Source organism: Lycium barbarum, chromosome 5, assembly GCF_019175385.1.
Source record: "Lycium barbarum isolate Lr01 chromosome 5, ASM1917538v2, whole genome shotgun sequence".
NCBI classification, from domain to species: Eukaryota; Viridiplantae; Streptophyta; class Magnoliopsida; order Solanales; family Solanaceae; genus Lycium; species Lycium barbarum.
Genome location: NC_083341.1, coordinates 10,500,596 through 10,572,684, shown reverse-complemented (window position 1 = coordinate 10,572,684; position 72,089 = coordinate 10,500,596). Strand labels below are relative to the sequence as shown.

Sequence of the window (72,089 nt, the reverse complement as noted above, 5' to 3'; positions counted from 1 at the left end):
AAAAACCATAGCAATAGGAGGCTCAGCAGCCCTTATCAGTTTGCGACATATAACAGGAAATTCGAAGTCTTAAATGATGCAATGGCTGTCCAAATTTCTACCAAGGGGGCCAGCAATGTCAAAACCCAACAGCAGTTAGCACACACATATATTTTAGACCAAACCAATTCTAAAATGATGAGATTATTATTTCGAATGCATCACGCAAACCCAGAACTGGACAGAACTCATCTTTTAAACTAGTAGCAGACTCTTCAAGGCATGATTGTTGCTACTAAATGAAATAGTTCTTCATAAGTTTAGCTAACCACTAAATGATCATTTAGGTGCATAGGCACATTGGACCATAGTCCTTTTAATCATACCTTGATATCCAAACTTAAATGATCTCTAAACCACCAAGTCATACTTAATTAAATCATCTTCATTTTAAGCAAGAAATGATACTAAAGCAAACTAATCCAAACAATGCCTATTAAGCTGAGATTCATTAAGCTACTGATTCATAACAAACCAAGCTTATAGCCATCCCACAAAGATAGTAACAAACACTTATACAGTTATACCACACAAATAACATTTGAACTAAAAGAAATCTATAACTAGCTTACACTTTAACTAAGGGAATTGAGCTAACTAACAGTCATACTAATAGTGCACCAAGCTCATTGTTTAAGCTAGAATAGAATCAACACTATATGATTATACACCTAATGCAACACTAAGTAAGCCAGATATACAAAAATCCTTCAAGTAAGGTCGCAGTTCAAAGAGAAGGCAGAACTGATTTCAAACAAGAGGCATACATGGGATGCAGGCATAGCTAACATAATGGTCAACCTATATAGACACCTTATCCACAGCAAGAGGTCATGCTTACCAAATAGTTTTGTATTTTAAGTTGAAACAGGAGGGAGGCTTGATAAATTACAGTGTAGATGATTAAATGCATGTTGAGAGTTGTTTCAGATGAGGTGTTGCACAAGATAAGCAAGTATGCATGGGCAGGCAAGCTGAGATGCAAGAAAAAGGAGGCAGGGGAGATACATAATCACACATAGGAGGACATAACAAGGCAAGGGGAATTGATGCAAAGAGATACAAGTAGGTTGTGAACTATATGGAAGCATACACAGAGATGAAGAGGATGCTTATGATGAGAGGCAGGATAGCAAGGAAGGAAGATATGTCAACATCAACACATAGGGGATTAATCAGAACAGTGTAGGTACAATGCAAATGGTGACATGCACAGAGGTCATAAGCCAGTCATGATGAAGCTAACATGGTGTTCCAAGAGGATAGACTAGTCAATGATGATGATAAGGCTAGTATGACCTACAAATGCATGGCAGAGATGCAATATATGATCATGGATCCTAAAGTCCAACTAAGGGCTGATCTGGAGATTAACAATAGCAGTGCAGGTTCTTGCCAGGAAACAGCTACAAACTAGAAACTTAGACAAACTATATTGAAACCAAAGTTGCACCTTTAAAACTGTCATCAGTTTGAAGTCTCAGCAGTAGCTTCAAAACCATTTTAAAGTTATACCATATGCTACTATCTAGACTGGATATAGATTACAACAGCAACCAAACTAAGAATGGCAAAAAGAAGGAAACAGGTTGATGTTTAACTTGAACTAATACCCACTCAGCTAAGCAGATCAGAATGAACTTATGTTAAGGCTAAACGTTTATCCAAATTCCCATAGAACAAGCAGGGACCTTAGTGGATGACCTCATGCCCAGGAGATTCAAATAATACAAAACCAAAAGCTGGCATTTCTAGTGTAGACAGATGAGATTCAGAATATAGATTTTATGACTTAATCTAACATGTTAAAACTCATTCTTTTTCTTTTATTACCAGCTGACCTCAACAACATATCCTAGTCAAATAAGGAAGGCCATTGTCATATTTTGAGTGAGGTTACCATGACACAACTGCCAAACAAGGTTCAGATCCAACCAACAACTACAGAGGCACAAAAGGTAAATATGATTATGCCGAGCTAATATGAAGGAGACACTAAACTGAAACAACATTCACATTTTTTATTGAACTGCTAAAACATCTAAATAAACATATGCAATTGTATCAACAGGACTTCTGCTAAACTAGTATGGGGAATAATCCTAAACCTAACCAACATATGATATCACATAAAGATATAGTCAAGCAAAACCACAGGTTAACTGATGCCCAACCAGTCAAAGCTGGACATGTATGGCACAACTAAGCAGTTGAACTATTCTGTGACCAATCATCATTGAGCAAACAAAAACATGCTTAAGCTGCTATAAGCTAAATAACCTATGGCTAACCAAAACAAGACATAAAATGAGCCACTGCAGAACAACTAAAAAGGCAGGCACATACACATAATTAGCAGACTACAAACTAAAATATAGAACTAATCAAATTAGCAGACTACAAACTAAATCTATACCATTTACCAGATTGAATTCTCAGCATGCAAACAAACGACATTCAGACTAAGACGAACATCTTAAACTAAGTAACAACAGCAAACCGACAAGATTTCAAGCTAAGCCAAAACGTAATAATGACTCATTTAATCACAATAACTAAGATAACATCAAACTCAACCGTATCAGCACACAAACATATTAAACTGAAATACAAGGAAATAAATGGGATTTACTGACCTTTTGCAGATGCAGCGAAATGGGATTTTGAATCTCTGATCTACGCTCGAATTCTCAAGATACCAGGATCCCTTTTAAGTGCGATTTTCGTCTATAATGAAGTCGAACCTTCGTTTCTAAGGTTTCGACTCACTTAAACGGAACGAAAACGGAAACAGAGAAATTAAGATAAAAAAAAAGATGGACTCGATAGAAATTCTATGGCTGAAAACTTCTTAGTTTTGGAGGTTCGATGTTTGAAACTTCTTCTATCCCCTTTTTTCCCCCCTTCTCCTTGTTGTTGTTTTCGTCCTTTATAGGTTTTTGTTTTCGTCGTTTTGTACTGAAAAAAAAAAGGGAAGGAGGAGCGGGAGAGAGAGGAAAGTGGGGGACAAGGGTGAGTGGGAAACGGAGAAGAAAGAGGGAACAAGGGAGAGTGGGAGCGGCGGCGAGAGGCGGGAAAGGGAGAAGAGAGGAGACGAAGGAAAAGGGGAGAGGAAAGGTGAGAGCGGCGGAAGAATGAGGGAAAAGAAATGAAGGGAAACCCTAGGGTTTCCCTTATTTTGCTGAAATGAATTGGACCCGGTCCATTTGTGGACCGGGTCAAATTTTAGACTGGGTATTTAATAGAATGGACTATTAAATTAAACATGGACTGATCTAAAAATTGAGATAAAAAATATGGTCTAGTCCAAAAATATTAGGAACTAATCGGACTTTGATTTGGGGTCCGGTAAGTCAATATACGGACTAAGTGCAAGAAATAGTTTGGCCTCTAAATTTGAATAAAAGACCCATTTTGATTAACGATGTACTAAGGGTGCCAGAATATCACCTAATACGGAAATAAAAGATCCGGATAATAAAATTATATGATGTTGCAATGACCGTGCAATAATATTTAATAACAAACGCTATCATTAAAATGTGCGAAATAAATGCGATGTGTATGCGCCAGTTGGTAGAACATTGAGAAATGCAAGTTTCAATAATACTAAATAATAGCAGCAAATAAATAGTGGTAGTAATACTGCTAATAATGATAACAATAATGATAATGGTAATAATGATAATGCTGATGATAATGGTGATAAAAAAAAAATAATTGTAAATAACAAATATTGATAATTAATAACAAATAATAATAAGAATAATGATAATAATTAATAATAATAATAATAATAAATATGGTAGTAATTAATAAATAAAAAAAATGAAAATTATTGATAATAACAAAAAATGATAATAAATTAATAATAATAACAGTAATAGTGGTAATAATAAAATAATAATGATAATAATAAGAAATAATAATGATGATAATAATAATAATAAATAACAGTTATTGATAAAACAATGATAATAATTAATAATGATAAATAACAATTATTGATAAAACAATGATAAGAATTAAAAAAAATTAACGATGATAATGATGATTAATAATTAATAACAAAAATAACGCTGATAATAATGATTAGTAATTAATAATAATAATAACAATAATAATAATAATAATGGAAATAACAAGAATAATAATAATTAATGATAATTAGTAATAAATGATCATTTAAGAATAATAATAATAATAATAATAATAATAACTGCAGTGGAATAATAAAACGGGGCGTTAATAAAAGACTAATAATTATAGTAAAATTAAAATGCATATTTTTTAATTTCTCAAAATACCAGAGGTATAAATAGGTATTTCGGGGGAGAGGCGGGACAAAATTGGGTGTCAACACAGGGCAAACCTCCCATATAAGCTGAGCTTGTGAGTTGTTACTTCCGGTGGTATACCTGTCATATCTATATGGGACCATGTGAAGCAATCGGCATTAGCTCGAAGAAATTCAATTAACTTGTTCCTGAGCTCCGAGGTTAACCCCGTGACCAAGTATACCTTTCTGTCCGGTAGATATTCGAACAAGATGATCTGCTCCAGCTGCTCTACTGTTGACTTGGTTGCGTCCGAGTCATCTGGCATGACAAATGATCTGGGTACACCGAAATCATCCTCTTCATACCCCGGATCTAACCCCGAGTGCTTTGATTGCTATTTGGTGTCCTTTCCCCCGGTTGGATCTTCTTCCTTTTGATTCGATTTTTTGGGTTGAGGTGTCGCTTCCTCGACCGCGAACATTTCCCTTGCAGCGGGTTGTTCACCTCGTATGGTTTTTATCCCCTCTTGAGTCGAGAATTTTAGCAGCTGATGCAATGTCGACGGCACGACCCTCATGCTATGTATCCAGGGTCTACCCAGTAATGCATTATACTTCATATCTCCTTCGATTACATAGAACACCGTTAGCTGGATAGTGCCATCGATGTTTACCGGTAGTGAGATCTCCCTCTTTTTGGTTTCGCTCGTCATGTTGAACCCGTTGAGTACCCGGGCTACCAGTACAATTTGATCGAGTAGCCTTAGCTGCTCAACCACTCTCCACTGGATGATGTTGGCCGAGCTACCTGGGTCAATCAAAATATGCTTAATTTGAGTTTTAAAAATAAGAATAGAGATTACCAATGCATCATTGTGTGGTTGAATGATACCTTCTGCGTCCTCGTTGCTGAAAGAGATGGAACCCTCGAGTATATAATCCTGGCTGCGCTTTTCACGCATGGCAGAAACCTTGGTTCGTTTCATCACCGGCCCTCGTAGGGTATCGGTGCCCCCGATTATCATGTTGATTATATGTTGGGGTTCTACTGGCTCGGTTCTTTTATGAGTCTCCCTTTCTTTGTAGTGACCTTTGGCTCGTTCACTCAGCAATTTCCGAAGATGGCCATTCTTCAGTAACCGGGATACCTCCTTTCTTAGCTGGCGACAATCCTCAGTTCTGTGTCCATGGGTTCCATGATATTCACACATCATGTTCGGGTCTCGTTGGCCCGGATCTGACCTTAGAGGTCTCGACCATCTTACATCCGGGATACGGCCAATAGATAAGAAGAGGTCTGAGGTGTTGACGTTAAAGTTGTACTCCGATATCCTCGGCGAGTCTTTGTTGCCGGCAGAGCTTCCGGCATCGCTCCTGAATGAGACTGTTCGACGAGCGCTCGACTCTTTTATCACCCCAACCGGAGAAATGGCTCGGGCCAACCCTGGATTTCTCCGACCTGAAGCTTGGTTTTTCCGAATGAGAATATGGCTGATACCTTTCCCTCGATGATCTGGCCTCCGGTTCGTAATTTTTCCTTGGTCTCTCAAAACTTTTGTTCATATTTACTGGCCCTGGGGGAAGCTCAAGTTGGTCATCCTCCACCCGAATCTTTGACTCGTATCGGTTATGGACATATGCCCATGTCACAGCCTCGTATTCCAGCAAGCTTTCCTTTAATTTGAACGAAGCCGTCGAGCTCCGAACATTGAGCCCCTTTGTGAAAGCTTGTGCAGCCCATTCCTCCGGAACCGGGGGGAGATCCATTCGTTCGCTTTGGAATCGGTTGACAAATTCACGCAGTAACTCATCGTCTCTTTGGGCTATACGGAAAATATCCGCCTTCCGAGCCTGCACATTTTTGGCTCCGGCATATGCTTTTACGAACGCATCGACGAGCATTTCGAGAGAAGTGATTGAATGCTCGGGTAGATGGTCGTACCAAGTCAATGCTCCTTTTGACAGAGTTTCCCCGATCTTTTTCAGCAACACGGATTCGATTTCATCTTCTTCCATATCATTGCCTTTTATAGCGCAGGTGTATGAGGTCACGTGTTCATGAGGGTCCGTTGTGCCGTCATATTTCTGGATATCCAGCATTTTAAACCTCTTCGGGATCAATTTCGGAGCTGCACTCGAAGGAAAAGGCCTTTGGATGTACCTCTTCGAATCCGGCCCTTTCAAAATAGGCGGAGCCCTCGGGATTTGATCCACCCGAGAGTTGTATGTTTCCACCCTCTTTTCGGTCGAGTCTACCCGCTTCGCCAATGTTTCGAGCATTCTCAGAGCCTCGGTGGATGAACCAGCTCCGGACCCATTGCTTTCAACCATCCGTGCCTCATCTCTTCTGGGTTCAACAACACCTTTCGCCTTCTCCGGGGTCGTTTTATCTCTTCTGTCTTGCAACTGGGCTATTGTGATTCCTTGCTCGCCAATCGCTGCTCTCTGTTCCTGCAACATTTCAAAAATTAAACGTAAGTCAATATTATCATTTGGGATATCCGGTTCTTTCCGGCCCTGTGTCCGGGACAGAGTAATTGAATTGTGAGTATTTAAAGGATCAGTGGCCGGCTAGGCGGCATTCTCCTGGTCCACGGTGTTTTGTCGGTTGAGGCCCTCCCTCGAATTAACGGGGTTAGGGTCAGCGGGGTTTGGTAATCCTCGTGGCCCGCTGTCTTCGTTTTCGGTCACGATTTCGTGGTTGTTGACGTGACTAGATTGTCCACTGTTAGCCATTTGGTCCGTTTTCACAAAGAACAGATTTTTTCGATTCTGACGGGTAAGAGATGAGTAAGATCAAAGACCACTATTATCCTAGCCCCACGATGGGTGCCAAACTGTTTACCCCAAATTTGGATAATCAATTAAATTTATGAGTGAGGTATAGGATATGTGGTTGAACTTTAATCTATTCTTAATTGAGAGAAAATGGTTTAAGATGAGCTATGGATAATCTGAATAGTGATTGATGGCTTATAATAATGCGTGTATTAAATAATATATGATATTGCTTTATTGAACAAATCTGGGAAGAACAGAATAAATCCGGGTCAAAATCAGATAATAAGTAGTTGAATGTTGTATATTTTTCTATTACAATATGTACTAGATCTGAGAAGCCAACCCCTAAAAGTAGGGTAATGACCCCTATTTATAGTTTTGCCTCATGAGCTTCATAAACATAAGGCCCTAAAGAATAAAGAATAACCCTAAAATGGATAAGGTTGGTCGTACGGTCTGACATCCGTACGATTGGCAGCACAATGTGGCAAAACGGTATTGACGCGTGGCAATTGCGTAACGAATCACCCGGACCAACGACCACGATCAAACGGACCAACGGCCAAGATCAACTCGGCTATGGAGAAGCCGGACCAAATGATGCCCTTCCTTTTATTCGGTCAAGCATTCCTCCGGTCCAGAAAGAAAATCTTCGTGCACGTGTTTGTCCCTTTCTTCCCTGGGTCTCCGGTCTTACCGGTTTAACATATATTCGATTTTTACCGTATACAACCAGCCCACGTGCCCACCCCACACCTTATCGTTTCTTCCCTCAAATTTTTATTAAACAACTCATAACTTTAGTGACCATTATTTATTTATCTAAACATTGTTTAACGTATGGATGAAATTAATTTCTGTTTCATTATCATAATTATAATGTAAGATTCCTACTAATCCTTATGGTTACTTGTTAGATTCATTACCGAAGTTAATTTAGTTTTCTAAAAGTAATTTGTAATATTGAATTGATCTTATTTATTTGTATATCAAGAAATTTTAATTGTGAATTTAACTATTTTTTTTTAAAATAGAGGACAAATTAGATTATAGAGTTACAACATTATTGGTACTTTGTCCGTCCCAATTCATGTGACATTATATTTGACTAGATACAAAGTTCAGGAAAAAATAATAATTGATATTTGTGGTTTAAAATGTGTACATATTTGTATGGTTATAAATCACCTTATTAAGAATAAAATGAAAAGATTGAAGTTAAAATTATTTCTACATATCAAAAAGTGAAATTCTTTTTGGGACAAAAAATTTTTTTTGGTGTAAAAGTATATTTGAGGATCAATATTTTATTCATATTAGAATTGTAACTAGATTGTGAAATTGGAGAGTACTAGGAAAAAAAATAGAGAAGTTACAAAGGAAAGGAGAAAAGCAAATGTAACTTGCCAAAAAATAAAGTAGAATGTATTCTAAGAGTAAAAGAAGGAGCAACAAAATAAACACTAACTAAGTGATAAAAATTAGTGGAAAAAACATAAAAGAAAATAGATACTATATTTTAGCTGCTTTTATTGTTCAAGAATTGGAGTTTAAGATAGATAAAAAAAAAATGATATCATTTGACATTGAAAAATTAGAAACTTTGGTATATGCAGAAGCAGAGATGCTTGTAATATTAACTTTTACTAATCAGGACAAAGTATTTAAATTCCTATTGTGTTCATGCAACATAATATTTAAATTGAAATAAAAAAATTGGCTTTAATAATAATAATAATCTATACTATATTAAAAGCACGAAGGGTCTTAAAAATGTTGATTGAACTTTTAGCCCTTCATTAAAACATTCTACAATAGACAAAGTCGTCATTTACTAATTTTCTCAAATTAATATACATAAACACTAATAACAAAAAAAAAAATTCCTTTCGAAATAAAAACTGCAATAAAAACCTACCGTTATTTTTGGTAAAAAGTTTTAAATTATACAAATCCGTCTTTATAAATTTGGTATTTCTTGACTTGAGTCTAGGTGTACTAATTATTATAGGAAACAAAATTTAAATTCATAAATAATAGTCCTAAACTAAAACAATTGCTATAAGCGTATCTCCAAATATTCAATAAAATCTACAATTCACAAACATATGTATTATAAAATCTACAACGCACTAATTAGGTTTTTACTAAAACAATTGCTATAAGCGTATCTCCAAATATTCAATAAAATCTACAATTCACAAACATATGTATTATAAAATCTACAACGCACTAATTAGGTTTTTTTTTGTCTCTAGCTAATGGTTCTTTGTAACAATTAGCGATCAATATATGATTTGAGTTTATTAATATATTAACTATGTTATTCTTCTTGATTATCAGGAAATATATGCTACGTCCAAGCTAAATCAACAGATCTAAGGTCCAATTGGTGCAAAAGTTAAAGGTACCGATATCACTTCTGATAAACACGTCTGTTATTCTCTGATGGTATATGCATCAATATTTTTAAGATGTTATTTTGAGTAGATTTTTATTAGGAAGTTATAATGTTTGCAGCCAACCAATCTGCTCCAAATAGTCTTGGCAAAGCATCTTTAAATTACTGACATGAATTCATGTCAATGTGTTAAGATCAAATTTTCATGTTTATATATCTTTGTTTCTCTGATTATCTTTTCTTTGAAGGTTGCGTTGCGTGAGAAGATAATTTTTATTAAACACAAAAATGTTGGATGGAAACAACAATATCTACTATATGCACTTATGCAATGCATAAGATAAGTTTTCCTCTTTATTTTGTTTTTTGTTTTTGTTTTATGGTATTGATGCAGATCCTTAGATCCTTAGATATTGAGATACCCAACTTGAACAACAGAATGAGAAAAGTTCCTTCATAAACATGACTTATCTTTAAAGTAAGTATTCTTCATGAAAGTTCTATACTCATTTAAATATCTCATAACAGGTTGACCAAATTCATTTTTACTGTCAATTTGTAAATTTTAATCATTGCCAACAAAAAAAAAAAATTCCTTTCGAAATAAAAACTGTAATAAAAACCTACCGTTATTTTTGGCAAAAAGTTTTAAATTATACAAATCCATCTTTATAAATTTGGTATTTCTTGACTTGAGTCTAGGTGTACTAATTATTATAGGAAACAAAATTTAAATTCATAAATAAAAAATGGAGGGGGGGGGGGTGAGGGCGTAGGGGTGGGTGGGAGTGGGGTGGGGGTATGGGGTTGGGTTGGAATTGGTGAGGCTTGGGGATGGGGGTGCAAAAAACAAAAAAAAAAAATCAAAAGAATTTTTTTTTTTGGAAGGGAGGGTGGGGGCGTAGGTGGGTGGGTGGGAGTGGGGTGTGAGTGGGGGTGGGGGTGGGGGTATGGGGTTAGGTTGGAGTTGGTGAGGCTTGGATGAATATTTTTCGGAAACATTTTCTATCAACCAAACGAACATGAGAAAATAAGTAAGAAATTTTCTTATTTTCCATTACCCAAACGAACATGAGAAAATAAGTGGAAATTCACTTATTTTCTAGGAAAATATTTTCCTCCATACCGAACACACCCACAATGTGACAAATTATAATTAGGACTAATTGTAATACTAGGAGGTTGAAGTCAATTAAGATGCTAATTTAAAAGAAACTTTGTATCTTGCTCGTATGTTTTTATTTTGCCGCCGCACAAGCAAAACTACTTTTCTCAAATTACAAAATCGAGTAAACTTTTATTTAAAAAACTTCTTCCACCTTTTTACTTCACAATTAATGTTTGTTTACATTTGGTTTCTACGTCTATATTAGATTAGGGTTTAGGTATAATAATTTTTTTATTTTTTTTTTGGGTTTCGTCGTCTATAGTTATTTTTGACTTGCTTTATATTAATTAGGTTAGGTTTGGGTAGAATAAAGGTTGTGGAGTTCAATCTTAAATTTAACATTAGTCCTAAAATCTCTCTCGGTAAATTATCTCTTATGTAAACTAAAGAACTAGTCTTCATATTTCATAGGACTTCCTCTGATATTTAGTACTTTAAATTTACAGTTTGATGTGTGGAAGTTGAAGAATTTTGCAAGAAGATGGAGGAATCTTTCTGCTATTATTAGGTAACGGAAATTCCTTATTGCATTGCCTTAATTAATGCAGGTTTGGTTATTCTAATTCATGGAGCTTTGATCTATTTAAAACAATGGCTGATACAATTCTTTCTTTTTGAATTCATTGTATTTTTATGGTTAGGGGTCCATATCTACTATTTGATATAACTTTTGCACATTTTTGCAGATTAAGTTATGTTCTATGTCAAATATAGATGAACCGGGTAATCTGCATCCGCCTCTGGATCAGATGGTAGTCAATTGCTTTGTGCCGGAAAAATCAATCAAAAACTTAGGTATGCTTGTAGATCTTTTTATTCGTTAAACCTTAAATATTTCTTCGATGTTTATGTATAAATCATAAATTTAAAATTGTCTCGGAGGATTTCTAAAATTTTGATTTAGATCGAAGGTAGTATATTTCTTTGTATCACTTTCAAGTTTTATTTTTACTAGTGTAGTCATAAATAATTTTAATATAATTAAATATTTAATAATTATATTTATATTTCATATTTCTCTTAATTTAAATAAAATTCTTCAACAGAAAAAAGAAAAGTGAGAAATATCGAATTTTAAATAAAAAAGTGAGAATCGTTGAATTTTAAATATAAAATAGGAGAGAGAGAGCGCTTTCAATCTATTGTAACAATCAAAAGTGTCACATTTGAAACAAATTACAACGATGCTTTTTCCATAATCAAAACTGCATGTTTGCCTTTTCACCAACAAGTAAATTTTTACATAAATTTATTTTAAAGATAACCGCCTCATTTATGAAAAACTACTGTTATATTTTGAAAATTTTGCTCCTTAACTATGGCAAGCCCGGATAAAGGAGGAGGGTTGCCGAGGGTCAATCGGAAACAGCCTCCCTACCCAGGTAGGGGTAAGGCTGCGTACATCTTACCCTCCCCAGACCCCACTATTGTGGGATTACACTGGGTAGTGACCAAGACCAACTATTCCGTCAATGTAACTCCCTTTTACTCCTTATCTCTTTAGATAATAATAATAATAATAATAATAATAATAATAATAACAACGTATCAATAGTATCTTTTATTTATATTTATTCTTCATATTCTATTTCCACTTAGCAAGGAACCATTACTATAATGATGAATCTCAATAGGTAAGCTAGAACATGATTAAACCTATAATAGGAACATAAGGAAAAGATAAATATTGTGTAGTCTTTTGCCATTAGTTGTAGACTTGCAGTTGTTTTGTGAACTGTCGTCTTTCTTCTCATAATTTTTCTTTACGACTATCTCCAATATGGCCATCTTTCGTTGTTATTTTATATTCATCTCGTGAGAAGAATATTTGTTACCTGCATTATTGGACCATCAAATATTAGTCTAAAGGATTACGGGTTCTTATTCTTAATATCCAAAATAAATATGTAATATATAATGAAATGAAGAAGAGAAAACAAAACTCTATAATTCTCCTCACATGTGTAACTTACATAGATGAAATATTAAGAAAAATAAAAATCATTCTCTAGCATGCATAAAAAGCACTTTTACTCATGAAAAATCAAACAAAAAAAAGAGAAAAAGTAAAAAAAAAGGGAGGAGAAAGAAGTATTAAATCAGAATTGAAATTTCTAAGATGAAAAATATGAATAATTATAGAGATTGCTTTCCTAGGAGTCACATTATACTAATTCTTCTCTTTTGGTCGGTTTGTTATACTAATTCACCTTATTCTCGTCTCATCGCCCTATATTATTCATTTCATTTTAATTTTTTCATCATTCATCATCCTATTTTATCTTTAAAAGCTCCTTCATATATTAATTTGACCAAACATTTCAAAGACTTCAAAATATGGTCTTCGAAAACTCCTATATGTATGTAGGCCCTTTATTAGCTATTAGCAATTAACCAATTCACTAACCATCCTTCATAATTTTAAAAAGGAACATATTTGAGAAGAAAACATACTTGTTGAAGAAATTCAAGATAGGTATTTACACATTGCGAGCATTCACAAATATTAGAATATGGCAATTGAGTTATCTTAGGAAAAAAATGGTAGTAAATTTAATGATGAAGACTTTTGGGCTTATTTTTCATTGGTTCTGAAAGGACATAACTCTTGGACTTATTTTTCATTGGTTCTGAAAGGACATAACTCTTGGACTTGTAAGGTAGTTGAAATGAAGAAAATGGAAAAAATAAAGTTAATTCCTGATCAATGAGACTTGCCATATATAGATGGATGGATTGATTTTATTTTTATTTTTATATGTCACGACCCAACCCCGTAGGCCGTGACTAGTGTCCGAATTGGACACTCATATTATCTGTTAACTATAATCATTTATAATCAACATATCATGAACTTATTTGTATGAAAGGCGGGCTGTTATTATTATTTTTTTTTTTTAAAGCTGTCACAAATCTGTATGTCATAGGCACCTGTCTCCTGAGGAGTTACAATTTTTAACAACATCATATATATATCTACGCAAGCCGACAAGGCTGCCACTATATGCAACATACCAAACATATTTATATATGCAAGCCGACAAGGCTGCCATTACGAATGGGTACGCCCCAACATAAGTCATAGTCATAAAACGCATCAACAACTATATGCAGACCCACACAAATGTCCACAGACCTCTAAGAGTAATGACCGTATCATATGGCGGGACAGGGCCCCGCCGTACCCCGAATAAACACTTATAGATACAACATAAGGGAGTTATACCACAAGCTAGGCTCCGGAACAAAGGAGCAGTCCAAAATAGCTGAATAGGTATCCTAGGCTGGCAGATCTCCAAAACGAGCGTCTGTACCTGCGGGCATGAACGCAGCCCCCCGAAGAAAGGGGGTCAGTACGGAATATGTACTGAGCATGTAAAGCATGAAACATAGTAATAGACTCATACTGAGACAAGGTGTATAGGACTTAATGCAACAAACAGAATTTCATAAAACTTGCCTTTAACATATTTCATCTGTCTCGTTCTCATATCAATGTCAATATAGTGTTTTGTAATCAAAGCTGCATAATCATTCTGTATATAACATATATAACGTGTCCCAGCCCTTTAATGAGGAACTCGGTAATTATAATCATAGCATCATAAACATAAACATATACGTGTCCCGGCCCTTTAGTGAAGGACTCGGTAATTAAAATCATAGCATCATAAACATAAACATAGACGTGTCCCGGCCCTTTCCTGAGGGACTCGGTAATAAGGAATATATGCCCTCCTGGCCACCATCTCCATATCATCATATCATCACATCATCATATCATCATATCATCACATCATCATATCATCATATCATCATATATATATAACGTGTCCCGGCCCTCTAGTGAGGGACTCGGTGATTAATACAGTAAACATGCGCACGAAAACATGTCCTGGCCCGGGACTCAGTGAAGGATATAGCGATAAGCACGAGCAGAATAATAAGCAACCACATATATGCAAATCATCTTTTGAGACTCAATAGATAAGCAACTAACCAGCTCTAAAGTATTAGGATAATAATCATATTCAATTCTTTTCAACTCTCATTACAAGCCATAGCAAGGAACGTTTCAGCTTTCATGTACATGTATCAATTTCCATGATGTAGTTTTTGAAAGTCAAGTATGCTTCTATTCATGCCATTCTTTTAAGAGTAGGAACTTCTATACATCATTCATTAGTCGATCATGTAGGCTCGTGATAATAGCATTAAGGAAATATAGAATCATAAGTCATGCATAGAACTAGAGAATAGAATTTACCCCAAGGTTCATACCATTTCATACTTACGTCTAGGATATGCCAAAAGAAAGAAAGAATAGGCTTTACATACCTTTAGCGTTTAGTCGTATTATAACTTGTACTTGCTGCCCAAAAATACTTATCCTATATCAAGATATCAAGAGCTACAATTAGTCTACGAGGGAATTCAATACGTACTTTAACGTTAACAATCCCTTTTAAACATTTATACGACGTTTCGTTCGCATTCAAACCAACTACATACAACCGATCCAACATCAATAATCATATGTTCAATACCAATCCGGACAGCCCACATAACATTCCAAATAGCCCACATTCACAACATTCCATAACGATTCACATACGGCTATTACATTCTCAAGTTACTCCTAATAATCCGTAGCCTTAACGTTTTCGTGTAGCAACTTTACAACAACCCAAACAACGTAAATACAATATAAATTCTTAACTATCATTAGTCTTTCCAATTTAAAGAAGACAACATGTCCAAAACAGTTCCTAACCACGACACGTCCAAAACAGTCCCTAACCAACAACACGCCCAAAACAGTCCCTAACCAACAACATAAAGGTGCCCGGAATTCTTGCGAACGTTTACGAACATACCAAGCAAACCACATATGATTCTTACACATTATTTCATGTCTTCATTTCATATAATTTTAGTAAAATATGACCAGCAGTCACACGATAAATATATCACCAAATTCGTACGCAAATAGCTACATTGTCGACACTAAAACCTTACAACGACAACAACATGTTTAATGACATTACTTTCATGATTCTTGGAATTGTTTTAGCATCATTTCCGTTCTTACAACAGCCCACAATTCATCTCAATTTCAACTTGAATCATTATGCTTCACTTCCACTAAACGTTCATAACAAGAATCAACACTCAACACATACAATTTCACCTCTAGCACTAAAACAGTCCACTGTTTTGGATTGCTTGTATGCTTCAACATAATTCATTTCTTTAGCACCTTAATTCACATATTCAACATGCATACAATACACCACAATGTCCATAACAACAACAATCAAAATATGGCACAAAACAGTCCATAACTTCTCCTAAAACAGCCCCCTACACGGCTTCAACACAACCACAACAACTTCATGCTTTTCATTCATTTATCCATACTACAACACATTCAATTCATTCCCAATACATGTACAAGAAGATTAAACATGATTCCATCTAGGTCTACAACACACGACCCATTTCATCTTCAAGAAAAACAGTCCAATACCAACATGCACGAATTGTACATTCAAATCATCATACAACACAAGAAAAATGATCATTCTTACCTTACAATTTGTTCTTCAATCTTGGCCGAACTTCAACCTTATTAACATGCTACACCTCCGTATTTCTTTCCAACAACTACTCCACGTTGCTATACACCTTTATAAGGGTTGAAACACTTGAAGAAAATATATTTTTTGAATCTACTTGAAGAACCCAAATCTGGCCGTGAGCTATAGGAGCTTGTATGGCATGTTTATGGTTTCTCCTTCACTTGAAACTTAATGGTGAATGTGTAGAACACTTTAGGGACTTATTGGTAAGAGAAAAATAGAAGGGCTGGCCGTGCAATGGTGGTGGAAATGCCATGGCTGGCCGTGGCTCTCTCTCTCTCCTTCACTTGGTGAAGATGAGAGCCTCTCTCTCTAAGTTCACTTTGTCTAGTTGGGAAATGAGTTGGCATGCAACTTTTGGTCAACAAGGAGACCATTTTGCTGCCCAATATAGTCATACACGTTCCCCCAACTAAGCATGGGCAAGAAAATCTGATTTTTGTTATGTGCTAGTGGACCCCACACGACCACTAGTGCAAAATTTGTGAACATTTAAGTCTTAATCCCCACTTAATAATCCAACTTGCATCGTCCATATCTCCTTATCCCGATATTATTTTGACGAGCGGTTTGTTGCGTTGTAAACTAGACTCGATGAACTTAATTTTAGGCTTTTGAAACACCTTAAAACTCAATTTATACTAGGAGATATGCCTCCTACAATATAGGTTAAAATCGGGTCCGAGATTTTATTGAAGTTGTTCCGATTCATTTCGTTAAACTTCTAATTCTCTTCCAACCTCATGTAACCTATTATACATACATATACACTCATATACATCCATAAAAATCCATATAAACGTCTCGAAAGGGTTCAGAGAATCACAATAACCTTAAACATAACTAGAGAACTCACAAAGCTTTGACGAAACTCCAATCGCAAAAGTATATTCATATCTTTCGTCCATCCTGTATATCATTACTAATAATCTCAATTACTTTAAAAGGTCACTCGCATTACCTCATATACATACTCATAGCGCGATTTCAAATCCTTTAGGTAACCATGTCACCTTGGGATACTTAAGGAAACCATATACACAACGATATTCTTACTAACTCGATTAACTTTCCTTGAACCTTCTTAACTCATTCTTTCTTGTTTTAATACAAGTAGCCCGGATTATTATGGAGTGTAACATTATAAGTAACTAAAAGTATATTAATCCATGAATCCTAACTAAAAGATCTATCAAGGAAGTGTTATTTTATAACATTAAAAGAAGGAGATATAAATACAAAAGCAAAAAGGGAAATAAAAGGAAATATGAACAAACCACACGTTAGCTAGCCTTGAACCTGCAAGGTAGCCATCTGAAACAAAAATATAAAAATTTGAAGAATTATAACACCATATACACACACAAGATAAATAAATTAAGAAAATTATAAATAATTGAGACTTAAAGGATTTTTCCTGCATTAACAAAGAATAGTGCAAGAAGAAATATGTCTCTAAATAGATTGGTTAGTGGTAAGTGGTAATTGGTAATTGTCATATTAGTGTCATAGTACTAAAATAGAAAAAGAGTTGATAATCTAATTTACCATGACCAGAAAAAAGATTAACAAAAATGAAAGCATATGTTTTGGTGAGTGTTGTAATGAAACTGAAAAAAAATCATGAAGTTTAATAGAAAGGATTTTTCCTGCATTAATAAGAATAGTGCAAGAAGAAATATGTCTCTAAATAGATTGGTTAGTGATAAGTGGTAACTGTCATATTAGTCTCAGAGTACTATTTTTAGAGAAAATAGTTGATAATTTAATTTAACATGATCAGAAAGAAGAATAACAAAATGAAAGCATATGTTTTGATAAGTGTTGCAATGAAAATGAAAAAGAATCATGAAGTTTAAGAGAAACAAACGTCCACTATGGGAAGACGCAATCCTCTCACAGGAGAGAAACTCCCCTCAACTAATACATGTTATACTCATATTTGCCTCAATCTCATGTTTACTACGATGCCACTTATAATTTGAATAATATGGTCTTTTTTTTTTTTTTTGCAACAAAATCTGACAACCTCAATTTATAGGATTACAATATGGAATACCAAATGATGTCATGAACATGGCTATTAATTATTTAGGGGTTATGGCATGAAAAGTTGTGAATAATGGAAATAAAGACCATCAAATTTTTACATTGAAGAATATCAATGAATGAAGGAGTAGTAAGTGACACATTTATTTTTGTACACTACAAAATATTTAAAAAATATAAAAAAATTGTCAAAAAAATAAGAAAAAAGATAAAAAGGATCTTTGGCCAAAAAGAGGTGCCACATCATCTTTTTATTGTCTAGCTTTATATTATATATAGATTTGGCTAGCGAAAATCCTATAAGTCAATTAATGGAAAAGGTGGTATTCATTCTTTACATATGATCAATATTTTTCTTTGATAAACCTGAGATATATTTTTGCAACTTTTATTTTATTACGTTTGCAAAATATCAATGACGAACGTTGGGCAATGTTAAATATTTTCCAAGTTTAATTATTTTTAGAGGTCTCAAAAATCTCAACTATGGCTCTTTGACATATATACCAAGAAATTTTTTTGTATCTTCTTTGCACTTAGGAGTTTCTTTCATTTGCTGCAGGCGTAAGTTTATCGTCAATTTAAGTTTATCGCTTTAAGTGTTATATTGGTTTTTTCCTTAACCTAATTGTGTGATTTATTTTGTGTGTTTTGTGTGATTTTGAGATTTTATCCTTAATTTTAGTTGAAACTGGTTCATAATTTTTTTACTTGCCATAAGTTATGTTTGCTAGGATTTGTGATCTCACCCAATGGAATGTGGACGAGACTGAAAATTTCAAGTCACTAATTTGATTTTTTATTTATTTTGTCAGATATTGCAAGACTATTTTGAAAATCGGGGAGAAAGACAATGAGGATTGTCTATTTACCGTCAATTTAAATTCATCACTTTAAATAGCTTTTTGGTTTTGTCCTTAACCTAATTGCATGATTTATTCCGTGTGATTTTGAGATTTTATCCTAAATTTTAGTTGAAATTGGTTCGTATGTTTTAATTGTCATAATTTACGTTTTCCATGATTTGTGATCTCATCCAAAAGAATGAGAACGAGACTGAAAATTTCAAGTTGCTAATTTGTTTTTTTTTTTTTTGGGTTTGTAGGATATTGCAAGGTTATTTTGAAAATTCGGGAGACAAAAAGACAATGAGGATTGTCTGTCACAATTCTCAGACATCAAAAGATAATGTATGCTGAATTATTTCAAAAAATTTTAAAAGTCCATTATCAGTATTTATATTTAAATATTATGTTTATATTTTTTAATTGTCATAATTTATTTTTGCCATGTTTTGCGATCTCACCCAAAAGAATGCGGACGAGTCTGGAAAATTCAAGTCTCTAATTTGATTTTCCTTTTTTTTTTTTGGTTTTGTAGGATATTGCAAGGTTATTTTGAAAATCCAAGAGACAAAAAGACGATGAGGATTGTCTATCACAATTCTCAAACATCATAAGATAAGGTATGTTGAATTTTATTTCGAAATTTTTTAAAAGTCCATTATCAGTGTTTATTTTAAATATTATGTTTTTAGTTCTTCGTCTCATTGCTAATAGGGGTTTGAAAAACGCATAGGTCATTGATAATTACACTGAATGTGCCATGTTATATGTTCGACATGCAATATGCAAAACCTTGGGAGTTAAGTGAGTAGGCACAACATTCTCTTTCTGGAGACCTTGATAATCAACCAATTTTTTTAGCTTGGGATGGAACAGACTAGCTCCAAAGATACAATAACTATTTTGTGGTATAACTTCTACATGTTTCACGCAAAATACGGCTTTACATAATTTGTTCTTTTTGTATAATTTTTTAAATTTATTGACACGTGCAACGCATGTACGCAGTAACTAGTAATAATAATAATGAATTGCATTAGAGTAGTTGAAAAATAAATGAATTATACTGGAACCAAAATTGTTGGGCCTCGCACGCAGCACGGGCATTCCTTCATCTAGTATGTACTATCTAGTAAGCGAGAATAGCATAGACCTCTCTGTCAACATGCCTGTTTCACCATAAGGTTATTTTTGGTATTATATACTTTCTCTGTTTCAATTTATGTGTACTCATTTTTTTATTAGTCAGTGTCAAAAAGAATGATCACATTCCTAATAAGGAAACTCTCCAACTTTTGGATTCCAGTATTGCCCTTACCGTCTTCTCTTTTGAAGTCTGACACGGACCCACTAACTCTAAAAGTAAGTAGCTTTTGCATTTTTTGTTAGGTTGAATAGTCAACATTTTTATACAGTTGTCAAACCTCTTCCATATATATCAAGATTTAGCTTTTCTCTCATTCTTTCTTTTTTGACTTTTTCCTTGTTGTGTTTTTTATAATCCTCACGTTTTTTTGGCTTTTTCTCTTATTCTTCTTTGACTTTTCCCTTGTTCTTCTTTGCTGCGATGCCCATTTATTTTTATCCGGATTTGGTTAATTGCAAGCCATTTGTAATTTTTTTAAATTAGTCCACTATACCAAAGTCATTAGATGACCAACAACAAACACTCACATAGGATCCAAATCGTATAGCGATAAACAACATCAATAAACTTTCAGAAATAGACGATTGCTTTAAAATTCGCTGTTATCTCAATTTTAGAGGTCGAATACAATCTTAGCTCCAACGAAATGATTTTAGTGTATTTCAAGACAAAATAACCAACTCTAATGGGATTTTAACTTCTTTATCACAAGTCCTCAAATAGCTCAAGTGTTCCAATATGTCATAAAATTCCTTATAAATGCACAAGTCAGAACCATTTGGGATTACAGATCCCAACTTATAATCATAGTCTTTACAAGAGAGGATTTCATAGAAACTACAGACTTGATCTTCATAACTTCTTTAAATACACAAGTCAAGCAAAAAGAGAGGTCATACAAAAACTACATGATGGTTAAGTTCACAAAACAGAGAACCTTTACAATAAAGTTGCAAAATAGCCTTGACATATGTATTGGTTACCCCAAATTTGGATAATCAATTAAATTTATGAGTGAGATATAGGATATGTGGTTGAACTTTAATCTATTCTTGATTGAGAGAAAATGGTTTAAGATGAGCTATGACTAATATGAATTGTGATTGATGGCTTGTAATAATGCGTGTATTAAATAATATATGATATTGCTTTATTGAACAAATCTAACAAGAACACAATAAATCCGGACTAAAATCAGATAATAAGCAGGAGAATGTTGTATATTATGCTATCACAATATGTTCTAGATCTGAGGAGCCAACCCCTAAAAGTAGGGTAATGACCCCTATTTATAGTTTTGCCTCATGGGCTTCATACAACATAAGGCCCTAAAGAATAAAGAATAACCCTAAAATGGATAAGGTTGGTTGTACGGTCTGACACTCGTACGATTGACAGCACAATGTGGCAGAACGGTATTGACGCGTGGCAATGTGTAACGGATCACCCGGACCAACAGCCACGATCAAACGGACCAACGGACACGATCAAACGGACCAACGGCCACGACCAACTCGGCTATGGAGAAGCCGAACCAAATGATGCCCTTCCTTTTCTTCGGTTCAAGCACTCCTCCAGTCCAGAAAGAGTCTTCGTACACGTGCTTGTCCCTTTCTTCCCTCGGTCTCCGGTCTTACCGGTTTAAAATATATCCGATTTTTACCGTATACAAATAGTCCCCACACTTCCCGGACCGTAGTTTTATCGGAGTAACGGGAAGTGGATGAATAAAAAACCGATGGTTCCGGATGCTCGTTATTTTTTCATTTTGGCGGGAACAGTTGCGTCACGTCCCGTCTGTCATTAGCCACGTGTCTCATCCCGGGCGGTCAGCTCTGACAACCGCCGTAACGCACGTCATTTCAAGTCACTTCTCATTAATTATGGGACACGTGGCTCTCCCCGGTTGGTTGGGATCTACAACCGCCTCGATCCCATGCCTATATAACGTCCTTTACCTCTTCATTTGAACATGTTTACCTCTTCAACTCACTTCTTCTCCATTTCACTTCTTCACTTATCATCTTTCAATTCACATTTCTTGTTGATTCGCTGCTTATATTACATAAAAAGGAACGATTCTGCCAACTTCTCCACTAGTCGTTCTTGTAAGTGTGTTGCTGCTTCTTCCTCTCGTTCTTTACCATTTTTGAATTCTGACTGTTCCCTTACTCCACTTTTTAACTTCCTTTTCGAATTCACCCAATCTCTCTTTTCCATATTTTCAAATGTCTGCCAACACCGAAACCACTTCCCATGATGTTCCATCGGTTTCGTCTCAAGGAACCGAGCCAACTTCACCACCTAAGGCAAAAATGACCTTCGAGCCTACTGCCTTGGATATTGTTCCGTCCAAAACCAATTATAACAAAGATTTCAAGGTTGAGAAACTTTCTTTGGTATCCGATAGAGGGTTTGACGTGAGACGATATCACTCGTCCATTACTGAGGACAAACTCGATTTAGTCCGGATCGATTGCGGATGGGATAACCGTCTGGTTCACGTTTTCACCCCCAGACCAGATGAATCAGTCACCGACCATCGGGAGGATTTTTGTACGTATATACTTATCCTTTCACCCTCAAGCTCGACCCCCCGATCGATCCGGTCATCTTAAACATGTGCCGGACTTATAACGTAACCTTGGCACAGATTGGTCCGATTGTTTGGAGGACCGTGGCCTGCCTCCGGTTGTTGGCCAACAATACAGAGAAGGAATTCACGCTGGCCCACTTAATACGGTTATACTCCCCGAGGTTGTTCCGGGGCGGTGTAATAAAACTCGCGAAGCGTAGCCGGAATCCGATTTTTTCAAAAATGGATGAAGACAGAGACCGGGACTGGTTGGAATGTTATGTCCGTGTGAGGACCGAGGACATTTTTCCGGCCAGTAACATGCCTTTTCCGGAGCAAAGGAATGATAATCGTAAGTCCCAATTCTAATAATTGCTTTTGAATGTTTTGTCGAACTCCAGTTCTTCCACCTTCTCACTACTTGTCTTCTTATTTATATTAGCCGTGGGTTGGATTCCTCTGGTCGTCCGAAATCTCAACGAATGGGTTACTGCTCTCCTCAACCAACATGTCCAAGATGATCGGACGTGGGGACACCTATCACATGGCCGATGGGTCGCCCAGAACCACGGTAATACTTTGTTTCTATCCGTATTCATTGCATCTTCTACCTTTCTATAACATCTTCGATTTTCAGGTTTACCTAAGGGCTCGGTGGATCCAAGGCTGGAGTTAGCAGCTGAACCCACAACGTCGGCACCCGAGTTCGATTCAGCGGGTGCATCTCGTATCTTTGCTGCCGCCGCCAAGAGAAAAAGGCCCTCGGACAAAGGGCAGAAACCGAAGAAGAGGCCGAGGAGCGTCGTTAGGACTTTAAGGGATGAAACAGAGCTCGAGCTCCTCGTTCGGAGGATCAGTGTGGCCCCTTCCGTGGCTCCCATTCCGGAAGAGGGTATCACCGTATCACCATTTCCTTCAGCCGGGGAAGGACCTTCAGTTCCAGCATTGCGCACAGGAGGGGAAGAAATTCATTACCCGACTCCTCTAAGGTCGATTGAATTCGTTGATATTTCAGGTGATGCTTCTTCCGAAGAAACCCCCCTGCAAAGGACAAGAAGATCCGGGAAAGCAGCTGCATCTGAAGCGGGTCAAAGAACTGAGCCGGTCCTCGAGACCGAAGTCCCCATGGATGTTGGTCCGCTGCCCGACTATGAGACTGCCACAACTTCGGATATCCCTGCCTTTGTCTAAGCTTCTGAGTTCCTTCCGAGTTCTCCAACTCCGGCTTCAAGACCGAATGAATTTGATGACATGTTCTCGGCACTCCTCCTGTTACCGGCGAAGCTGCTGGTTTCGAACATCTCTCGATCCCTCGAGCCACGAGGGCGGCTAGTCGGACCACCGAGTCCGGTGCTAGGGATAACTTGGTGCGCACTTTTCCAGCCCCAAGTGTGGAACCGAGAAGGACAAGGTTGGCTGTGATCACCGTTCCCGAGGATTGCAACTTTTTTTCTCTCCCGGTGGGTATGGCGAGCTACCTGAGGCCCCTTGTCTCGGACTCGGACAAACGAAAGATGAACAGAGTCCCTTGGCAGTGTCTCATCAACAAGGGTATGCACGCGGGCAATCGAGTAAGTTTATCAGCCATCCTTGCATAATTTCATTGAGAATTTTAATCTCATTTATTCTAGTTTTTAACTTTTCTTCATTTGCAGAGTGTGGTGCTCGTCAACGAGGCTTTCGTCTGTGCCCAGTAAGAGGTGGACGATCTCAAGGGCCAACTGGACACTCAAGGTCGAGAGACGGAGAAATTTCTGCACCTTCTGCGGGTGAAGGAGGATGAGTTGAATCAAGCAGTTACTCTTTCCAACCTCCAACCCGAGCTCGATGCAACAAAGGCCGAAAATCATCGATTAAAGGGTGAGCTGGCCGAGATGGTCGAATATAACTGGCGTCTTGAAGCGGACAAGATCGGCCTTAGCCGAGACAACGCTCGTTTTACCTCGAGATTCGGTGAGCTCGAAACCACCATCTCTCAACTCCGGGAGGAGCTGGATTCGGTGAAGTCCGATGCTACGAGCTTGGCCGAGAGGCATCGGCTGCTCGAATCTGAGAGTGCCCGGTACAAAGATCGGATGAGGGTGTTTGAGGGGGAATCGGAGAAGAGGGCCCAGATATGTGATGATCTAAAAATCGAGCTCGAGGAGACGGTTGATGCTAATGAATCTCTCAAGGCCGAGCTCGAGTCGTACATTCAAATGTAAAAGGTCCTCGAAGAAGATCGGGACGTACAGGTGGAAAAGTTAGCCCAGGCCGAAGTCGATTTGGAAGAAGCCCTTAAAAGCGTGGAGGCCGCCGAGGTTCATACTACTATTGCTGTGGAGTATGAGAAGTAGAAGTCTCGGAGGATCACCCTTGAACAAGCCGGGCATGGCTTTGTGGATCTTCCGGCCCTGATACTCGAGGCTAAAAGAGTTGAGGAAGAGGATAAGGGTGCCCTCGGGGCTGACTCCGACGACTCCGAGCAGACAGTGTCCGAACACTCCGGATCCAGCCATACCGGATAGACCAGGGCCTGTGTTTAGCCTTTTGTTTTTTGCTTTTGTAGGAGTCTCCGATGTAAAATCCTTTGCATAAGTAGAACATGCGTTTTTCTTGATTCTTTACTTGGTTTGAATGTTTGTTATGACTTTTGTCCGAATTGTCAGTCCGTTTTAAGGAGTCATTATTTTGGACTGTGCCTGAATATCGGCTTTTCTCTTCATCCGGTACATTTTGTCCGGAAATTTGATGGAGTTTTTGCCCGTGGGACTTATCTTATGCTTTGTGAATTCAGACGTCTCCGAATCACGATGGGCATTTTTAGGGCCGGTATTTTTTGGCTATTTTTTAGGGCCGGTATTTTTCGGACACCTGAATCTCAACCTTAGCTAAATTTTGATGTAACAGTCCCCGTTTGAGGGATTAACGATTTTGGCTCGGTTCACTATGACCTTGTTGCCTTTGTCGAATTTCGACCGTAGTGCGCGGAATTGGGTATATGAATGAAGTGCTGCCGCAATACGGCGATAAACATCGAGGTAGAGTGTTTTAACAAGAAGACATCCGAGATATCGTTATCCGAACTTTCGATGATTTTTGTATTGCAAGTATTTGTACAAGATATGAGAATTGTTTCCTTCTGCTTTTGCCATAGCAAATACTAAATGGACACGATTCATTCTGATCGTTTGGTCCTTACATCGAAACCTAATGCAGAAGGTCCGGTTCTTGATTTTGCCGTAGCAAATACTGAGTGGACACGATTCATTCTGATAGTTTGGTCCTTACATTGAAACCTAATATAAAAGGTCCGGTTTTGACTTGTTGAGCTCCTCCGATTTTCGCTAACCGGGGTAAACTTCTATGTGGGTATAAGAGTCCCCTAGCGCTTATCCGAGCTGCAAGATCGGGTAAGCGCTATTAAGTCCCCATTCGTAGGGTGTGACCCTGAGTTTCCGGGCGTTTGTCCTTGTCTTCGTCGAGTAACACGTTGTACTTGTTGCCTCATTAAAAACTTTGTCGGAAAACCCATTTTGGGACAAAACTGTACTAAGGAAAAGAGTGCAACACGTGTTTTCAGACCTAGATTCTAACTTTATCCGGTACTTGACCTCCTGCAAAAAAGAAAGGTTAATAGAAAAACACGAGGAGTCCATACCTTAGCAGTAGTATCTTTTCAAATGATCCACATTCCAGTTATTGCGTAACCGTTGCCCGTCCATGGATTCCAATTAATACGATCATTTGCCCGTTACCTCGGTTATCTTATATGGTCCTTCCCAGTTCGGACCTAGTTTTCCTTCGTTGGGATTCTTGGTGTTCAGGGTAACTTTCCGAAGCACCAAGTCCCCAACTTGGAAATGCCGAAAATTGGCTCTCCGATTGTAGTACCTTTCCATTCTCTGTTTCTGGGCTGCAATACGGACCAACGCGTTTTCGCGAAGTTCATCCATGAGGTCGAGTTTTACGGCCATGGCCTCCTCGTTTGACTCCTCGGTGGTGTAGCTGAATCGGAGACTCGGTTCCCCAACTTCTACGGGAATGAAGGCTTCGGCCCAGTAGACCAACAAGAAAGGATTTTCTCCCGTGCTTGATTTCGACGTGGTTCTGTAAGCCCACAATACCTCCGGTAATACTTCCCTCCAGTGATGCTTTGATGCTTCGAGTCTTTTCCTTAGATTTTGAATTATTGTTTTGTTCATGGATTCTACCCGTCCATTCGCACACGGGTGATACGAAGTTGATACAATTTTCTTGATCTTCAACCCTTCGAGGAAATCGTTAACTTTACCGCCCACGAACTGAGGACCATTATCACAAGTTATCTCGGCAGGGATGCCGAAACGACAGATGATGTGGTCCCATATGAAGTCAATGACCTCCTTTTCTCTAATTTTTTCGAAGGCCTGTGCTTCAACCCATTTGGAAAGTCAGTCATAAACAAAATAAATCGGGCTTTACCTGGTGCCCAAGGCAATGGACCAACAATGTCCATTCCCCACTTCATGAAAGGCCAAGGTGACACAACCGAATGCAGCAACTCCCCGAGCTGATGAATCATCGGGGCATGTCTTTGACACCCGTCACATTTCTGGACAAAATTCTTCGAATCTTCCTCCATCCTGTTCCAGTAATAACCGGCTCTGATAATCTTTCGGGCCAGGGCTTCAGCACGGGAGTGGTTGCCGCAGGTCTCCTCGTGCACCTCTCTCATCACATATTCCGTTTCACCGGGACCCAAACACTTGGCCAGGGGTCCGAAGAAAGACCATCGATACAGTTGGCCGTCTACCAAGCAGAAACGCGCAGCTTTTATCCTTAGTGACCATGATTCTTTTGGGTCGCTCGGGATCTCGCAAGTAATCGATGTACTTGTTGCGCCAATCCCAAGTTAAACCCATTGAGTTTATTTTGGCATGTCCGTTTTCTATTGCTGAATTCATCAAATGCACCGTAGTCCCGGGGTTAATTTCTTCCTCTTCGACCGAAGATCCCAAATTGGCCAATGCATCAACTTCACTGTTCTGCTCCCTCGGTACATGCTGCATGGTCCATTCTTTAAACCGGTGTAGTATCACTTGGATTTTCTCCAAACACCTTTGCATTCGTTCGTCTTTGACCTCGAAGATGTCGTTCACCTGGTTTACGACCAACAGAGAATCGCATTTCGCCTCGATAATTTCGGCCCCCATACTCCGGGCTAATTCCAAACCTGCAATCATAGCCTTATACCCAGCTTCATTGTTAGTCAATTTAACAGTTCTAATGGATTGTCGAATGGCATCCCCGGCCGGGGTTCTAAGGACAATCCCTAGCCCGGAACCTTTGAGGTTCGAGGCTCCATCCGTGTGTAGCGACCAAATACCCGAAGCTTTCCCCGAGGTTAGCAGAAGTTCTTTCTCAACCTCGGGGACCAAAGCCGGGGTGAAGTCTGCCACAAAGTCGGCCAAGATCTGGGACTTGATGGCCGTCTGAGGCTTGTATTCGATATCATATCCGCTAATTTCTACGGCCCATTTAGTTAGTCTACCCGATAATTCTGGTTTGTGCATGACGTTTTTTAGGGGGTAAGTAGTCACTACACATATCGGATGGCATTGAAAGTAGGGCTTGGGCTTTCTAGAAGCACTTACCAATGCCAATGCCAATTTTTCCAAGTGGGGATAGCGGGTCTCCGCATCCCCCAAAGTTCTACTTACATAGTATATGGGAAATTGCGTACCTGATTCCTCCCGGACCAAAACGCCACTTACCGCTACCTCGAAGACAGCAAGGTAGAGAAAAAGCTGCTCGTCCACTTTTGGTGTATGCAATAGCGGTGGGATGGACAAGTACCTTTTTAATTCTTGTAAAGCTCTTTGGCATTCCGGTGTCCAAACAAAGTCGTTCTTCTTCTTCAACAAGGAGAAGAATCGGTGACTCTTGTCCGAGGAATTCGATATGAAACGACTCAGCGCCGCTATCCTTCCGGTGAGCCTCTGCACTCCTTTGATGTTATTCACCACCTCAATGTCCTCGATGGCTTTGATCTTGTCCGAGTTGATTTCAATCCCCCGGTTCGACACCATGAATCCCAAAAATTTACCAGACTGGACACCGAAGGCACATTTCTCCGGGTTGAGCTTCATGTTATACTTGCGGAGTACATCGAAGGTTTCCTGCAAATGCTTTAAATGGCCCTCTGTTTCCAGGGACTTGACCACCATGTTGTCAATATAAACTTCTATTGTTTTCCCTATTTATTCTTCGAACATCCCATTAACTAGGCGTTGGTTAGTTGTACCGGCATTTTTTAATTCGAAAGGCATGACATTGTAACAGTAAGTCCCATATCGGGTAATAAAGGATGTTTTCTCTTGATCCTCCGGGTGCATCCGAATTTGGTTATACCCGGAGTAAGCGTCGAGAAAACTTAACATCTCATGCCCGGCCGTCGCATCGATCATTCTATCGATGTGAGGCAACGAAAATGAATCCTTCGGGCATGCTTTGTTTAGATCCTTATAATCAACACACATTCGAAATTTATTACCTTTCTTCGGCACCACAACTACGTTAGCTAGCCAGTTCGGGTACTTTACCTCCCGGATAGAGCCTATTTTTAAAAGCTTCGTTACCTCGTCTTTTACGAAGGCGTGTTTTTCCTCTGCCATGGGCCTTCTTTTCTGCTTCACCGGGGGAAACCTCCCGTCTAAGCTGAGCTTATGAGTTGTTACTTCCGGTGGTATACCTGTCATATCTATATGGGACCATGCGAAGCAATCGACATTAGCTCGAAGAAATTCAATTAACTTATTCCTGAGCTCCGAGGTTAACCCCGTGCCCAGGTATACCTTTCTGTCCGGTAGATATTCGAACAAGATGATCTGCTCCAGCTCCTCTACTGTTGACTTGGTTGCGTCCGAGTCATTTGGCATGACGAATGATCTGGGTACACCGAAATCATCCTCTTCATACCCCGGATCTAACCCCGAGTGCTTTGATTGCTATTTGGTGTCCTTTCCCCCGGTTAAATCTTCTTCCTTTTGATCCAATTTTTAGGGCTGAGGTTTCGCTTTCTCGACCGCAAACATCTCCCTTGCAGCGGGTTGTTCACCTCGTATGGTTTTTATCCCCTCTGGAGTCGAGAATTTTAGCAGCTGATGCAATGTCGACGACACGGCCCTCATGCTATGTATCCAGGGTCTACCCAGTAATGCATTATACTTCATATCTCCTTCGATTACATAGAACACTGTTTGCTGGATAGTGCCATCGATGTTTATCGGCAATGTGATCTCCCCCTTTGTGGATTCGCTCGCCATGTTGAACCCGCTGAGTACTCGGGATACCGGTACAATCTGATCGAGTAGCCTTAGCTGTTCGTCCACTCTCTACCGGATGATGTTGGCCGAGCTACCTGGGTCAATCAAAATACGCTTAATTTGAGTTTTAAAAATAAGAATAGAGATTACCAATGCATAATTGTGCGGTTGAATGATGCCTTTTGCGTCCTCGTTGCTGAAAGAGATGGAACCCTCGGGTATATAATCCCGGCCGCGCTTTTCACGCACAGCAGAAACCTTGGTTCGTTTCATCACCGGCCCTCATGGGGTATCGGTGCCCCCGATTATCATGTTGATTATATGATGGGGTTCTACTGGCTCGGTTCTTTTATGAGTCTCCCTTTCCTTGTAGTGACCTTTGGCTCATTCACTCAGCAATTCCCGGAGATGGCCATTATTCAGTAACCGGGCTACCTCCTCTCTTAGCTGGCGACAATTCTCAGTTCTGTGTCCATGGGTTCCATGATATTCACACATCATGTTTGGGTCCCGTTGACCCGGATCCGACCTTAGAGGTCTCGGCCATCTTACATTCGGGATACGGCTAATAGCCGAGACGAGGTCCGAGGTGTTGACGTTGAAGTTGTACTCCGATATCCTCGGCGAGTCTTTGTTGCCGGCAGAGCTTCCGGCATCGCTCCTGAATGAGAGACCTAGACTGTTCGACGGGTGCTCGACCCGTTTATCACCCCGACTGGAGAAATGGCTCGGGCCAACCCTGGATTTCTCCGACCTGAAGCTTGGTTTTTCCTAATGAGAATAAGGCTGATACCTTTCCCTCGATGATCTGGCCTCTGGTTCGTAATTTTTCCTTGGTCTCTAAAAACTTTTGTTCATATTTACTGGCCCCGGGGGAAGCTCGATTTGGTCATCCTCCACCCGAATCTTTGACTCGTATCGGTTATGGACATCTGCCCATGTCACAGCCTCGTATTCCAGCAAGCTTTCCTTTAATTTAAACGTAGCCGTCGAGCTCCGAACATTAAGCCCTTTGTGAAAGTTTGTGCAGCCCATTCCTCCGGAACCGGGGGGAGCTCCATTTGTTCCCTTTGGAATCGGTTAACAAATTCACGCAGTAACTCATCGTCTCTTTGGGCTATACAGAAAATATCCGCCTTCCGAGCCTGCACCTTTTTGGCTCCGGCGTGTGCTTTTACTAACGCGTCGGCTAGCATTTCGAAAGAAGTGATTGAATGCTCGGGCATATGGTCGTACCAAGTCAATGCTCCTTTTGACAGAGTTTCCCCGAACTTTTTCAGCAACACGGATTCGATTTCATCTTCTTCCATATCATTTCCTTTTATAGCGCAGGTGTATGAGGTCACGTGTTCGTGAGGGTCCGTTGTGCAGTCATATTTCTAGATATCCGGCATTTTGAACCTCTTCGGGATCAATTTCGGAGCCGCACTCGGAGGAAAAGGCCTTTGGATGTATCTCTTCGAATCCGGCCCTTTCAAAATAGGCGGAGCCCCCGGGATTTGATCCACCCGAGAGTTATATGTTTCCACCCTATTTTCGATCGAGTCCACCCGCTTCGCCAATGTTTCGAGCATTCTCAGAACCTTGGTGGATGAACCAGCTCCGGACCCATTGCTTTCAACCATCGGTGCCTCGTCTCTTCTGGGTTCAGCAACACCCTTCGCCTTCTCCGGGGTCGTTTTATCTCTTCTGTTTTGCAACTGGGCTATTGTGATTCCTTGTTCGGCAATCGATGCTCTCTGTTCCTGCAACATTTCAAAAATTAAACGTAAGTCAATATTATCATTCGGGATATCCGGTTCTTTCCGGCCCTGTGTCCGGAACAAAGTAATTGAATTGTAAGTATTTAAAGGATCAGCGGCCGGCTGGGCGGCATTCTCCTGGTCCACGGTGTTTTGCCGGTTGAGGCCCTCTCTCAAATTAACGGGGTTCGGGTCAGCGGGGTTTGGTAATCCTCGTGGCCCACTGTCTTCATTTTCGGCCACAATCTCGTTGTTGTTGACGTGACCAGATTGTCCACTGTTAGCCATTTGGTCCGTTTTTACAGAGATGAACAAGAGATATTTTTTATTCTGACGGGTAAGATAGAGATCTAGATCAAAGACCACTGTTATCCTAGCCCCACGGTGGGCGCCAAACTGTTTACCCCAAATTTGGATAATCAATTAAATTTATTAGTGAGGTATAGGATATATGGTTGAACTTTAATCTATTCTTGATTGAGAGAAAATGGTTTAAGATGAGCTATGAGTAATATGAATTGTGATTGATAGCTTGTAATAATGCGTGTATTAAATAATATATGATATTGCTTTATTGAACAAATCTAACAAGAACACAATAAATCCGGACTAAAATCAGATAATAAGCAGGAGAATGTTGTATATTATGCTATCACAATATGTTCTAGATCTGAGGAGCCAACTCCTAAAAGTAGGGTAATGACCCCTATTTACAGTTTTGCCTCATAGGCGTCATACAACATAAGACCCTAAAGAATAAAGAATAACCCTAAAATGGATAAGGTTGGTCGTACGGTTTGACACCCATACGATTGGCAGCACAATGTGGCAGAACGGTATTGATGCGTGGCAATTGTGTAACGGATCACCCGGAACGGCCACGATCAAACGGACCAACGGCCACGACCAACTCGGCTATGGAGAAGCCGGACCAAATGATGCCCTTCCTTTTCTTCGGTTCAAGCATTCCTCCGGTCCAAAAAGAGTCTTCGTACACGTGCTTGTCCTTTTCTTCCTTCGGTCTCTGGTCTTACCGGTTTAATATATATCCGATTTTTACCGTATACATGTATCACATCTGAAGTTGAGCTACAACTTCATTAACTACACCAACGTCACAACAAACTTGAATAGGAAGATTTCCTCATTCTATTCTTTCCTTGTTCATATGTGGGATTTTGTAGTTGTTCCCACCTTTATCTTTCATCACCTCGACCATGCAAGACTGTAGAGTGAGAAACACATGATTCAATCTATGAACTTCCATCTCATCAAAAGATTTCTCAACTGCTTCTATTAGCTCATCAATAGTTAAAGGAGCCCTTTGATACTGAAGGGATTGAATAGCTCTGAAGAATCCGGGGTCCAAAACATTCATATTCGGACTATTAGGAGGTTGAAAGCATAACCTAATATCAAAACCATCTTGTTTGGCAGCTTCATTAAATTCTAAGTCGTTGACGCTAAGATGAGGTCTTACGTTATCTTGTTGGATAAAAATAGGAGCATTTGCATGTGCAAGCAGCCATTTTGATCGAATCGCTGGAAGAACCTTTTCAATTATACAACTCCTAGTGACATCTTTAGTGACAGATAAAATAGGCTTTGTTTCCAAAGTTCCCGCCACTCGGTTTTTGCTATTCCTTTTAGCTGGTCCTTGGAAAACAAAAGGAAAGATTCCTATTTTCCCTGAAAACAACTCTATTCCATCCTCGTCATACCTAGGGCGTGCTACAGCAGCCATAAACATAGTTTTCGTTATAAAATTTCTTACTTTGGCAAGACCTATAAGGGTTTGCTTCTTCTTCTTCTTCTTCAGGGAGAAGATAATACCTTTCACTTGTTTCGGTTACAAAGAACCATTTTTCGGTTAGAAAGAACCATTTTTCATCAATATGGACATAGTGATACATGTCTAAAAACATAGGATTCGAACAAAGTGTACTTGATACAATCATTGATAAACAGAATTGAATCATTGCCTTTTTGTTGTTCTCTGTCAAATGAGGTTTTATGGCATTGGTGTGTGCCCTTATAGCTCCTTCTTTGTAACGCCGAAACACAGTTGATGCTGACATATGCACAGCACAAGCCAGAGATCGGATATTTGTTTGTAGACACATCTAACTGAGTACCATTACGAACACAAAATTTTGTTTGAACCCAAATTCGTTGTACAGTGCTTTTTGAAGTATTAAACAGAACAGTAGCTTGTTTTAAAGATCCATTATTAACACATCCTCTTTTGCTTTCCTTCAAAAGGAATTCCGCAATAGCTTGACGTTCCTCCATATTTAGTCGTTTCTGACTCCTCATTAAGTCTGATTGACTCATCTGTTTACATTAACTACAAACGCAAAGGATATAAAGGCACAATGAAGAACCTGATTTTTACAGGAAAGAACTACGAGATTTAATTAGGAGGACTAGTAGGGCTGAATGATAGAAAGAATATTCAACATCTCTGTACAAATACAAAAGCTCTTCACTTAAATTTAAAAGGCTTAATACCTAGATGAACCCTTAAACTTGACATGTTTTGTAAGATAGGCATATAAACTTATAAGGTGACCAGATAGACACTTAAACTTACTCAAAGTGTATTTTTCAAGTTTTTCAATTGTTTTGAAAACAAAAACTATATTTTCAAACACTCACAATTTTCATGGCCAAACAAGCCCTAAATATATCACAAAATATTTTTTTTAAAATGCAAAAATAAGGCAAACGCATATACATGAGACTATAAATGTGCACTTAAACCAATAAATACTCGCTAATCGCAATTTTGCAGCTTTCAATTAACTCGAATTTTTTTTTTACACTTGAATAATTAAAAAACAATAACTTTAACCAATAAAAATCCTTAAAAAAAGAAATTTCAAATTAAGAAATTTCTAAGTTCAGTATTTCAAGTGTAAAAGAAATTTCAAATTAAGAAAACTGTAAAGCCGAGAAGAAAATCCTTAAAAAAAAGAAATTTCTTAATTTGAAATTTCTTTTTTTAAGGATTTTTATTGGTTAAAGTTATTGTTTTTTAATTATTCAAGTGTAAAAAAAAATCCGAGTTAATTGAAAGCTGCAAAATTGCGATTAGCGAGTATTTATTGGTTTAAGTGCACATTTATAGTCTCATGTATATGCGTTTGCCTTATTTTTGCATTTTAAAAAAAATATTTTGTGATATATTTAGGGCTTGTTTGGCCATGAAAATTGTGAGTGTTTGAAAAATATAGTTTTTGTTTTCAAAACAACTGAAAAACTTGAAAAATACACTTAGTAAGTTTAAGTGTTTATCTGGTCACCTTATAAGTTTATATGCCTATCTTACAAAACATGTCAAGTTTAAGGGTCCATCTGGGTATTAAGCCAATTTAAAATTTACTGTTGCCGCTCATAGAAGAGTAAAATATTTACCGCTCAAATTTTACTAATTCAGAGTTAGCGCCAAATTTCATTAAGTAAATTTTTGAAAAGAAAATCTTCAGATCTCATTACAAACTTAGAAATATAGGAATAAAATTAGATTAATATACCTGGGTTATTGAGAAATCCACATGAAAGTTTTGATATAATTGGGTCAACAAGACTTTTCAGTCAATTGGGTCTTTAATTTGTTTAATTTTTGATACTCATATGAATGGTTGATAAACAGTAGTAATGAAACAAAAAAGAGTTTTCTTAAGAAAAAAAGTTAAAGATGGAGTATTAAAGTGAAAGGAAATCTGGACACGGTAACCGACCTTATCAGATTTGTTTTGACTCTTGAAGAGCTTTTCGTTGAAAATTAATCAGAGGGCCCTTAAGGGTATTATTGGAACTGATATTTTTAGCTTACATGGCAAAAGTCTTCCCCCGTTTATTAAATTTCGTGCGCAGTTAAAAGGTTCATATAAATTGAAAAGGAGTGAGTAATGTTTATGCTTTATTACTGTTGTAACTAAACATTTTAGGGAAAATATATCAAAACACCCCTAAATTATACCCAAAATGTCGATATCGCACTTAAACTATACGAGCGACCTATTACACACCTTAAAATCTTAAAAGTGAATTTAAGACCACCCTGCAAGGTATTATACCACTTTCACAGCGTGTGGTGTTCCACACGCGCATGCCACGTCAGCGCCACGTGAAAATAAAATAAATTTTATTATTTTCAGTACTTTTTCTTTTTTCTTTTTAATTTGCGTTTTAAGATGGAAGAGTTGAATTCCAACGAGTCTTGATGCGTAGTAGTAATTAGTAATTTTTAATATTTATCTTATCTTCATCTTCTTCCTCTCTACTCTCCACCAGCCCACCACCAACCTGCTTTCTTCTTCTTCTTCTTCTTCTTCTTCTGGAAACCGCTGATTCCAGCTCCCATTATAAATAGCTAATGACAGGGGTTAAGATGATTTGATTTGATTTCTTGCATAGCTAATGGGCTTGATCCATTAATTGATAGATCAAAAATGGTGGAATTGAAGAGAAACATTTTTTTTTTAATTTCAGATTTTTGAATTTTTGTTTGTGACTTTGAAATGATGAAGAATAAGGGTTTGGGGGCGTCGGGGTGGGGTGGCGTGGAGATGGAGGAAGGGGAGGGGTGGGAGTGGTGGTAATGAAGATGAAGAAGAAAATAGAGAAGAAGGAGTGATTTTTTTTTATAATTAAAATCTATTTTTTTAATTATAATTTTTCATTTTGATATTAGGTTGATAAAGAAGAAGCTCGTTGTTGGAGACGAGTTCGTCGGAACTCCGGCGGAGGGGTGGTGGGAAGGTGGAGGAGATGGGGTGAAATGTGAATATGAGTTGGTGGAATAGCAGCAGTAGTAGTAATAGAGTTGGTGTAATGGGGTGGAGGCGGGCTGGTATTACTACTGCTGATGTAATAGCAGCAGCAACAGTAAAATTACTAATACTCCCTCTGTTCAAATTCATTTGTCCACAATTATTGAAGGATTGGTGGTGGTGAAATTGGTGGCGATGGTGGTGGCGGATTGATGGTTCCGGTAAGATGGGGTGGTGGTGATGAAGAACGACGGTGGGGAGGGAGGGGGGAAGGTGGTGTTGGTGAAATGAAGAAAAAAGGTTTGGGGGTGTAGGGTGGCGTGAAGGTGGAGGAGAAGGGAGGGTGAGGTGGCGGTGGCGGTGGTTTGAAGCTGGAAGAGATGGGGGTGGCGTGGGGTAGGGTTGGGGGGGGGGGCAGTGGTGGTGGAGGAATAATTTAAAAAAAAAATTATTTGAATTTTGACTTCACTTGCCTATTTTTTAATTATAAATTTTATTTATGCCACATCAGCTCTGGAGAGGTAAAAACTATTACTTTTAAATATATTAGGTGTGTAATAGATCGCAAGGATAATTTAAGTGTGAAAATGACTTTTGGATTATAATTTAGGGATGTTTTGATGTATTTTGCCAAACATTTTATGTACATACCTTTTCCATCATGGACAAAACTATTGGACCAGCTAGCCTTCCCTGTTTCCAAGAAGTACAGCATGACTTCTTTGAAATTTTGGGCCCCAACGAAAATTTACATTGCACACATATCAGTTTGCAGCATTTGTTTTTCTAATTCAAACCCCTCGTGGTCTTGATATTTAAATATAGGGAAAATCACAAAATAATAACACTTGAAGTTAAATATTATAAATTATATTAATATTTTTTTTTATTTATAAAATATACAATTTTAATTACTACATATACCAGATTGGAGTTTAATGTGTAGTGCCTTGATTTTAGACTTTTAATAAGGAAAGAATCTGTATTTAAAAATTTTGACTTTATTGTAAGATATGATCAGTTTTTACACTTATCAAAAAGATATTCTCTCTCATACGATCAGTTTTCACATTTATCAAAAAAGTCTTCTCTCTCTCTCTCTCACAAACTCCCTCTCTTTCATTTTATACTGTGTTTTAAAAAAAATTAAAAAAATCAAAATTCCATTTTGTTTCCTAGTAAATATTGATTTCAACTTCCAGATGTAAAATTATACACTATTTTCGTTGTTTCTTTGATGATATCAAATCTTCTACAACTCACATTGTTTTTGTTTTGTTTATTCGTCTTTCTTGTTTGAACACATAGTAAAAAGCTTCAAATGGGGACTTCAACTCCTAAAATCAATCGGCTTTTTGCTTCTTCCAACCCAAAGATTGATCCGGATCCATCTTTCGACTTGCATGCATTCACTCAATCTCCTGTTAAGGAAGATGGAAAACAACTTATTGTTACCCCCAGGGTAGTTCAACAAAAAATGGTTACACGAAGCAAAGGCAAACGGAAGGGGAAAGAAATTTCGCTTGGAATGTCAAACGAAATCGCTTCTAATTCTGATTTTGAAGATGAAATCGCTTCTCCTTCTTCTAAGAAAAATAAGGTTGACAGTGGTAGAACATCAAATCCGAAGAAAGAAAATGAGTTTCATATTGTTTTACAAAAAGATGTTAAAAAAGGTCAAACATCAAAGAGAAACCATGCAAAACCGAAATTGAAGGTAAAAAGCAAGTATTTATTACTTTAATTGTTGTTTATGTTCAAATTAACTGGTATGACATTTGGATAGAAAATGGTATGTATCATGTTTATATTTGAGTTTTATTATTGGTGTATGAATGTTGTATAATTTAGGTATTTTTATTGTATATAAACCTGAGCCATATATGGTAGACATAATTTTGTTATATTTTTTGAGTTTATTGTTCATCTGCGGTTAATACATACACTTTTTATACACCAATAATACATTCACTGTTATAAGCTTAAAATACATATACTGTACTAAGCTTAAAATACATATACTTTAATTGTTGTTTGTGGGCAAAATAATTGGTATGAATTGTGTATAGTAAATGGTATGTTTCATTTTTAAACTTGGTTTTTATTATTTGTGTATCAATGTTGTATAATTTAGGTATTTTTTTTGTATATATACTTGAGCCATATATAACAAACATAATTTTTATATATTTTCAGTATTTGTTCTCTTGTGGTAATACATATTCTTGTCATACACATTTAATATACATTCACTGTTGTAATCTTTAAATAAATATAAAGTTCTAAGCTTAATTGTGTATTATTTAATTGTTTCTTGGAAAGTTTTGCAACGATATTCTTAATTCATAGTCGAATAACATGCCTATGAAAAGGAATAAAATGCTACTATTCTAAGACCTTTTCAGTGTATCAGATTTTCTCATAGTTTCGAGTTTGTTTAGTAATTTGTTATTTATTATATATTTAGGTAAAGAAGGTTCAAACCAGATTTTGTACTTACACCAACATCAAAGCTATTGAGCATATAAAGTTGCGATTAAAGTCTAAGAAGCAATTGCAGATGTTTAGGGAGTCCCCATTTGGATATTTTCTTGATTTATCGAATATCAAGGTTCACCCACAACTCATTCGCAACTTGATGTATGCGGAGACTGATAATTATAGAGATGATATGTTTATCATCAAGTTGAATGGAGAAGAGCTCTTTTGGGATAAGAGAGTTTGCCATTATCAGTGGTTTGAAATGCAGCATGCCGAGTGAATTTGTTCCGGACCATAATTCACCAAATAGGTTAATGAATAGTTACTTTCCCAATCAACAAAGAGTACTAAAGAGTGAGTTGATAAGTTTTTATGAAGGAAGCATTTGTGTGGGTGATGATGATCTTGTAAAAATCTCCATTTTGTATTTTATTAGCACATTCCTATTCTCAACTGAGCCTTCCAAATCTTACGTATCTAGGCTGCACTTTGACTTAGTTGAGAGTGGTGAATATAGGAACTATCCTTGGGGAAATGATTGTTTTAACGAAACACTTGCTTCTGTTAGTCACCAATTGAGTGGTGATCTATCGTATTATAGGGATGGGGGCTTTCCACTTGCTTTGCAGGTTTGGTTTTATGAATGTTGCTCGAAGGTTGATCCTTTTGTTGCTACTCGTATTCGAAACCACATTCCTCGTATTCTTAATTTGCAAACATCCCAAGATATATTGTACTTTGACTATCTGAAGAGGGGGATGTTCAAAACTTATGGGAATCAGGTAAACAAGAACACTTTCAACATCATACATACATTTTTCATTCAGTTTTAATACACGTTTTAAATCTGAATGTTTTAATAGACTTGCTAACCTGTATGAATACACGTGTAATTTTTTGTTTTTGTTAGGTGGTTTTTTCCAACATCACACCAGCAAACGATGAATTGCCACTTCTCACTGAGTTACCAGATGTGCCACGACCACGTACTACCACAAGTGATACACCATCTGTACATGGTTCTGAGTTTGAGGCATTGAAGAATGAGGTTGTAAATGTAGGTATCAAATTCACTATTTTTTATCTTTTTTAAAAAGGTATGGAATTATTATGAATCGGTTAACACATATATGGCTCATAAATTCTACTTCTTTATAGGTTCGTGAAGATTTGAAACTATTGCAGAAGAAGGTATTTGTCGGATATTATAAATTATAAAGTTCATTATTTTTTTTCTATTGAAATAAACAAATGATCATAAATTTATTGTTTACTGCTTATTTCAGGTAGAGGATGATTTTAAACAGTTGAAGCAACACTTGGATAAATCAATATTGGACATAGTTACAGAGATCAAGTCCTTACATGGCAGGCAGATGGAAAATAATGAATATGAGGTTTTTTTTTTAAAAAAAAAAAAAAAAAACTTTGATGGATTTCCTCTATATTATTAATTCAATTTTAAATTAATAAAGCATACATTAATATATAGGGTACTGGAGGTGTTAAGGTTGTAGATGGAAAAAAGAACCTATAGTGGTGACCAGAATGACAAGTATCATGACATACAAGCTGAGGTTGATGAACAAGCGGCTAAGGGTGCGGTTGGTGGGCTTGATGGAAGTGTGCCAATATCTGGTCAAGCTGCAGTATATTTAAAGACCCAAAGTAATATTTTAATTTCAAGTAAATTATATTAATGTCCATATTTCACATCCTTAAATAGATATATCATATATGTATCAAAATGTGTATGAATTTTTTTTCAGTTAATATTTTTTAAACTTAATTATCATTCATATTTTTGTAGGAAACGTGTAGCTGGTATGCATGCTGGAATTGGTGAAGCATGTGATAATGATCGAGATGATCTAGAAGCATTGAAGAGTCTACATGATCAAGAAGAATTGAAGATTCAAGGTCATTCTTTTGTTTGATATAATTAGAATCTGCCATACTTACATCTAAAAAATCATATATGAAAACTATATATAAAGTGTATTAACATAGCTTCTATTTAGTAGAGAATATATTGGCATCATTTCTCTAGGCTTTTTCATTTTAATTACATGACAATTGAAATTACTTTGTATGAATGTATGGTCTAAATAGAGTTTTAGCTGAATCTTTCGAGGGTAGTCCATTTGGTGTTAATTATATTAGTAGGTATCATATTTCTCACCCATAAATCCATTCAGAAAACTGTATAAAAAGTATTGCAAAAAAAGTATTTAATTGTCAATTCAGTATTTAACTTCTGGACATAATTATTTATGCAAAATGTAGTTGGTGTGCATGATGGGTTTGATGGAGCCGGTGATAATTGTCTATTTCATCAAGAAGCCTCAATGATTCATACTGAACATGTTCCTAATTTAGGTAACGACTTCACTGTTCATTGAAATGTATGTGTTTGACAGAGGGTTTTATGCAGTAGCTTTCCATTTACTTTCATGTATATATCTGATAGTATATGTGTTAATACTACCTGATAGCTTTCATGTACATTCATGCTTGACTTGTGAATTGTCTGAATCATGAACTTACTGTGCATGATGGAGATGTTAAATTGTATAGATGCTAACACTGTTAGTTTCATACAGTTTTTAAAGATTTATGAAATATATTGTATTAAATTTTTTGAAATTTTGAATTTTGCAGATACTTCTTTAGATGATGTGGTTGTTGGAATTGATAAAATGGGTAGTTTCTACAATTCTGTCTCCAAAACCCCTACTCTAGATGATATTGAATTTCCTGCATATAGCGAGACCCAGATTGTTGCGATTGAAAAGAGTTACTATTCTAACAATGTCACTCCTGAACAACAGCCAAGACTCAGAAAGACTGGAAAATACAAATCATCTCCATATGTTGGTTTTAGTTCAGCTGGCAGCAGCTCGGGTAAATCACCTATATATTTCAACACAAAACATCCTTTTGCAAATTACAATGGATTCGAAGTTGATGATGCACTGCTCAATGAATTTACATCTTGGGTATATGCTAAAGTCTCTAAACGGAAGAACAGGTATGTATAAAATATATTATTTATTTAACTATTTCTCTTGCAAACATTTATGGCTTTTTGCGTTCCAGAATTTCAGCATACACTTTAAAGGACAACAAGATTGTCAATCCTTATGATTTGGGAGTTCAGAAGGTTGACAAAATGGAGTGGTTCTACAATGTCATTCAAACTGGAAAAGCGTGGGAAGACTCGGTATGTTGTCTCCAAACTTTTGATTTGTTTATTTCATTTTTTATTTGCTGTATGAAAAATACTTTCAAGCTGAATTTTTGGGTGTTGCAAGATGGTAGTTTATGTTCAGATGGCATTAGGATATGTATGTGGCCATTGTTGGCACAAGTGCTATGTGGATTATATGATTTTGACGTTTATATGTATGAAATTTATGTGGAATGTTGTTTTGAGATATCCATATGTGTATGAAATGTGCATATATCAGTATGCATATTATAAAAACTGATCTATGACTGTTAAACTGAATACTTAATAACAGAAATTCTTTACTATTCTTACTTATATTTTAATTAACATTCTTTTTTCAACATGTTGATGTCATTATGTATTACTTGAGGAAAAAAGCAAAGTATGGTCCAAATAACCCAGTGAGATACACAACAACAGATTGTTTTTTCATAAAGTGGGTTGAGGCTATCCACAAGCAGTACAAGGAATACAAAAATGATAAGTGTTTTATTACTGCTGATCATAATGTGGCAAAAATTATTCGTGGGTTTAAATTGATTGCAAATATTGCTTGGGATAGAGTTGATAATGTGCTCATCCCAGTCAATATAAGCGAAGAATACCATTGGGTGTTGGTTGTTTTATGTATGAAAAGAAGGTGTCTCTACGTATATGATTCATTCCCAGGTGGGGCTATGCATACTAATTCAATTCGAGAAGTTGTTGAAAGGCTGGCCACCATGATACCTCTCTTTTTTAATTGCACTGGATTTTGTGGGAAAAGGAATGACATAAACTGGATAACTGAACCAACATATGTTGGGAAGAGCTTTGATGATCCTTTGGAATATGTCTTTGTGGATCATTTGCCAGAACAACATCCAGAGTCTAAGTATGTATCTCTACTTTATATAATGTTTTTAACATATTATAATGGTGTTCATACATATTAAATATTAACTGTTTCATTATGTTTGTGATTATTTACAGTGATTGTGGGTTATACACATGTGCATTTGCTGAATATATCAGCCAAGGTGTATTTGAAATTTCTGAAGAAGATTTTGATGCCGCTCTTCATCGTCGGAGGTATGGTGGCCTGCTGTGGGATTATGCAAGAAAAAAGCAGGCTGATGGAGCTATTAGTGAGAGTGAAGTAACAGGAAATGTTACCAGCAGATTGGGTGGTCCAAAAATTTGCAAGGAACCAGTACCTCAAAAGGAGAAATTACCGAGACTGAAACGAAAAGTTTAGAATTCTTAGAATTAGTGACTAGTTATTAGTTTGTTGGTGTAAGAAAGATGATTTTTGTTGGTGTTGGCCTAAGTAGTTGACTGATTTTGTTGGTGAATTAAGTTTGATTAATATGATACTTTTATTATTCTTACACCTTATATTATTAGTTTTTAATTTGTTTACCAATGTAGTTATGTTAATACAGTTCTTAATTTTAAATCAATGATCCACCATATTTGTTCTCTAATACACAAAATATACAGTATCTATAATATACACATGTTTTCACATGTAGTATATAAACTATATTAAACCAATGATCAACCACATTTGATCTTCTAATACATAAAATGTACAATATCCATACATATTTCATACATTATTTATACGATAATGATACAGTAAACAAATAGAATTCTTCCATCTTAATTTTTATACATTATTGATACACTAAACAATATAAGATTTTATACATCATGAAACGTGTTATATAGATATATATATGTTGCATACATAATTTATACTATATTGATACACTAAAAAGATATGAAATTTGTTGTGTTTCATATATATATATGAAAATTATTGTGTTTCATATGTTATTTATACAATAATGATACACTAAATGATACAATATCCATACATAATGTTGCATACATTATATATACATATGTTTCATACATTATTTATACAATAATGTATACACTAATGATACAATTTCCATTATATATGCAATCAATACGGTCATTTATAATGTATGGTGCATACATTATTTATACAATATTGATACACTAACAAGAATTTTGATCATTCACTAACATAACACTTTCCTTTTATATGAAACATGTTATGTGATACATTATTTATACAATATTGATACACTAAACAACTAAACTAATACCAACTAAAGCTCCTGATACATTATCTATACAATATTGATACTCTAAACAACTAAAGTTCTACCGATTGAAGTTTTATACAATATTGAGTTGTTAAATAGAATGCCATGATATTGCAACGGTTTTGATACAAATTTTACAGTCAGACTAAACAACTAAAGTTCTGATGCATTAAATATGCCAAAAAAAAAAAAAAACCTCCAACGAATTACATTGAAAAACAAGTTTATTACTACAACATATTACAATAAAAAAAAAAATCTTGCTAGCCATATTACAATAGACAATGCTGCGTCAAAATAAATTTAGAATTTATAAAGTAATGAGTGTCTACTAACAATGAATGTAAAAAAAATAAGAAAATTGGCTATATGGAATTTAATTTCATTTGGGCAAATTGCTACATGTCTTCTTGTTGTGCCCCTCTATGCCACACTTGCTACATGTCATCTTTGCCCTCTTAAATTTCACCTCATAAAATGGTTTCATTCTCTTCAATGATGGCCTCTCTGGAGGTCTTTTAGAATCTGGTGGTAAAACAATTTGTTCCAACACATCAAATGGTATCTCCCATGTACTCTCGCATGGAAGAGGTTCCACTGGTATGGCATATGTATCTTTGAAATTTTTATTGCTGTAGTAGGCAGAGCAGTAGTCCTCTCCATGTTGGTGCCTGTACATTATAGCAGCCAAAGCATGTCCACATGGTATCTCATCAAGTTGAAACCTTCCACAACTACAAATCTTACTTCGAAGACACACACTAAATCTCTTCATACCATCTGTCACTGTATGTAGGAATTCAGTGGAAGCCCTTACCTACCATAAAAAAGTTGGATCACACTTTAAATTCGGAAATTTAACAAAAAACATACAACATAAATACATACAACATACAACATAAATACATAAATCATACCCTATTCATACAGTTTAAATACTTACAGTCATGCGGTGTGATAATTCCTTGTTATCCTCATAAGCGTCATTGTACTCATTAGTAAGATCAGTGAATGTATTTCTCCCTTCTTCACTGTGTTTTTCATTCCAAGTTTCAATCAATTGTCTCATGTAATCCATTAACTTACAGACTGGAAATTCTCTAGCTTTGGCAATGCTGCTGTTTATAGATTCAGAAATGTTTGAAGTCAACGTCTATGTCCTTTTCACTGTTGCATGTACCCGAGACCATTTATGATACCCACTATCAAATAAGTATACACCAAACTTCTTATCTATTGTGTCTAGCCTTCCCATGAGTTCACTAAATTCTTGAAGAGTGTATGCTTTAGCTAATGCAAAGTATAGTCTCCTGACCTGTTCTTTATTTCCCCTGCATTTCTTAAGTAAATTATTCCACAAATGCCAAATACATGCATAATGAGTCAGCCCGGGATATACTAATGCAGAAGCTTTCCATATACTATCATGTCTATCTGATACAACGCGCATATTCTCCCTTTCACCAAAAGCTATCCTAAATCTCTCAAAGAACCATGTCCAAGATGCATCATTCTCCGAATCAACTATTGCATATGCTAGTGGCAGTATACTACCTGTTTTTGTATAAAAATTATATGCAATCAATACGGTCATTTATAATTGAAATTTAAGCATAAAATTAAAAAAAAATATTACAAACCTCCTGGATCTAGTGTGCTTGCTATTAGCATAGTTCTTTCGTAAGTTGATTTTAGATGGGTGCCGTCAACAACTACTATAGGCCTACAATACTCCCATCCTCTAATACAAGGTTCCAATGCTACAAATGCATACAAGAAACTGTCTTCTGCTGTTTTTTCCAAACTAACAACTGAGCCCGGATATGTCTTTTCCAGGATGTAAAAGTAGCTCGGTAACTTATTGTATGATTCAGTTGGATCCCCTCGCAACATGTTTAATGCCTTTTCCTTGTCTCTATAAGCTTGCATGTAAGTCATTGTTAAACCATGTTGTTTCCTCATATCTGATGCTATATCCTTTGGTGTGTATACTCTTTTTGGATCTTCATACTTATCCATTATCATAATTCCAACAACCGCCGTAGTTGCTTGACGTCTTGAATAAATCCTATCCTTTAATGAGCATGAATGTTGTTCACAAAATGATCTAATTTTGAAAAGCCCTGAATCATTCAAACTTGACGATTTAAAACTCCAAGAGCAATCGTCCGCAGGGCACTCAAGACAATAGCTATTGTTGGAAGAAAGAAAAAAATCAGAAACAGATTTTATATACAGTTTTCATACATATATCATACAACAATCCTAAATATAAATAATTGAAAGGATTGTTTAAAAGTTATATCTTACATATTATTCAACATATTGAAATAACATTAATTTTCATACCTTTTAGAACTAGATCTTCTAACCCGAAATTGGAATTGTTTCGAAAAGGCGTAGTTCTTCATAACCGCAACAATTGTTTCCTTGTCCTTATAAATCTGTTTTCAGCAACAAATTCATATCGATTGTCGCTTATAATTCCATTTCGTTCACATTCCACAGCCTCAAAATCAACACTGGGAACCATGGCATTCAACTGATCAATTTTTCCATTGTGTGAAGGTACGGATTGTATAGAATTAAAACCGCTGCCTCCATCGTCTTGGATTTCAATTAAATCCAAAGCTACATCCCTCAATGTAATACATAAATGATACTTACTGAAGAAGTTTTTATTTTCCTTTTTTTGGTCTAAATATACATGGACACCCATATCGTTGTGTATGGTTATTGGCGGGCATCTGTCACTAACAATGTATTTAATCTCCAATCCTTGAATTGTTGTATCTATTCCTAGTTGAGCAGCAATCACTATGACCAAACCACTAAACTTTGATTTGGAATCGTATAATATTCCTTCAACCTCAAAATTTACGTATCTACCTATCAAAAAATTAAAACAAAATACACATTATACGAACGACGATTATGATACAAATATAATACAAAGTGCATACACACTAACGACACATTACATAATCAAATATATACATATTAGATTCATCATTCATACATATTTTATACACAACTATACATATCATATGGTTTTAAACGACAAAAAAATAAAAAAAAATAACATGAAAAAAAACAAAATTTATAAGAAACTAGGCATTAACATATGAACACATGATGCGTCCCATCTTCCATTGTGTTGTACCATTATTGAATGAATTGTCTCATCTGCCATTGAAACATACGAAATTTTTGATCCGGAACTTTGATATTGAATGTTTTATGAATTCTGCAATTTTCAAGACTCTTCAACCGTGATGGTGAAAATATGGTTTCTACTTTAAATTGTCGTGGATTGCTAAAATCTGGGAGAAAAAAAAAGGGAGAGAAATTATGGGGAGCAGGATACTAATCGGTTACACCGTGATCTTTGGGTTTTCTTGTACCGTATATTAACTTCTTTTACTGTATTTGTTATTTTGTATAGGGTTTGTAAGTTTTCTAATCTTATTTTTTGCAAACTTGAAAGTATTGGTATTTTTGTAAATACACCCTCTATATATGTATATATATATATGTAGTCAGCCCTTAAATATACTGTCTAATTTAGTGTATATTTGTAGATCTCAATTATTTTTCTGCTCATCAAGTTTTCAAAAATCAATTATTACAACTAAAATGAGTCCATATTTGAAGGTCTTACCCTATACTTTATATACCTTGAAGTACTTAAATCAAAATCTTAATTTGTGATTATAATTTCTATTTTGTTATGCTTACAAATTATTTGAGAATGATATTCATGTTTTTTTTATCATCATATATTTAATTATTGATGAATGAATTAAAGTGAACTTAAAATTCCATTCTTCCGAAAATCACAAAAAAAAAAACTGTCACTTTAAATAATAATTCATACTAATTATGATCATGAGGGAAACTCCTTTTAAACTTTATTTTTCAGCTAATACTTCTGACTAACAAAGTTATGATGTTTTTTTTATAACAAGAAACCCAATACTTCAATATTTAGCAGTTTTATTGGGCCCGTGCACAACACAGCTATTCTTTACTAGTATTGTTTAAAGTCGGGAAAGTGCTTGATTTTTAAAATAAATTGGAGGTGAAAAATGACTTTCACCCCAACTATACTTATTGCTACTGGAAGCCAAGATGTGATTAGTGACGTATAAGTCTTGACCTTACCCAAAAGCCAAAGGTATACGCATCAAGTCTTACTATTTAATGGTTTGGACAATTTTCCTTTGTTTGATATCTCATTTTAATTATGTACTTTCTTCGTTTTAAATTATCTATTGTGATTATAAAATTAATTATCTCAAATTATTTATCGTTTTAGAAGTTTAAGGTACAATTAATTATTTTTTTCCCATTTGCTTTTAGTAAAATTCTATCATTAATGGAGATAATATATAAATAAAGTAAATATTTAATAGAGATAGATTATAGCTTAGATATAAATAATGGTAAAGTTAATCAAATACCCCCTAATTAATAGTACTATTTCTTAAGAAGTGCATAAAAAGTAAAAAAAAAAAAAATAGATAATTTGAAATGGAGGGAGTAACTATATTTTCATCGTTATTTTGGGCAAAAGCGTGTTTATTATTGGTGCACGTGGGAGGTAGAAACTTCCTGATAGCACCACTAAGATGACTAGGGTCATGGCACTTTCAACCGTGAAACATCTTAATTGACCATGACTTAGTAATAAACAACTATATTAGATATTGTAGGAGTAGGTAAACAACTTAATTGACCATGACTTAGTAATAAACAACTATATTAGATATTGTAGGAGTAGGTAATTATTAGAGAACATGATAAAGATTAATAGCTGTTTGGTCAAGCTTTTAGGAGGCAAAAAGTATATATATGTTTTTTCAAAAAATGTTTATTTTAAAAGAGTGAAGTGTTTGATTAAGCTTTTGAAAAAAAAAATGAGTGCTTATGGGTGTTACAACAATTGTTTTTCATAAGCTAAAAAAATCGTTTTTCCTTAAAAACACAGTTCTGAAAAGCGCTTTTGATAAAATATATTTTTTAAAAGTTTGGTAAAATACTAATTTCTGTTCAAAAGTATTTATATATTAACAAACACAAACTGATTCTCATCAAAAATATTTTTTTGAAGAACACCTTTTAAAGAAAATATTTTTCAAAATAAAGTGATTTTAAAAGTTTGGCCAAAATAAGCTATTAATGACCGATTTAGTATTAAACAACTGTATTAGATATCGTAGGAAGTAGGTAATTAAGGATTAAAGAATATGGTAAAGACTAAAGACAAACACTATTTTGATAGACTTATAAAGAAAAAGTTATAAAATTTGAGTGGGGCTGAAGCAAACAGAGACTTTTAATATTAATCGTCTAAAGAGGTGGAAAATTTGGCTGTAAAGTGCTAATCATTGGGAACAAAAACACCTAATAAATTGCATTTATTCTCCGTATCTCTTAGTTCTCTCTTCTTCCTCTAATCTTCTAACAACCATTTTCTGTTTTGGATTTAGATGCAATTCACAGCCTCAATTAGTTTTCCTTTTTTCCTAAAATGTGTCATCATTTTCTTGGCAAATTTTTGTTTAGACAATATTGATGCCAATCCTCGGATATCCGAAGCAGGGTCTGTATGTGGCAGGAACTTAACATCACCATCCGTTATCATCCAACAGTACGCTAAAGAAATGCGAGTTGTGACACAACTTGTGAGCGAAAATGGATGGGGCAGTTATGCTATTAATTCAACAGACATCTCGATATATGCTCTAGCAAACTGTTACCGAGATCTTCCACACAATGATTGTATTCAATGCTTCCTTACAAGTTGTGCCAAACTCCCTCGTTGCCTCCCTGCTGTCTCCGGTCGTATATATCTTGATGGCTGTTTCCTCCGTTATGATCACTACAACTTCGTCGACGAAGCTACTGATGATGCTTTAGATAAAGTCAACTGTAGCAGCTCACTTGGAAAGGCGCTCGCTACTACTAGTCAAGATAAATTGGCCAATTTGATCGAAAAGGTGACGAAAACAGCAATTGCGAATGGATATGCAGTGGCGCAATTGGACGGAGTTTATGGATTGGCAGAGTGTTGGAGAACAGTGAATAAACAAGGTTGCAAAGAATGTTTGGACAAGGCAAGTGAAGTTATTAAACAATGTTTGCCTAATAGGGATGGTAGAGCTTTGATTGCTGGTTGTTATTTGAGGTATTCCACACACAATTTCCTCAATCATGCGTCTCAGGGTACTAGTAACGGTATGTATATATGATCACTTCTCTTTTCACCATACCAACTCTATTTGTTATTTAATCAATAGACTTTTGAAAATTTATTTCCTGGAATTCTCTAAATTAATGAACATATCTGTTTTTCTTCTTCATTAAGGGTGTGTTTGGTAAATTGAATTTATGTCTAATCCAATTTAGCTTGAGTTAATCTAATCCAATTTAGGTAAATTATTGAGTTAACCTAATCTAATTTAGTTTTAAAGTTTAGTCAAATCAACTCTTGAAAAGCGAAAGGGAAGTAAAGAATACGTTTGCTGAGTGCTTTGCTGTTGAACATTATTTTTTCAACTTTGATCCAGGAGATAAATCTTTTTTTTAGCCCGAGCAAATTTCCTATTGATTTGATTTTCTGACTTAATGCTTAATAAAATGACATCTCAACTTGTAATGCTTTGCAAAATTAGCCCACAACTCTTAGTTTTCTCTTTTGAACACCTTTAGTCAAGGGTATCACATGTTACAAACGCCTCTAACTATTGACCATGCATATATGGTATCAGTTAGTTTGATAAGACTTATGTGCGTGTGATCCACAAATTAAAGGAGTGTGAAAGAGCAGGTTGTACCACCTAACGATAAAAAAAAAACTAATTAGGCTTTCTTTATTGTTCAAGTTAGAAACTCTCATTCGCCATTTTTAAGTTCCAAGTTTCAATTTTTTTCTTCTGCATTTGGAAAGGGGGTGATGAACATTTCCCTCATTTTTTTTTTAGTGGAAATCACTTTCTTTCACAACTACAACAACTTTTGACTTTATATTACTTCTCTAGCAATATGTTATGTCCCACGTCGGTGGGTATAGTGTGCTTATATGGATTTAAATAGATTTGGGCTCTTCCACATTAATAGCTAATTTTTGAGGTATGAGTTAAGTCCAAGATTGTTATACAATACTTGTTGATGTTTGGAACTAGAATTAGTTAAAATTTGAAACAAAAAGTTGTTGAAGTTGAATTTGAAAATGGTATTTAAAAGTTAAAGTTATTTTTGAAAATAAATGTCATTTTTTAAAAAGTTAAAGTTTTGTAAGTAAAAATAAGTTTCAGTGAAAAACTGATTTTCAAACTTGAAAAACTCATTACATTCTATAACCAAACAATGTTTTGAAAATTTGTTTAAAAAACATCAGTACGTCAAGGCCCCCGCCTTAGATATTATTATCCGTCTTTCATGTAAAACAATTTCATGAGCATTATGCGGTTTGCTAACTTTACTATTGAGCTTTTATGAACGTGTTTTTCCGAAAAATATTTGGTACTCTCAACCAAATACTAGAAAACATTCTCAACAAAATATTTTACAGAAATAAGTCATATATTCTTATAAAAATGACTACGTCATGTTGGATTATCTTAAGAAAAATCTAAAATGATATAGGAATATCTTAACTATGTGGGATAGTCAAAGTAAATTCAAAAGGCTGACCCGATAAAACCCTACCTGAACCGAAGTTGAATATGAGTATTCCTATTGATTTTTTTGTTTTGTTTTGGTAAATAGCTTGTATTGCTGACCAAAAAGGAGGAATTACGGATCAGCTTTAGACTGAGTGAAAAAATGGCAGAGAGTGCTGTAGCTTTTTTGGTACATCAACTTTAAACCTTCCTTAATGGTGGACAAAATTTTCTTGAAGGGATTCCTATTGATTAAATAGGTAGTTACACCCTCTTTGTTCGAATTTCAATAATGGTCCAAACTTATGTGAGTTCTCCCATTGCCTTCCTATTATCTTAATTATAGCCCCAAACCAACCATAATTCATTATTTTAAGTAGAAAGCATGATTAAATAATTCATAACATATAATCTAATTAAAGTACTAAATAAATTAGTCCTAAGATTATGACCTTAAGAGACTCTCCAAGATACTATTATTTGATTAACTACGTTTGACCTAACAAGGTAAGTTAGACTTTATGATATGAAATAATTGTACTTAACCCCGTCTTAAGATAATTAATTCTAGAATAATCTGAGAAAACACCGAAATAGACTACTAAAGCCAAACAGATGGAAGCTGGAATGCAAGAAATTTCTTAAGTATTGATATTGACATCCATATGAACTATTATAAATTAAACTAGTATTATAAAACTTTGTGCTGGTCAAGTCTATAGGTATCGACAGAGACATTTTACTGGCTCTGTAAAATAATAATTTTTCCCTTGATTTTATATTTTGCTTTTGGTGAAAAAGACTGGGACTATATAGAACCAGCTAAATTAATAACGTATAGACAAATGAAATATAAAACATCAAATTGTACAATTATGAATTTGACCTGTCTTCTAATTTTGAAGTAGAACCTGCTCCTATCCTCGTGGACTCAGGCGCCTTCAGTTCCGGTACTTAACTTTTTCTTAAGAGGAAAAAAGAAATCAAATATTCAAATAGAAATTATGTTGTAAAATTAAGCTAAAAGAGTAATAATGGTAAATGATGAAAATAATAGAAATAGAGAGACAAGAGATGAGAGATTTCTTATTCATCCAAATGTGTTCAAGTGTGTCCAACTATTACATACAACCCAACTATATATAGGAATACATTGAGAACACCAAATGGTGTGTTATAAACATGGGTAGTAACTATTTGGGGGTTATAGAAATAAAGTGTGGGAGTAGTGGTCATAAAGTAATGAGGGTTACTTCTACAAAAGTTATGAACATGAAGTAGTGAGAGTTATATGTAGAGAAGTAATAGACATCCACACATTAATATTTTCATAACACTCCCCCTTGGATGTCTATTCTTAGATAATATGTCTCGTTAAAACCTTACTAGGAAAACCCAGTGGGAAAAACCTAGTGAAGAAAAAAGATTACACATATCTTGTAATACGCATTATTTGCTGCCTTGTTAAAAACCTTGCCAGGAAAACCCAGTGGGACAAAACCTCGACTAAGGAAAAAAGAGTGCAGCGCGCATTTTGCTCCCCCTGATAATAACATCATTTGACATTTCGGAGATGACGCATTCAAATCTTGTATATCAGCTTCTCAAATGTTGAGGTTGACCATGTTGTCGTAACAAATCTGCTAAATTGTCACTTGAATTTCTTGAATATCTTTTCACCATTCCTTTGAAGATCGTGCGTGAAAATAACTTTCAGCGAGACGTGTTTTATTTTATTCCACCTTCAACGTATCAATTCTTTTAGATGATGCCTTTCAATGATCTTATATACCAGCTTTCCAAGTGTTGATACTAGTCATGTCTTTGTGACCAACTCACGATGTTACATCCTTGAGCTCATCACGAGATCAATATGTCATTTGCTTGCTTTACGATCATTGTTATCCTTGCATGATTTGTGTAAATAGCAAATAATTGACTTTAGCAGAACAATATAAATATGGCAGCACCCATATATAAATAAAGAACTTGCGTGCCACCGAATGTTACATAAAGCATATAATCTTCCTGCATTTGCATAACCAACAAATCCTTGACAATATGGTTAGAAAAAATAAATCTATACCAATATTGATTTTACTTGAGTATCTCTAGGTAGAAGTAAAATTATATCTTTCCAGCACATTAATAAAAATATTATCTCATGAATTATAAGAGTAAGAAATTTAAGTGCACCAATTACACAAACACATGGTACTTTTTGACCATTTTCATGAGATCGAAATTGATCTTTCTTAATGTTAAGCGATGTCATGGCCATTGGGGTACTCAATGGAATCGCTTTAAAACCTTTTAAATCCTTGAAGGATTTTCATATAAACTTCATTGTCTAGCTAGACATGACAACAATTCATTATACGCATTCAAATTTTTCATGTATTGCCAGACTGGTAAGAAACCTCATTGCATCCACCACGGGAGAACTTATCTCCATACAATAATGCCAGGATTCGCGAAAAACCTTTATGCCACAAGGCACAAGCCGTACTTTATATCTTACGACTTTATTATTCATTTTACTTTTCGCACAAGAATCCATTTGTACCCCACTGACATTATACCTTGAGGTCCTTGGACTATAGGTCCAAAACATCACTATTCCAAGTGAAAAAAAAATACTTTAACCGCGTATTTTATTTGGCCAATCATTATATCTGTCCACATTCTTTGACAGATTTGAATTCAAGATCCTCGTCACCATTATAATGTTGAGCGCTACATTATTTCAAAGATACAGTCGACGGTCATTTGATATCGGTTCCAATGGGACATAACTTATCGAGATCTCTTCATTTTTTTTTATCAATTTCAGGTAATTGAACCTTTCCCAAGGTTTTATGAAGGTTATGTCGTGGTGCTCTTTAGAGCACTTGCCTCATTATATGACCATCTTAATCATTTGCTTCTCTCCTTCTTCAAGGAATTTTACTTTTGGAATCGATTGGTCTATCGCCATAGACTATGTCCTTCAAGGATTTTAATTCTAACTGGAGCATTTGCAGCTGAAATATGGAATATAATATTCACTTTTGGGTCAGCAAATGTGTCTGGCAATCGACTTGAATTATATTTTGAACGAGGATCATACCAGTGATAATTCATTACACATACCTTATTTTTCAGGCTCTTATCATCCGTCCCCCTAATGCTAGGTAATCTAACATTTACCTCCCAACCTTATTTGGGACCCATCTATGTGCATTGTGGTGGAGCAATTAAATCATATACCGCACATTCAAATTTCTAGATGGGAATTACTTGGTTCCTGACCCTGAACCAATTGTGATAGCAGAAGTTATCATAACTTGTTGGCTTGATGCATACAAGAGCTGCTTCATATTAAATAACATATCTCATCCCAAATTTCTTTTTGGGAGTTTTGTTCTCTTAACCAATTGTTTAGCTATAATTGGAGGCATACAATTTCTGCTAAACCAACTTGGATATAAACCAACATATCAATATACTTTTCATACTTTGGAATTGTGCTCTTTATTTAATAATTTGAGCAAACAACCTTGCAAAAATCAAATTGCAAGTTGATACCAAATGCACATGTGACCTTATCATCGATGCGTCTATCAAAACCATATAACTGTAAACCGGTCCACATGGTAGGTGATTGGGCCTATGTATATCACTTTTTATATGTTCCAAAATCATGGGATACAATCCCAACCTTAGCTGGTAAATTAATCAATTTGTCATCATGAGAACAAGCAGCACAAGAGAATTCTTGAAGAATTTCTTTATTTCTTCAAAATATAACCACATGAATTCTCAATTATTTTCGCATCACATTTGAACCGGAACGGTCAACCGGTCATGCCAACCTCCTTAGCATGTGATTCCATCATGCTTATATATATGTGGTACAAATTCAGAGGAAAAAAAGGGCAAGATTTCACATACATTTTGTTTCCCCAGTAATTAAACCTTCCCGTAATTTATAGTCTCAATATAATTCATTTCTGGCCAATGCCTTTGAAACTTAAAAAGTTTCTTTTGAGACTTACTACAACACCAATATTAGGTACAATTTCATTCTTCGGGATAGTAACAAAGTAGATTTTTTAGAGCTCCAATTAATTATGTACTACTGCATATTTCATAATACCATCCATATGGTGAACATCTCCTTTTACGGATTAATTGTCATTGTAGTCATGGCCAAAACCTTTATAAGCAAGACTTATTTCTTACTTTTACCCTTTGGTAATTCATGATAAGACATACCACAATGTTTGTGACATACTAAAAGTACGTGACCTGACCATTAATCATTTATGTCAAAACATTTTTTCTCTCTCAAACCTTCCGTAGAGGTGAGTTGTGTGCTATTTATTCAATAATACATGAGCACGTCATTATCCATACTGTTACGCATTTCACTTTCAAAATTGACAAGCATTCACGATGCTTACCACAAGTCACATTCTCTTTGAGAAATAGACTATAATCATATATATGTGCTTCATAAACTTTCATTATAAGACCATTGTCTTTATCATATTCATAGACCCACCTCGACATCAATTTGAAATTGTTTTCCTTTCTTTTGATGGAGGATTTATAAAACGTATCAAATTTGGTCGCACGATAACCGCTTTCCCAATCACCTTTTATAATTACCACAATGATTACTTTTATTATATATATATATTTTTTTGCTGTTTACCACGCCCAAGTCCATTTGTACAACCACAATAATTATTTTGTCATCTTTCAGACATTTCATGTACTGCTATCACATTCACTTTATGGAATGGAGCAAAGTGGAACGGGCTTCATAATCTAACATCAAAAGTACATATTTTGCCTTAGTCATCATTATATCATCAATATAGTGCATTGGGACTTGAACCCAATATCTTGCCCTCATAAGGCATATCAAGCTATAATGCGTGGGGACTCAAACCCAACATCATATTATCATAATGCATCATGACTCAAACCGGATGTCTTATCCTCTTGGTTTGATGGGACTTGAATGCACCCATTTATCCTATTGGTGTGATGACACTTGAATCTAGCGTCTTTCCCTCAACCAATGGCATAATAAGTCAAAGTTAATGAGAGTCATGCTCCAGCTTTAAAAAACATTACCACCTTCTTTCAAACTAACATCCAAATGAATTAGTTCAATCTGGCTTATTAGAATTTGATTCTACCTCAATTCTGAGAAATTTATATTGATTAAGACCAAGGTTTGGAGATGGAGTTCGGTGCTTACCAAGAGATCCTTGTACAGATCCTACAAATATATTTTTGAGTGTATCAGAAACATATAGATCCCATATATTATAGGTTAATAAATAAAAAAACAATAGCACCAAAATCATTAAACCGAAACTTACAACTTTTAAGATTCTCACTTTGATTTTAGTTTAGGCTATATTTATTTTTCGTACTGTTATTTAGAAATTACTTTCAACGAAAAGAAATTTCATATGAGATCTAGTGTTTAATGAATAAGGAACATAAAACCATATATTTGTGGATCATAATAAATGTATTAACTCTTACCACTATGTAGAGATATTGGAATAACGTTACCTGATATGTTAACCTTTTAATTTCCATCCTGTATCACCAAGCAACTAAGACGCAAGTTAAAGATGGAGGCATAGCAAAAAGATCGTATCTAATTACTAACTATAATTATAACATACATACTAGGTGTCCATACCTTATAACTTGATTTATTAGAAATATGTGTACCTTGTTTGTACGCTTGGAAAATGTCCAAGTGGAGGTTGCAAAGTGAGGAAGAAAGTTGAAAGAGATGAAATAATTCCACCTATTTGATAACTACATATGAAGGAAAACATAACCATGAAAGCCCCTTCGTCCTTTACTGCCACGAAATGCCAACAGTAATTTTTCTCAATGAATCAGCTTCTTCGTGGTGATCTTCTTGAGGAGAACAAATTGTTAATTGATACATCATATGCCCAACCAGTACATCATGCTTGAGATGAAAATCATTAGAGACTCGTACTGATAACGTGTTGTAATATTAAGCTAAAAGAGTAATAATGGTAAAGGATGAAAACAATAGAAATAGAGAGACAAGAGAGGAGAGATTTCTTATTCATCCAAATGTGTTCAAGTGTGTCCAACTATTACATACAACCCAACTATATATAGGACTACATTGAGAACCCCAAAGGGTGTGTCATAAACATGGGTAGTAACTATTTGGGGGTTATAGAAATAAAGTGTGGGAGTAGTGTAATGGAGGTTACTTCTACAAAAGTTATGAACATGAAGTAGTGGGAGTTATATGTAGAGAAGTAATAGACATCTACACATTAATATTTTCATAACAAGACGGCGGCTATGAGCATGAACCATCATGCTAGGTATTAAATTTGTTTCTTTTGACTGGTTTATAAATTTTTTGTTTCGAAATAATTTCAAAAATATCTTTTTAGGATTGGCTTCATAACACTTCCTAGGGGGCTTGTGATTACACTTACCTTTATTATTATTTTTTCTTTGTAAGAATAAATGTTTAACGTAGTTATAATTTATGCAAAATAATAAAATTCTAATCGATTTACCCTTTCTAATATTTCACTCTTTAGGTTAATTAAAATTATTATGTTTTTTAAGGAAATGCCTGTAGAATATAAAAACATAATCCCTAGGATAGCTGCTTTACACTCGGTATTCTCTCAGCATTCTGAACTAATTATGTTATTTATTTAGTTTGGCATAGAGCATCCTAAATTAAGAAAATACACAACTGCCTCTCAGAAGAGAAATGTAATTTATGATAAGTGGTTAATTAAAAACTTTTACGATAAATGGAGAAAGAACAGTGTGTTATGAATCCCTCTAGAATTTTGCATTAATCAGCGAGAAGAAGAAGAATCAAAGAACGACTCACGGGTAAAGGTTGGCTTCAAAGCAGAGTTAGAACTCTGTTTGCACAATTATTATGAATCATTATGTTTCTAACTATAAAAATGTGACATTTTTTTGGGACATACTAGAAAGTAAAAAGTGTCACATAAATTGGGACGGAGTGAGTATTGCGGCTGACTCAAGTGAATGGTCGCCTATTTTTACCCTTAATGAAATGATAACCACACAAATGACTAAAGTTCTTTTTAGACCATAAATTTCAAGAGTCTTTTTTCTCTCTTAAATTTTGTATCTAGAGTATTATATAAATTGGGTTGAAGGGAATAAGTAATAGTCTAGTAGTAGTAGTAGAAACGTCATTGGTCGCACTGTGATTATTTTTTTATCAATGATAAATAGTTTAAAATAATTCTTACTAAGAAATCAAAATAAGAGACACAAACATAATATCGCAAATCATGTGGGAGTTTAGTATTATGACGTCAAAACTAGAGGAAGATTTATAATTATTCCGTAATTTGTTTTTAAAACAATATCATTGAATGACATAATTTTCTGAAGTTTTATGACCTTCAATTCAAACTTTTCTTATTTATAAAAATGTGAATTTGATTGCAAAATTTGCCAACGTTACTTTCAGTGCTCCTCCTGGGGTTGATGAATCAAGTACAAAAGATTTTCACTTACACTAGTCTATAAGACTTCATCCTGCTCCTCTTTGATTTTTTTTTTCTTTTTTCTTAAGTCCGCTTTGATTTATAAATTTAGACTCTTGTCCTTTAGAGACTTTCAACTCTGTTTTTTCCTCCCCAAGTCAATGATTTGTAATTAAATGTTGTTTGTTTCAGGGGCGAGCAAAGGGGTGATAGTAGCTGTTGTTCTTGGAATGACAGCTGTCTTCATGTTGGTTTTCTTTATTGCTTACGCAGCTCGTAAAAAATCATTACAGCGAAAACAAGGTATCCTCTTCATCCCATATTAGTTCTCACACTTAAATTTTGCATGTCCTTTAAGAAATTATAAATAAAAGGGTAGTTTTACTAACTTATTTTTATTTTTTTCCAATAAATTGCACTCATACTCCCTCCATTCCAAAATAAATGAATTTCTAACATTTTTCGATGCTCCAGAATAAATAAATTTTATAAAATCTAGAGATGCCCTAATTAATTTTTTCCAAAATTACTATTCTCTGTCATAGTTTTTTCAACTCTCAACATTGACTATTTCTAATTAATAGAAAAGTAAAAAGATAGTATAGATAAATTACCCTTTGATTAATGTAATCAAATAACTTTATTAAGGGTATGACACACCCCAAATATTTATTTATTTTGAAATGGAGGGAGTAATTAATTTTATTTTAATTTTGTAAAATGACAAATATTTGAAATAACTATTTTAAGTAACCTTCACAGCTACTACGGGACAAAGGAAGTATGGTCAAAGAAACTACCTACCTTAATTTGTCATTTCACCCACTCAAAATTAAAAAGAACCAACTGAAAGAATTATTGTTAGTACGACCTGCTATTAGTGCACAAACTAATTAGAAATATTACAATTCTTTTGGCTGCAGAACTCATTAATCTTGGCAAAATATCGAGTTCATACAAGAGGTCGAGCTTGAACTTTAAATATGAAAATCTTGAGAAGGCAACAAACTACTTTGACCCATCAACAAAAGTAGGCCAAGGAGGAAATGGTTCTGTATACAAGGGGACTCTGTCTAATGGGAAGATAGTTGCAGTTAAGAGATTGTTTTTCAATACAAAGGAATGGGTTGACGAGTTCTTCAATGAGGTTAACCTCATCCATGGGATTGAACACAAAAATCTTGTCAAGTTGTTGGGTTGCAGCATTGAAGGCCCCGAGAGCCTCCTCGTCTATGAATTTGTTCCCAATAAGAGCCTAGATCAATACCTCAATGGTACGTTATTATACAGAGAATACCTAAAGACTTACTAAATTTGACGCGTTTTATTCAGATCTCTCTTAAACTATACTTGGTCCTAATTAACTCATATACTTGGCTTTGATATAATCGTTACCGCTCAAACAATAATTGATCCTAGTTACCCCCCATATCTAGCTTTTATATAATCTGTTACCCCCTACAAAGAAAAATAGTAAAAGAAGAAAACATGTATTTTAATGGACCCATATATATATGGAAGGAGAAAGGAAATAGCCGTTGGAATGACTAAATATAAAATGAAATGTTATTTTGGATTTTTTTACACATCAGATTAATATGAGGTTGCTGTTATTTTACACTACCACGTGCCAAACATATTTGAAGTCACTTGAATACAAAAGCCAAATATTGAGGATAACTAGGACCAGACATAGTTTAAGGGGGATTTGAATAACACGTCAGCTTTAGGGAGTCTTTAGATATTCTTCCTATTAGATATCAATAAGTTCCCACATTGAGGGATGAGGGAGCACTTTTATGCAGTTTTCAATTAGGGACTTCTGATTGAGTTACTGAATTTCTGTTGTGTAGATAAGAACAGGATAAAGATTCTAAGTTGGGAAGAATGTTTACGCATTATAGTCGGAATAGCAGAAGGCCTTGCATTCCTCCATGGAGGTTCAGAGATAAGAATCATCCACAGGGACATCAAGAGCTCCAATGTACTTGTGGATGAAAATTTTGACGCGAAAATTGCTGATTTTGGACTTGCTCGGTGTCTTCCAGCTGGTAAAACTCACCATAGCACTGGAATTGCTGGCACATTGTAAGAAAAGATAAAAATACCATTCAAAAACAATGGCTTTCTTTTAACTGCTTAATTAGTGATTTTATTCGTTGCACAGGGGATATATGGCTCCTGAATATCTCGTAAAAGGACAGCTCACAGAGAAGGCTGATGTCTATGGTTATGGAGTGCTTGTTCTTGAAATTATTTGTGGCAGAAAAAACATTTCTTTGGCAGAGGATGACTCTGGCTCACTACTGCAAACTGTAAGTATTAATGTAATGTTGTAAATTTTTCTTTACATTAGTTTTGTCAGTGTTGGTTGTATTAGCCCTAAGGATAGGTAGAGTTAGACCGAGAAAGAATTGGAGTGAGGTGATTAAATAGGACATGACGCATCTATAGCTTACTGAAATGACACTAGATACCAGAGCTTGAAAGTCGAGGATTAAGATAGAAGAGTAAGAAAGTCAATCGATTTCTTTCTTTGAGGTGGGGAACATGGTTCTAGTTTAGAACACTTTTTTCCCTCTCTCTTCTCCTTACCAGTATTATTATTAATATTCTACCATTATCTTATTTTTTAGGTGGGTGGCATAGTAGTATACTGTTGTTTTTTTATTAATATTCTACCATTATCTTATTTTTTAGGTGGGTGGCATAGTAGTATACTGTTGTTTTTTTAACACTGATTATCCTTACTTATTTTCGTAGTCTCTCTCTCTCTCTCTCTATATATATATATATATAAGCTTCTTTATTCTTGTATTTTTTTTTTCATTTTGTAAAATATTTTTCTTAAGCTGAGGGTCTTTCAGAAACAAGCTCTCTAGCCCACAAAATTAAGAGCGAGTCTGTGTATACCCCTACCCTCTCCAAACCTCACTTGTGAAATCACACTGGATATATTGTTGTTGTAGTAATCTTGTCAATAATAAATTGATCATGTCATTTTGGTTTCAGGTGTGGAAGCTCTATACAACAAATCAGGTGACTAAAGCATTAGACCCTTGCTTGAAAGGTGATTTTCCGCTACAAGAGGCACTAAAAATCCTCAAAGTGGGGCTCTTGTGTACTCAGGCTTCTGTCACCTTAAGACCATCAATGTCTGATGTTGTCCAAATGCTAACAACATTTGGACAACCAATCCCGGAACCATGCCAACCACCATTCTTAAATTCATGCACCAGTATAAAAAACTTAGTTTCCAATACACTTTCTAAACTAGATGATTCTTATACCGCAACCACAGAGAACTCCTCTAGTATGCAAAGCTCATCAGATGGACCACACGGAAATGATCAAGAATTCCTTTTAAAACAGTCTGTACTGGAAAAAGAGAAAATAAAAGAAGTAGAGTTTGATGTATAAGTGCAGATTAGAACTAGTAGTGATGATACAAGGAGAGATGTTGCATTTTTGTGATTTGTTTCTGTATAATAATACAAAGGAGTAGAGAGAAGTAGAGTGGCATACATTGTTTTCATAGAGTTGTATGAATTGTCAGAAAATAATACTTGTTAAAGCTAGTTAATGATTGAAACTAGCTAAGTTGGTGTGAATGAGAAAGAGAGGGAAAAAAAATAATGGAAGGAAAATGAAGTTCAAAGCAAAGTTCATTTGAAAAAGGAGCTTTGTACCACATTGGTGGTAGAAAGGGAAAGTTATGTGCTTATATTAGAAAGCACTTCCTCTAGCTCTTAAAGGGTTGAGAAGAGGGACTCCCCTCGCGCCGTCGTCGTCGCTCGGCTTTTCGATTTGGATTTGGTCAAATGATCTGATTGATTGATAATCTTTTTGGACCAAATTTATTTAACTTCAATCTTCATTTTCTAAAATTATTTTGTTTTTTCTGCCGAAAAATATTAATTGGTAATTAAATAAATTTCGCGGAATAATTTAAAACTCCCAACGTTCTTATTTTTTTCCTGAAAAGGCAAAGGCCTTTCCGAACAGTCACCAACCTGCCTATTCTGAACAGGCACTTTCGAGGCTATATAAACTGAGGCAATGCCTCATTTTTCGACCACTGAAAATTTTTCCTGCGTTGCAAATTCTGCATTCTTTTTCCAGAAATAAAACTATCGAGTCTTATTGTGTTTTGTTGCCAAATTTGAGTTCGTCGAAGTCGTAGGCGTTTGACGTACCGCCACTCCTGCGACAGGTATATCCGTTTTATCTTGGGAGGAAGTAATCCATAACCTCGGGTACAGTGAGGGGATTAAATTCCTTAAAGACACACAGTGAATTCTGTGATCTCGGATATTATCTTACTTTCTGCATTATTTTTCCAGTTTCTGTTTTTTTTTTTTTTTGCGTTTTTCCCAGTTTCTGGTTTTTCCATTTCCAGTTGTTGGTTTCTGTTTTTTGATTTTGAACACAGGCATACTACCAATACTTGGGGAAGAAAATCTGGCTTTGATAGAGTAATCTATGTCCTTAAGGAATTTAAGCCTCCCACTTCATTGCTGCAGGGATGGGGGCAGAGTTCCTCAAAGATTTACAAAGCTTATGAACTTCAAGTTTCAGCAATTAACTTGAATATCCCACAAGAACAGGATTGTGTTTTGTAATGAGTATTTAGAGAAGAAGAGAAGAAATCTGTAGTTGTACATCCATTGATTTGAAGCAGTACCAAATATTTATAATACATTAGGAATCTGTTCACAGCAGACACGTTTATTCAAAGATAGCTTTTCGTAACAGGCACATATCCTTTAGGAACATGAACAACAACCATAAACCAAAAACATTTTAATGAATTTCAGACTTAACCATGAAGTTTTAATATCTTAAAATATTAGCTTTCTTTTCTCTCCAAAGTTCATTCTCTCATATACTCCCATCGACACTAACTATTCCAACAATTGCTTAGAGCTAATCTTTACCTTCCCTTTTGTCAATATGAAATGGCTTTTATTAAAATTAGGTGGATATCGGGGGTTGTCTGGATACAATGTTCACCATCATATGCCCATAATTTCGTTATAATTAACCACCTGATTTTGTGGGTGTAATCTCAAGGTCAAATGCTTTAGGCTTGATAAATACTTTACCTCTTAAACATGTATGAAAATTCTTCTTACATTACCTTTTGGCAAATACTCCTATACGTGCTCTAATTTTTCATTTACTAGCCAAGACCCTCTTCGACAGCCCAAGAAAGTGGTTAGGTTGAATTAATGCTAAAAAAACCCATTAAAAAGCCATTTTCCAGCGCTCAATTCAACCCAGCCACTTTCTTCTCTTCTGAGAGGAATTGAAGATGAGACTTAGCAATTTTCCTTGTATATCATTGATCAATCTTTACATATATTTATACATCTCTATACTAGGGACTAAGAATGTAAATGCATTTGAAATAAATTGCTAACTAACTACAGCTACGCTAAAATCTAATTTTGGACTTTTGTACTTTTGTACATCTGTACATTCTAGAAGGAATTTACACAGGATCTTCTATTTGTACATCCACAGAATTTGTTTTCGAGATTTGACTGCACAATTTTTGTTTTTTAGCAAAAGTCCACCCAAAGTGGATTGTGGGGTTTAGGCAAGACCCCAATCTGTATATTTATCAAAGATGAGCAAAACACATGGGAAGACATATACCCTAGCTTCCAAACAACTGTGAAGAATGTGACTACTCATTATTAAGGAGATGAATGAGTTTTGAGAATGGAATTCCCATAAACTAGGATGATGAACATCTATACAAAAGGATGCTATACAAGTAGCGTAAACTACTAGACTTTGGACATGATTATCTAGGGATAACATCATTAATAACAAAATTGTTCCTCCTTGTTTGAATCTAAAGTTTGCAATGCCATCTATGTCTAGTTTGATGAGATTTCACCATAATAGACACAGAGCTAGCATTGTAAAATACAATGAGTTTTTTGTGTCTTTATCCATAGTTTTCAAGATAATCAGCAGCTTTGTTGCACCTATAAACATGAACTTAAGTGTAGTTGAGCTTGTGGGAGATGTCTTGAATCTGGTCAATAATCTATTGTAAATGCCATGGTTTCTTCATTTTGTTGTTAATCATGTTGATAATCACTTGAGAATCAGATTACACATTTACATTTTGGAGACCCTTGTTGTAATAGAAAGCAAGTCCTTGGGCTAACGCCATATAACTTCTGCCAAATTGTTACTACCAAGATCATAAAATCAGCATAGGCCAAAAAGAATAAACCATAACTGTCTCTGATGATCCCATCACCTCCAATGTTATCGGTATTTCATTTGCAGTACCCATCAATATTAAGTTTAAACCAACCTCAGTCAGGGTTTGTCACGACCCAACCGGAGGGCCACGAGGGGCACCCGGTGCTAACCCACTCGGGCACCTCTTATCATACTTTCACAATTACATCTAGGTGAGCCACATAGCTAAATCATACTTCTATTCCTCATTCATACTAGTTCCATTGGGAAACAATATATTTATATCATCATTAACAACTATGCCCACAATAATGTACATAAGCCGACGACACTAACAAAATGATACCCAAAACATAGGCCGACAAGGCCAAATACATCTAACCATATACACATGTCTATGAGCCTCTAAGGAGAGTATGTCAAATCATATAGGTGAGACAGGATCTCGCTATGCCCATAAATATGTACACAAAAGAATAAATACCAAAAGTTTTAACTCCGAATGAAATGGAGCTCCGCTATGTAGTCCCTGAGTAATAAAGCTATGGATCAAGCCTGTCTCCCTGGCCACCTGCGGGCATGACGCAGCGTCCACAAAAAAAAAGAACGTCAGTACGAAGAATGTACTGAGTATGTAAAGCATGATCAACATCATTATGAAAGCATAATAAACAACATAAGAAATAACATAAGATGAGAGATGGTAGTATCATCGTCACAAGCACTTACTTGCTTTTCCTAGGGACTTTCCATTTCTAATGTGTGATTGTGTACATACATCTGTATCTGTTTCCGTACTCCTTTACATTTCATATCCATTTTCGTATTCATATACATACTCATATTCATATACATATCATTTACATAACATATCCGACCATGGAGGTTCGGTGTTTCACATACCCGGCCCTACCAAGGTTCAGGGTCATACATACCTGGCCCTACCAAGGCTCAAGGTTGTCCGTACCCAACTACAGTGGTGCGCGCGCAATACTTATATATATATATATATATATATTCTACCCGGCCATATAAGCTCGGGGTTTCATAATAGCCATACATAGACACATATACATAAAAGCTCATAAGCATCTTTAGTATCATTACTATCGTCATTCATTACATCTATCTTTAGAGGATTACTCATCATATCGGAATTTAGTACAATCGTAACATATCGAGAATCATGAGCTTAGTAGCTTTTGAAGATAGCATCATTTGGGGGACATCATAGGCTCATAGAAGATTAGATATTTGGCCAAAGTAACCATGCCTTTAGAAAGAAGGGTTAGCCTTACATACCTTTCCGTTCAACTATTCTATCACTTGCACGTTCTCCTTCAATGCTAACGTTTCTACCTTCATTAGAGTTATACTATCATTAGAAAATCGATAGCTTAGCATACGTGACTAAAGCTAGAGAAAATTGGACAGCACCTCCTTTATTTATACAGCTTCGTCCATATCATATATCAACTTCAAACATCAATAATAACATTCACAATATCATAACAATACTCTTTATTCACATACATTATCCTTACTTCTCAATTCACTTCCAATCATCCATATCCATGGTCGTAGCACACGATTACATTTATTCATATACAATGTCTATCCCATGTTCTTAACATCATGTATAACATAGCCATAATCACAACATATCAAGATCATGACTCAATCCAAGCTATTACTCAAAAATGACACTATTCCCACATTCATGACCCATTTTCTATATCCTTCTACAATCCAAGTGTTTCAACTTCTCAATACCTTAAACAACATGGAAATACCATAAAACTTACCTTATATGGTGTAGGAATGAACCTTGGGTGGAAACACTTCACTTGAGCAAAACCCTAGTTTCACCTTCACATGGATTCCTTGTCTTGGATGAACTTTAATAGGTTTCTTACAGTTGATTCACTTGGTTTGATGTAGTTGTTCACTAATATCCCTTGAATTCTTGTGGGAGAAGTGTAGAGAGATGTTCTAGAGAGAAGGGGAGTGAAAGGGAAATGAAATAAAATAACTTGGACCCCTTATTAATAATACTCAAATCTGTCCCGCTTGGAATTTCATGGACCAACATACGGTCCGTATAAATTATATTGACCGTATGTTTGGTCGTACTTTCGGTCCAGTAAGGTTGGCCATCTGGGTTGATTGTACGGCCAAACATACGGCCAGTATGTTGGGCCGTATAATGCCCAGTTCTTTTGAACTCATTCTCGTCGACTTGTTTGATCTCTAATCCTTATGAAACCTTCTTGACGCTTGTTTATCACCTCATTAACAATTTAAGGGACGTTATAACTCTTCTCCAAAGCATCATTAAATCATCATTAACTTGTTACTCGTAAATCTTTTCCGATACATATCGTATGCCTTGCCTTCTCTTGGCAAACTTTCTCCCCCTACCTCGAATGTCTTCGAAATCTTAATTAGGGTCATCAAATGTCATTCCTTAATTATTGAAATACCATATGCTTCGTGCTCTTCGTTAGTCTATTCACTGTGCATCAACGGAAAATTTTCCAAGGTGTAATATCACACCCCAATCCTGATAGGGCATGATGGGTACTCGACCCCTTACTTAGAGCCGAGCGAACCCGTTGATTCTCATTATGTTCATAATCTCACTGGACTCTTAAATCACGAAATGAAATGCATAATGAAAGCTTTTCAAAAACATTCTTTTCGTCATTCTCAAATCAAGTAAAATCTATAATCATATGAAATTTGTAACATAATGCATAATGATACATCGGCTAGCAAAGCTGCTTACAAAACTGACATGTTATATATGTGACTCTGTCTGCAAAGTCTGTAACATCAATCAAGATACCATAACATAGATACTCTGACTCGGCAACACTCTAGAAAGAAATGGAGCTCGCCAATCTAGCTGGAACATCTCCTAGCAATATCCTCTACTCATCTGTATACACCTGCGTGGCATGAAACGCAGCATTCACAAGAAGGGACGTCAGTACGAGTAATGTACTGAGTATGTAAGGCATGAACAGTGACATAGTAAGAAATACCGAACATGGAAAATAATACAATGGACGTATGGGGATAAAGTAATATAAAAGAGATCAACCTGTGCCTCTGGATGCCCTTTTAAGGCGAATGTCGTGCATACTTAGATTTTTAAGAATTTTTTTCCATGCATACCCATATATAACATACATATATATGCATTCACATACACTTACAGTTACTATACATACATCTGTGATATCCGTACCCGGCCCTTTCGGGACTCGGTGTTATCTTGCCCGGCCATATAGGCGCGGTATTATCTTGCCTGGCCATATAGGCGCGGTGTTATCTTGCCCGGCCATACATGTGTGGTGTTATCTTTCCCGGCCATACATGCACGATGTTATCTTGCCCGGCCATATAGGCACGGTATTATGTTGCCCGACTATGTAGGCACAGTATTATGTTGCCCGGCTATGTAGGCACGGTGTTATCCCCAACTGATCAGTGGGATGCAATGCATACATACATACATACATACGTATATACACACACACACACACACACACACACATATATAAATGCATAAATGAAATCAACATCATCATTAGCATTACCATTATCATATCAATCCTTGAAGGATCAACCATCGCAGGATGAAATCGACGACGTCACGGGAGTCTCGAAAATCATGAACTTAGGTAGCACTGGAAGTAGAATAGTTGTCATCGCTATATCTCACCTCGAAGGAACGAGTAACATGAGGTGAGACCATCAATAATAAGTACGGTTGAGGAATTCATGGAATGGCTCAATAATCTCATAATGCGCTCAAATCATAGTTTCGGAGTTTCAAAAGAAGAGAGTCATCATCATCGTCACAATCATCATAGAACATATTCCATTTAACGTCATAAGAGGTTTAAGAGTCATGAACTTCGAGCTTTTGAAAACAAGGCTATTATGGAAACATTTATGGAATCATAACATAGGAATCATGCCTTTGAAAGAAAGGGACAAGCCTTAACATACCTGTTCAAGCTCCTATTAGCTACGCTTATTCATCCGAGCTCACAAGTCTACATTTAAGAGAATTTACACTAATGTTAGCCTCTTTATCGCACACTTACTCCAAGTTTCAAATCAAACTATTCCATATCATGTCGAAAATCGGGCAGCATCTCCCCTGTTTATATGCCTAGCCTGAGTTCTCAATTCAACAACCACCTACAATCACAACAATACCAACATCAATAACATCATTTCCCATATCAAATTATTCCATAGAACAGCCCACACGCTGTTTTCCAACTTTCGTAACTAATTAACCCACTACACAATTATTAACTGTGCTAATTTGGCGAATAAACCGGTATTCACGTAAATAGGAAGAGATTCATACCTTTCTCCGTTTAATATTGCTATATCTTCACTTCTGCACCTTGACCTTAAGCCACAACACATTAATACACAATTTTGTAATTGCAACTGCACGCCGTCTGGACCGGAATTTGGGAATTATACCTGGTTTGGGCTAAAATTTGGTTTGGAGAGTTGGGGAGAACTCTCCAGAATTTTGGCGAGGTTTTTGAGGTATTTGGTGAGGAAAATGGGGGCTTGGCCCCTTTAAATAAAGCTCTAGAATATGCCTGCACCGACTCTGAAATTGTTCAGCGCGATCGCGCCACCAGGTGGCGCGATCGCGCAGACCAGTTTTTTTCTGACTGCGCGTTCGTTCAATAAAAGGTCATAACTCTTGATCCCGATATCGTGTGAGGTCCCACGACCTATGGTTGGAAATCTCTTTCAATTATCTACAACTTTAATTGTTGGCCTTTTTCCAAATTTCGAACTTATAATATCGTTTTGGCCCCTCCAAGTCAGATAATCCGAAAATGTTTCCTTAAATCGTCCTTTTGGAGGGCTTATGCCCATATTTAGCTTACGGGTCCTTCTTAGGACTTGCTCAACTTTCGATATACTACTCATATGTCTCTTCACATGTCCTTCATAAAACTCCGGCATGTGGGCCCCAGGTGGCTTACAGCAACGAGGGCTTTTCGCCAAGTGACATACGTACCGATTCACCCCATATGGTCTTATTTGTCACATATCATATATATACCATTATTCACTCTTATAATATAACCTTTTTCTTTAATTCTCGCATGACCTTACTCTTGTTCGGGCTCACACTAAGTTGTCCACGATTTTGTAGCACGAAATTTTCCGGGGTGTAACATCCTTCCCCCCCTTGGAAACATCCATCCTCGAATGTTTAAACTAGTCTCGTACTTTGTCCATGACCTCATTCTCGGGTATATCCCTTTTATACCCATTGATCTTAGATATATACTGTACCGATTCCCTGTAGTTCATTAGTCCGGCTCCCTATTCTCTTACATCTTGTCACTACCCCTCTTAATCTTACAATACAACCCAGAAACATAGGGCTACGACAATTCTTACTCAATTACGACTCTCTTACAACATATATATATATATATATAGATATAGCTTTGATTTCCTTGTACCGACGGTCACTTCACCCGTCGTTATTCCTTATTGGCTTTCTGGGTGACTTTCTTGTAATTGTAGTTAGACATAACTTTACGTTAATGGTCCATATAATTCCATAGTATATGATCTCTTTCCATTCATAAGAGTAGCGTTCTTTCTTTCCTTCAAGAATTTCCAAACTACCAATCATTGTTCCTTTTTGCTTCAATTGTTATCCCTTCCGGCGCTAAAATTTCCTAAGTATCCTTTGGATTCGTCATCCTTTCCCCCATCCTTTGTGAACTTAGCTTATATACCTTTCTTGCTCTCTTTATTACCCTTTTGGACATGTCGCTGCATACTTAGGTACGATGCACTTCCTCCTGATACAAGGGATTCAAACCATGGTCTAGAAATATCGCAGCTCATGTCGGCATGAAGTACTCTCTTACGTTGTCTTTCATACTTTCTTCCTATGTCTGTCTCATGGTACATTTATTGTCAATTCGTTTTAGTTTCTTTCTGATACCTTCCTGATATGCCGATACGCCTCGAGCTCTAGCCCTGAGTTAATGAATTTCTCCTTCTGGAGCTT

At 35.9% G+C, this 72,089-nt stretch overlaps 5 protein-coding genes across 5 annotated transcripts; 3 read left to right on the top strand and 2 right to left on the bottom strand.

The window, feature by feature from the left end:
- Nucleotides 1–33,098: 33,098 nt before the first annotated feature.
- LOC132639179 (uncharacterized) lies at nucleotides 33,099–36,323 on the bottom strand. The gene is made up of 4 exons (XM_060355656.1): nucleotides 36,266–36,323; nucleotides 34,090–34,275; nucleotides 33,729–34,025; nucleotides 33,099–33,685 (listed from the first exon to the last, which is right to left on the bottom strand). Exons 1-4 carry the CDS (start codon nucleotides 36,321–36,323, stop codon nucleotides 33,099–33,101), a joined length of 1,128 nt encoding a protein of 375 aa, XP_060211639.1.
- Nucleotides 36,324–39,115: 2,792 nt separating this feature from the next.
- On the top strand, nucleotides 39,116–42,603 carry LOC132639178 (uncharacterized). The gene is made up of 10 exons (XM_060355655.1): nucleotides 39,116–39,995; nucleotides 40,124–40,270; nucleotides 40,372–40,404; nucleotides 40,500–40,610; nucleotides 40,731–40,881; nucleotides 41,035–41,133; nucleotides 41,500–41,592; nucleotides 41,875–42,244; nucleotides 42,313–42,436; nucleotides 42,556–42,603. Exons 1-10 carry the CDS (start codon nucleotides 39,423–39,425, stop codon nucleotides 42,601–42,603), a joined length of 1,749 nt encoding a protein of 582 aa, XP_060211638.1. The 5' UTR covers nucleotides 39,116–39,422.
- A 76-nt stretch (nucleotides 42,604–42,679) lies between these two features.
- Nucleotides 42,680–43,800, top strand: LOC132642274 (uncharacterized). The gene is made up of 2 exons (XM_060359521.1): nucleotides 42,680–43,319; nucleotides 43,418–43,800. Exons 1-2 carry the CDS (start codon nucleotides 42,802–42,804, stop codon nucleotides 43,680–43,682), a joined length of 783 nt encoding a protein of 260 aa, XP_060215504.1. The 5' UTR covers nucleotides 42,680–42,801; the 3' UTR covers nucleotides 43,683–43,800.
- Nucleotides 43,801–44,947: 1,147 nt separating this feature from the next.
- Nucleotides 44,948–46,584, bottom strand: LOC132639177 (uncharacterized). Its single transcript, XM_060355654.1, has 4 exons — nucleotides 46,206–46,584; nucleotides 45,765–46,119; nucleotides 45,509–45,683; nucleotides 44,948–45,382 (listed from the first exon to the last, which is right to left on the bottom strand). Exons 1-4 carry the CDS (start codon nucleotides 46,582–46,584, stop codon nucleotides 44,948–44,950), a joined length of 1,344 nt encoding a protein of 447 aa, XP_060211637.1.
- Nucleotides 46,585–49,920: 3,336 nt separating this feature from the next.
- Nucleotides 49,921–63,365, top strand: LOC132640415 (cysteine-rich receptor-like protein kinase 42). Its single transcript, XM_060357002.1, has 6 exons — nucleotides 49,921–50,805; nucleotides 59,975–60,085; nucleotides 60,706–61,056; nucleotides 61,636–61,870; nucleotides 61,950–62,097; nucleotides 62,795–63,365. The coding sequence occupies exons 1-6, from the start codon at nucleotides 50,058–50,060 to the stop codon at nucleotides 63,200–63,202; spliced, it is 2,001 nt and encodes a 666-aa protein (XP_060212985.1). The 5' UTR covers nucleotides 49,921–50,057; the 3' UTR covers nucleotides 63,203–63,365.
- Nucleotides 63,366–72,089: the final 8,724 nt, after the last annotated feature.

Bases quoted from the DNA above. Each gene is read 5' to 3' on its own strand.
- LOC132639179 (XM_060355656.1), bottom strand. From the start codon at position 36,323: ATGGGAGCTGGAATCAGCGGTTTCCAGAAGAAGAAGAAGAAGAAGAAG. The intron at 34,276-36,265 runs GTTGGTGGTGGG...TGAGTCAATCAG, and splicing joins GAAGAAGAAGAAGAAAGCAG to ACTTAATGAGGAGTCAGAAA. The intron at 34,026-34,089 runs GTACTCAGTTAG...TGCATATGTCAG, and splicing joins AAAATTTTGTGTTCGTAATG to CATCAACTGTGTTTCGGCGT.
- LOC132639178 (XM_060355655.1), top strand. From the start codon at position 39,423: ATGGAGAAGAGCTCTTTTGGGATAAGAGAGTTTGCCATTATCAGTGGT. The intron at 39,996-40,123 runs GTAAACAAGAAC...TGTTTTTGTTAG, and splicing joins TCAAAACTTATGGGAATCAG to GTGGTTTTTTCCAACATCAC. The intron at 42,437-42,555 runs GTATGTTGTCTC...AGATGGCATTAG, and splicing joins GAAAAGCGTGGGAAGACTCG to GATATGTATGTGGCCATTGT.
- LOC132642274 (XM_060359521.1), top strand. From the start codon at position 42,802: ATGTATTACTTGAGGAAAAAAGCAAAGTATGGTCCAAATAACCCAGTG. The intron at 43,320-43,417 runs GTATGTATCTCT...GATTATTTACAG, and splicing joins GAACAACATCCAGAGTCTAA to TGATTGTGGGTTATACACAT.
- LOC132639177 (XM_060355654.1), bottom strand. From the start codon at position 46,584: ATGGATAAGTATGAAGATCCAAAAAGAGTATACACACCAAAGGATATA. The intron at 45,684-45,764 runs GTATCATAAATG...ATCTATAAACAG, and splicing joins GTATACTTATTTGATAGTGG to CAGCATTGCCAAAGCTAGAG. The intron at 45,383-45,508 runs GTAAGTATTTAA...TTTTTATGGTAG, and splicing joins AATTATCACACCGCATGACT to GTAAGGGCTTCCACTGAATT.
- LOC132640415 (XM_060357002.1), top strand. From the start codon at position 50,058: ATGCAATTCACAGCCTCAATTAGTTTTCCTTTTTTCCTAAAATGTGTC. The intron at 61,057-61,635 runs GTACGTTATTAT...TCTGTTGTGTAG, and splicing joins CCTAGATCAATACCTCAATG to ATAAGAACAGGATAAAGATT. The intron at 61,871-61,949 runs GTAAGAAAAGAT...TTCGTTGCACAG, and splicing joins ACTGGAATTGCTGGCACATT to GGGATATATGGCTCCTGAAT.